This window comes from Nicotiana sylvestris, chromosome 2 (genome assembly GCF_000393655.2).
Source record: "Nicotiana sylvestris chromosome 2, ASM39365v2, whole genome shotgun sequence".
In the NCBI taxonomy this organism is placed as follows: Eukaryota; Viridiplantae; Streptophyta; class Magnoliopsida; order Solanales; family Solanaceae; genus Nicotiana; species Nicotiana sylvestris.
The window spans coordinates 211,474,775-211,546,863 of record NC_091058.1 but is presented as its reverse complement, the minus strand read 5'-3'; the positions used below and the strand labels follow the sequence as shown (position 1 = coordinate 211,546,863).

The following is a 72,089-nucleotide window of genomic DNA, read 5'->3' as shown; positions in this document are numbered from 1 at the left end:
AGGTAGGCTAGGGACTCTTAGGCAAATACTTTAGCCCTAAAGACTTCTTCATAAATTATGATTACTTTGGAGACTCCTAATAAAAATTGTTTCTTTTCATCAAAGAAACTACCTTGTATGCATAACTACAAATATTATTTGATATATTATTTCCTTTGAAAAATAAAGTAAATAATTTATTACCTTATATGTAGGCCACAGTGGAAGTCTTTAGAAGAAACAATAAATTTCTAACAGGCTATTGTTTACACACTAAAAAGTAACAAGTCTTCGCTAAAATATTAGCTGATTGGAACACAAAAGCTGATTTAGTATTTGATTTTAATGGATTTAAGATTCTACATCCTTTAAGAAAATAGAAGAATTAACCGAAATGGCTACCCACCTAATCTCTTAAATTAAAAATAATCGATGAATATATGTCACACATCTTTTTTTCGCACCCGCGAGGGTGCAAAGGAGTTTTTTCCAATTAAAGGACAATCGAAACGGGATTTGTTTATTTATTTCAGAGTCGCCACTTGGGAGATTTAGGGTGTCCCAAGTCACCAATTTTAATCCCGAATCGAGGAAAAGAATGACTCCATATTATAGTCTGCGTACCAGAAATCCGGATAAGGAATTCTGTTAACCCGGGAGAAGGTGTTAGGCATTCCCGAGTTCCGTGGTTCTAGCACGGTCGCTCAACTGTCATATTTGGCTTGATTATCTGATTTTATACATGTTAAACCTATGTGCAAAATTTAACTTTTAACCGCTTTTATCATTTACTGTTATTTTTATCAAGAATTGCAACGTTGTGAAAATGTATCTCGAACCGCGTCACAATCAATGTACCCGTGGTCGTCGACACACTTTGACTCCGTTGAGATTTGGATTTGGGTCTCATCAATGTGCACCCGAGTTTAAGAAAATTAAATTATTAAAGGCGCACCTAAAGCGACAAGCGTATCATCTACTTTGGGTAGGGCCGTGGAATTTTGCTAAACGGTCCATACCGAAGTCTAAGCAAATTTAAAACAAGTATTTACTGAGGGCCCCGCAATTTTGTATTTTTATTCGGCGAGGCTCATCTCGTTCTTATTTTTAAAAAGGAATTTGCAACGTTATGGACATGCATCTCGAACCACATCACAATCAATGTACCCGTGATTAGAGACACATTTCGACTCCATTGAGATTTGGATTTGGGTCACATAAATGTGCACCCGAGTTTAAGAAGGTAAGGTTTATTAAGGCGCGTCCTAAAGAGACTAACGTATTGTTATTTTAGGAAGAGGCCGTGAAGGTTCATTAAACGGCCAAATCCCAAGTCTAGTCAATGGTTATGTATTTTATTGAGGGCCCCGGCGATGTGTGATTTATTTAGCGAGGCTCGTCTCATTTTTATTTTAGAGGATAAACCTATAACGACTACATTTTCCTATTAAGTTTGTCTCTAAAAATAAAAGAAAATTTCTCAATTAATTACATGCTGAAAACGTAACTTATTAGTTATTAAGTTACGGCTAATGTGAATGGAAAATTGCGATCGAGTTTGTACAAAGGAAAACTGCTTTCATTCTATATTCTATTATTCGATAATACTAGAACATGAGACAGATAAAAATATCAAAACAGATTAGCTATTCTTCGATTAATTTAAACTAGCATCATTAGATGAAGAAGCTATACATATGCAACATCATTACTCATTAATCAATCAACTACATTTTTATACAACGACAGGAAAATTATATTCAAACACAAATCCAAACAGGAGTAATTCAACAGGAACAAAGCCTGATTAATATTTCATTTCGCTTCAAGCCGAGAGTGTACAAATGTGTACCTGGAAATGGCAGTACAAGAAGAAAAAAAGTAGGAGTCAGCAGCAATAATACCACAGCAACAGCAGATTCAGCAACACCCCAAAACCAGCAACAACCCAGTAGAATAACCCAGTAATAGATTGAAAACCCGACAATACCAAAGTGCAATCACAGTCAAAGCAGAAGAGCAAACGACACAAGATGCAGTAGTTTCGGATTTTTGAATAACACTCGAGAAAAGCAAACGGAAATTATTCAAGTGAAAGCTCAAGTTGTCTTTCTCTTTTACTCTCTAACACTCTTGAAATTTTCAAGAATGTATTACTCTCAAAAATATTCTCCCAATAATAATCTCTAAGTCTTCCTCCTCTCTCTCATTCAAGTCCTCTTTAATGTGTCAAAATGACCCTATATATAGCAAGACCTTGTCTTGAATTCCCAACCCCAAATTATTCCCCCAATGTCATGCTTTGTCCCCACTATTAAATGTCTTCTTTATTTTAAACCTTGTCCCCCATGCCTACATTAAATAAATGCATCCACCCAATCCCATTATAATTTGTCCCCCATGCTTAACACAAACAAATGCAATATTATTCCCCCCCATTATGTTTTGTCTTGTCCCCCATTATATTAAACAAGTACATCAAAAACCCCAACCCATTATATTTTGTCCCCCATGCTTAACATAAAGAATCAAAATAATGTTCAATTACCAAACTACCCCTCCGACCTTATTGCAATTACAAATTTACCCCCCGAATGCAATGCATTTTACCAAATTACCCCCATCAGCTCTAAACACTCAATTAATCATAACTTGACCAAAATATAGTTAAGATGACCAATTTCTCAACAATCTTCAACAACAATTAGAAGAACACGATGAACAACATAACTCCAAATTAATGGAAATAAATTAACCATATTGGGAACCAATCCTGGTTAACTTAGACCATCAATGGATGAACAAAGAGACAACAATACAAACAACAATATGCATGATTCAAATTAAATCAACAAATCACAAACAAACATAAACTTTCATTAAATCACTGGATTTAAACATGAACTTCAAACCAAGACGAACATGAATTAAATCTATTTTCAAGCAACAAACATGACGGATTCACATGACTCAAACAACACTAATAATTTCTGGAAAATACATAACAACATGAAACAAATTGAAGAAATAATTAATAAAATTTTAATTTGAATCTAACAAATATTAAACTAACAAATATTTATCTAAACAACAATACAAACATGAAATAACATGAAAAACAATTAATTAATCTTTTATTTGAAATCTGAAAAATTAATTTAACAAAGCACATGAACAAACTAAAAAATTAATTCAAACGATAGACATGAACAAGACAAACATTTGCCGGTTTTAGATTCGAGAATATCAAAACAAAATACGGACAAAATAAAACTCAAAATCTACTAACCGGATCGAACGACATGCGCACGGGCTGTTTTGACGACCAAAGCATCGAACGAATGACGATGAACTTGGGTGGAAACAATCTGTTCGGAAATGAATCTCGCACCAAGATAACTTGACGCCGAAGACGACCGAAGAAAGGATGACCAAAGAAGCGTGGCAACCCGTCACAAGAAGATGGATGAAGCGGAAGGCAGCAGCACCCCGGAGAAACAATGGTCGCTGCTGCAGCGTCGCCTGGGCCTTGAACGTGAAGCAGCTGGTGCACGTTTGGTTGTTTGGATGGAGGAGATGAAGGCAGAAGAAGCAGCTCGGAGGAAGGCAGCCATGGCGATGAGCCTCGACGAAGCTGGAACAGCAGCATCGGGGCAGCAGCATCGGTGGCGCGGCAGGTTTTGGTCGTGACGAAGCAGCGGCGACGGGGCTTCGAACGACAGAAGGAGCAAACAGCGGGCTGGTCGACGCAGCAAGCAGAAGCAACTGGTGGTGACGACGGACTGTTTTGACGGAGAAGATGAAGCTCGACCAAACGACGACGAACTCGAACCTAATTAGCGACTGAAGCCATGCTGAAGCTTAGCAGCAGTTGACGCGGCAGAACAGGAGCAGCTGGTCGACGAAGGCAATGGCGGACTGCTTGGTGGAGCTGGGCAGCCACGGATGTCGAGCTCAAGCTCGAGCTTGACGAAGGACGAAGAAGATGAAGTGCTTGGGCAGCAGCTGTTTGGACGTGAAAGAGCAGAAGCAGCGGGTTGTTTGGACGACGTGGGTGTGTCGAAGAAGAAGGTAAAGGGCAGCCATGGATGCTTGGGGTGGTTTAGTTTTGGAGAAGAAGAAGATGGAGGGGGAGGCGGATGAGTTTTTGGTCTTTTTTAGGGTTTTCTTTGTCTTCTTTTTTTTGTTTTGTTTTGTGTTGGACAAAATGAAGAAGGGGTGTTGGGTTAATGGGTTAGTGGGGCGGACCGGGTCGACCCGTGTGAAGTGGACTGGGTCGTGGGGAAGATTGGACAATTGTTTGGGCCTGGGGTTGAAAATTGAAGAAGTGGCCCAATCCGATTTTTCTTTGTATTTTTGTTCTCTTTTCTACTTTTATTTTCTAAAACTAAATTATAAAATACTTAAATTATTATTAAGAACTAAATTAAGTTATAAAAGCGCAAATTAACTACCAATAACAATTAACGCACAATTAGGTAATAATTAAGCATAAAATTGTATATTTGGACATTAAATGCTAAAAATGCAAAAGATGCCCATTTTTGTAATTTTCATTTTTTGTAAACAAACTTAATTATTAACAAAATTTAGAATTAAATCCTACATGCAAAATGCGACATATTTTTGTATTTTTTATTACTTTAACAAATAAGCAAACACAGACAAATACAAATAATTATCCAAAAATATCACAAAATCTCACAAAATTGCACACCAAGGAAAATCATTTGATTTTGAATTTTTTGGGAGTAATTCTCATATAGGGTAAAAATCACGTGCTTACAGCTGCCCCTCTTTGCCCGAAGACACGAAGGGTTTTCGTGCAAAGATAAAGCGAGCGATTTTTGCCCATCCGAGTACTCCGTGTGAAGCATTTTTTGAAAAAGATTTAACCGAACCTTTGCTTCAAAGGTTTCCTACATATCCCTGGCTAAAGGGGAATCAGGTTAATGTAGTTCGGGAAGTTTTGGTAGCTGGGACTACCATGGGACTGCAATGTTACTGCTGTTGCATGCTGTTATCACTGCTTATCGATCTCCTTGTTACACCGTGTTTAAAAGAAAACAAGAAGCTAGGCTAGACTGTAACTTGTTCTTGTGGCCTTGCTTTCTTGTCTGCTTGCGTTTCCTCGGGTGCTTTTCTTCCGATGCTTTTCTTCCATTTGACCCATGCACTTGAGTTTGTGCTGGGACCTCTTGTTGCAACCTTTTGCTTCCCGGCGCTGGGGATTTTTATTGTTTCCTGTTGGGGATTCCTGTTGTAACCCTCTGTTTTATTGTCCTCTGATTTGATCTTGAAACGAATGCCTCTGTTGTATGGGCGGGCTCCCAACTTCAATACTTGAAAATTAATGCTGAATGTATTCCTCTGTTATTTGGGCGGGCTCCCAACTTCAATGCTCGAAATATAAAGACTGAAATGTATGCCTCTGTTATCTGGGCGGGCTCCCAACTTCAACTCTGGAAATATAAAGACTGAAATGTATTCCTCTGTTATTATGGGCGGGCTCCCAACTTCAACTCTTGAAAATAAAGACTGAAATGTATGCCTCCATTGAAACTTATTATGTTGGGGGCACACTGGTTTAAAGACCACTTCCCTTGAGACTGGTGTTATCTTTACTTTTCCCCAAATGGGTACCTGACTTCCAGAAAATTTTCTAAATGAAAGGAAAATTTTCTGCCCCAGTTTGATAATATCCCTTGGGGCATGCAGTTCTGGCATCAATGCCCTTTCCTTTACCTGCTTCAAATCAAACAAAATTTGTTAGTTTAAAACATGGTAGTTGGTTGTGATACTCCTATTGGGATGACTTTTCCCTTTCTCCTTCCTTGCTCTGCGTTCAACAACTTGTTGGGGATGATATTATTTGCTGACACTGGCCCATCCCTTTTATCAATCTCATCTTGATGGGGATACCCTTATTGACACGGGTTTTGCGCCTGTTCCTTGTACCACTTGGGTGTACTAGTTGATGGCCTATTTTGAAGTCATTTCCCACTGGTTCTGACCAAACAGGCTCTACTAGGGAATTTTCTATGAAAGGAAAAAGATAGAAAGAAATAAAATAAAAGACAAAGGAAAAGATGACTCTTTAACAAAAGAAACTATAAATAAAAATCTATCAAACGCATATACCGACTCTATTGGTTATGACGTGCACATGTGGCCTATCCTCTGCCGTCAATCATCTTGTAAGATCTTCAATTGGCAATTCCCCATCTGATTCTCAATCTTATTCGACTTGTAGTGCCCGAAGGGTTTTCACTATCAAGTCTCTCTCATTTTTGGTTCTTCTGTCAGCTTTCATCGCCTTATGGTGCCTGTGAAGGTTTTCACCGATAAGACTCTCTCATTTGCATCACTTTCCAGCTGGGGATTTGGAGTGTTGCCGGCATGACTCTTTCTGCTAGAGATTAGAGTCCTTTCTGCTGTGGAACAGAATGTTAGGTTTGCCGGTAAGACTCTTCATTTGTCTGACTTGGCATCTTTTGAAGACTGATCGGAAGGTCTTTCTTTGGACCGTAATGTGGGTTTTGGGTAGACTAGAAAGAAAGGGTATTAAAAGCTCAAAAATGCATCGATTTTGGGTTATTAATTACAACCTTCGGAATTAGATTTATTTACAACAAACGCAACCTTTGCCCTAGTTTCTTGCTTGGGGATATCTTAATTGATTTTTTTTTCATTTTTCAAAACAATGACCGAGCCGTGAAGCGCCTACGTATCCTCTTTGAGGAATCAAGTCAAACGTAGTTCCCAATTCCTCCGTTTTCTTCTGACTTTCCTTTGTTTTTTTGTTTTTTTTTGTTATCATTTTTCTTTTCTTTTCTTTTCCTATTTTTTCGTTTTGTTGTTTTCTTTTTTTTTTTCCATGTTTTGTGTTTCTAATCTGTTGTTACCGATTCCGAATGAGGGGTATGAAAGGAAAATAAATAAGGCTCAAAAGGGGTTAACAAAGGATAAAGTGTTTAGGTAGCAGAACAAAATGCCTTCGTCATTCCAGTCTTCAAAACATGCCGAATGCAAACAACACAATTGAACATAGATTTATAGTCTCTTCCGATGATGCTGGACTTTGATAATTATGTTAAACATTTTAATTTTTCCTTTGTCATTTATAAAGCACCATTGGGCGACACTCTCATCATCATGCCAATTTGGCAAATCTTGCTTTTAACGGTTTTCTTTGTATTTAACTTGCCCCAGTTCCATATGACTCGAGCTCTGAATAATCTCAACTGTCCTTATTTCCTTTAAATGGTCTGATCACCTTTTTGGGGTTTTATGATTAACTTTTAAGATCAGGACCAAACTGTGTGTGCGTGTCATGTCACTAGAATCGGCGTCGAATAAAATGACAAAGGGCTAAAAAAAATGACTGGAAATAATAAAAGACTGGATTTTGTATTAGACTACCGGTGAAATGGTTTAAATAACAAAACAAACAAAATAATCCAAAACAAAATCCTAAAACAAACTGGACAAGACAATATCCGACTTATAACCCTAATAATCTGAACAACAGAAATGACAACAAAATAAGCCACCACAAGCTTCTCTCTTGCTGACCAAGGAATGAAGCATCCTCCCACTTATCAGACCTGGCATCTTAGCCACTGAGCTTTGCCTCAATACTGCCAAGACCATTACCAGCTTCAATGCCATCAACCTCCGTCAACGAGTTCTCGATAGGGTTCGATGCTCTATGTCACTGTTATCGATCACAATCCGCCCTTTTTGGATCATTTTTTCTACTTCCCTTTTCAGATTACGACAGCTCTCAATGTTGTGCCCTCTGACATTGGAGTGGTATGCACATCGTGCTGTCGGATCAAAGTTTCTTGCACGTGGATCTGGAGTATATGCGGGGAGCGGCTCCATCAGGCCAATATGACTTAGCCTTTCGAACAGACTTGCATAAGATACTCAGATAGGGGTGATAGCCTTTTCTCGTTTCAGCAACCTCTCATTCCTAAATGCTTTATTGGGCCGGAAACCTGATCCATGGGGCTTTCGGTAGGCTTGTGAGGGTGGATAGGCCTTTTGTGGAGCTGGATATTTGTACAGTGAAGTCCGTCCTTGGGAATCTCGTGGAGAATAGTAGCGTTGGGGAGGGTAGTAGTGTTGACGAGTGATGGAGCTACTCGGGTAGCTGGAAAAACTGCCATAAGTGGGTTGGTATGGAGAGTATGGGGGATCTTCCGTTATGGTATTGGGTGCTTGGGTAAAGACATAGTTCAAGAAGCTTGGCGGTGGAGGGGGTGGTGCGCTCCCAGTCGTCCATGCCTGATACATGTCTGCCACGTGCTGTCTTAGCATTTTCACTTCTTTTACCAACTCGTTGTTCCGTTCGACCAATTGTTGTCGGTCATCAGTACCGACCCACTCGGTTCTGTGGTTCTGAGTCATCGTCCTTTGACTTTGTATTGCAGGGAGGAGTTACCACAACCAACCACTTTTCTATATATGAACACAGCAAAGGGAAGGCATTACGTTAGTGTTAGGGCATTTGACAGATAATCATATATCAGAGATGGAATACACCTAAACAGTTAGACAATTGTGCCCCTCTGAAAATCTCCCACACTTTCCTTTATTCCTTTATTATTATCTTTTTTTTTAGTGGTGGTCGAATCTTATGGAGATTGCCTACGTATCATGACCCTGCATGAATCCGACCTAGCATAGTTCGGACCAATAAAAGATAAACAATAATGAACATTTTTTTTTTCAATTCTCATATTAAAACAAACTGGGTTTCAAGAATTTAAAGATGACACACAAACTTGAAAATCAAACAACCCGCATGTTCTAATCAAAAGATTTACAAACTCAAAAACAAACGGCCAGCTTCCTTTCCCCGTTTGACAAATGCAACCGAACGGTTATTTTTTGCAAGCATGGCCCCCTCCAAATTTCACATGAATTTGAGGCCGGGGAGGATTATTTTGACACTTTACAAACTTGTCCATTCTTTTACGAAAATAACCTTTCGACAACTGAAAGATACTCTAAGGCTATTTCGGCAAGAACGGTTTAAGACGCGGCCGAAGCTGGCTCGACTTATTTTTGACTAAAAAAAAATTCAAACGGTATTCACCTGACCGCTGACTCTTTGTTTTTTTTTCCTTCAAATTACAATGAAAACGTGGTGTTGCAAACACGGCCCTTCAGCGCCTCGGGGACGAAGATTTTTTAAGGCTGTGTGTGTCAATTGGACCAAATCTAAAACAATGACCCAAAGGTGGCTGTTTATGCAAAATCAGCCTTCCGGCGTCCCTTTCGGGAACATTCGGCTATTTATGACAAAACAACATCACCTGACTTATTTATGACTCTTTTTTCGTTTTTCAAATTAGAAAACTCAATATTGCAAACACGACCTTTCAACGTCTCGGGGACGATGATATTTAAGGCTGCGTGTGTCAACTGGACCAAATCTTAGAAAAATGACCCGAAGGTGGCTGTTTATGCAAAGTCAGCCTTCCGACGTCCCTTTCGGGAACATTCGGCTGTGTCTTGATAAAACAGCGTCACCCGACTTCTTTATGACATATTATTATTTTATTATTATTTATTTGTTTTTGGCTTTTTAGCAAAAGGTGGGGTTGGACATCACCCGACTTATTTATGACATGTTTTTTATTTATTTATTTATTTATTTTTGGCTTTTTTAGCAAAAGGGGGTTGGACCCGATGAGGGTTGCCTACGTATCTCACATCCGGTGAGAATCAAACCCGCGTAGTTCGGGCAATCCCGAATAAAGTAAATAAACTAACACTTTTTTTTTAATTTTATTTTTTGAAGGAAAGACTTATAAAGAAGAAAGAAAATATTTTTTTTTTTGGAATTTTACCTTTAATAAAAGAAATGCTTTCTAAAAAAATATTTTTTTTGAATTTTGAATTTTCTTTTCAATTTTTAAAGAAGAAGGAAAATATTTTCGAATTTGTTTTATTATATATATATATATACGTTTTATTTTTTTAATAATTAAAGAGACTTTCTAAAGAAGTCAATAATGAAAAATATTTTTGGATTTTTGTTTTGAAAACTGGGAATCTAAAAAAACTTTTCTAGACTTTGCAAAACAAATATTTTTGCAATAAATAAAGATATATATACATTTTTGGAAATAAAGAAAAACTTTTGGATTTTTATATATATATATATATTTGCAACAAATAATAAAACCGCTTTCAAAACAAACTATTTTATTTATTTTTTTCTATTTTTTTGAACAACCAAGACAGAACAACGATTTTTTTTCCTTCTATTTTTTCCTTTGCTTTTAATAAAACAAACTAATAAGACGCTTTTTTTCATTTTCTCAAAATTTCGGCAGAGTTTTGACAGTATTTGGGTATTGGATTTTTTCAAAAATAAACAATCAATTCCCTAACCGCTATTTCTTTTTTTTCCAATTTCACAATATTCATAATATTCAAACACCGGTCAGTGAGACAAAATAAATGCGCGGAAAAACAAATAGGATGCATCAGAATGGTCTTTTCATATCAGGTTGCTAGTCCTAGACGGACCCAACCCCTGTGTTGAGTCCCCTAAGTCAAATACACATGATGCAAATAAGCGTTCCTACTAGGGATCCGGCATGAGGCTTTGTTATACTAAGTTTTAAAGCCTAGGTGTTTGTTTTAGACCTGGCTGACCCGAGCGGACAACTCGAGCCGAGGATATGAGCTGTGTACCGGTAACCAAAAGGCCATCCGGTTTTGCAACTCCTCCGAATCCTCGTTCTATTTTGGTATGACACTAACAGAAAGAAGTCACGACCAACGTGCACTCCTCAAGAGAGAGAAGAGAGGGGTTTCAGCACAGTTTATATATACAGTCCAGATAATATCAAAACGGTAAAAGCATCATTTAGCACAATAGGCTCAAACATGTAAAAATCAGATAAAACCAAATATAACAATTTATCTAAGCTCGAATTTCTAACCCTGAACCAGTGGTTCTGGGTCTAGCGTCCCCAGCAGAGTCGCCAGAGCTGTCACACCTCCTTTTTCCGCACCCGCGAGGGTGCAAGGGAGTTTTTTCCAATTAAAGGACAATCGAAACGGGATTTGTTTATTTATTTCAGAGTCGCCACTTGGGAGATTTAGGGTGTCCCAAGTCACCAATTTTAATCCCGAATCGAGGAAAAGAATGACTCCATATTATAGTCTGCGTACCAGAAATCCGGATAAGGAATTCTGTTAACCCGGGAGAAGGTGTTAGGCATTCCCGAGTTCCGTGGTTCTAGCACGGTCGCTCAACTGTTATATTCGGCTTGATTATCTGATTTTATACAAGTGTGAACTTATGTGCAAAATTTAACTTTTAACCGCTTTTATCATTTACTGTTTTTTATCAAGAATTGCAACGTTGTGAAAATGTATCTCGAACCGCGTCACAATCAATGTACCCGTGGTCGTCGACACACTTTGACTCCGTTGAGATTTGGATTTGGGTCTCATCAATGTGCACCCGAGTTTAAGGAAATTAAATTATTAAAGGCGCACCTAAAGCGACTAGCGTATCATCTACTTTGGGTAGGGCCGTGGAATTTTGCTAAACGGTCCATCCCGAAGTCTAAGCAAATTTAAAACAAGTATTTACTGAGGGCCCCGCAATTTTGTATTTTTATTCGGCGAGGCTCATCTCGTTCTTATTTTTAAAAAGGAATTTGCAACGTTATGGACACGCATCTCGAACCACGTCACAATCAATGTACCCGTGATTAGAGACATATTTCGACTCCGTTGAGATTTGGATTTGGGTCACATAAATGTGCACCCGAGTTTAAGAAGGTAAGGTTTATTAAGGCGCGTCCTAAAGAGACTAACATATTATTCGATAATACTAGAACATGAGACAGATAAAAATATCAAAACAGATTAGCTATTCTTCGATTAATTTAAACTAGCATCATTAGATGAAGAAGCTATACATATGCAACATCATTACTCATTAATCAATCAACTACATTTTTATACAACGACAGGAAAATTATATTCAAACACAAATCCAAACAGGAGTAATTCAACAGGAACAAAGCCTGATTAATATTTCATTTCGCTTCAAGCCGAGAGTGTACAAATGTGTACCTGGAAATGGCAGTACAAGAAGAAAAAAAGTAGGAGTCAGCAGCAATAATACCACAGCAACAGCAGATTCAGCAACACCCCAAAACCAGCAACAACCCAGTAGAATAACCCAGTAACAGATTGAAAACCCGACAATACCAAAGTGCAATCACAGTCAAAGCAGAAGAGCAAACGACACAAGATGCAGTAGTTTCGGATTTTTGAATAACACTCGAGAAAAACAAACGGAAATTATTCAAGTGAAAGTTCAAGTTGTCTTTCTCTTGTACTCTCTAACATTCTTGAAATTTTCAAGAATGTATTACTCTCAAAAATATTCTCCCAATAATAATCTCTAAGTCTTCCTCCTCTCTCTCATTCAAGTCCTCTTTAATGTGTCAAAATGACCCTATATATAGCAAGACCTTGTCTTGAATTCCCAACCCCAAATTATTCCCCAATGGCATGCTTTGTCCCCACTATTAAATGTCTTCTTTATTTTAAACCTTGTCCCCCATGTCTACATTAAATAAATGCATCCACCCAATCCCATTATAATTTGCCCCCCCCATGCTTAACATAAACAAATGCAATATTCCCCCCCATTATGTTTTGTCTTGTCCCCCATTATATTAAACAAGTACATCAAAAACCCCAACCCATTATATTTTGTCCCCCATGCTTAACATAAAGAATCAAAATAATGTTCAATTACCAAACTACCCCTCCGACCTTATTGCAATTACAAATCTATCCCCGAATGCAATGCATTTTACCAAATTACCCCCATCAGCTCTAAACACTCAATTAATCATAACTTGACCAAAATATAGTCAAGATGACCAATTTCTCAACAATCTTCAACAACAATTAGACGAACACGATGAACAACATAACTCCAAGATGACCAATTTCTCAACAATCTTCAACAACAATTAGACGAACACGATGAACAACATAACTCCAAATTAATGGAAATAAATTAACCATATTGGGAACCAATCCTGGTTAACTTAGACCATCAATGGATGAACAAAGAGACAACAATACAAACAACAATATGCATGATTCAAATTAAATCAACAAATCACAAACAAACATAAACTCACATTAAATCACTGGATTTAAACATGAACTTCAAACCAAGACGAACATGAATTAAATCTATTTTTAAGCAACAAACATGACGGATTCACATGACTCAAACAACACTAATAATTTCTGGAAAATACATAACAACATGAAACAAATTGAAGAAATAATTAATTAAATTTCAATTTGAATCTAACAAACATTAAACTAATAAATATTTATCTAAACAACAATACAAACATGAAATAACATGAAAAACAATTAATTAATCTTTCATTTGAAATCTGAAAAATTAATTTAACAAAGCACATGAACAAACTAAAAAATTAATTCAAACGATAGACATGAACAAGACAAACATTTGCCGGTTTTAGATTCGAGAATATCAAAACAAAATACGGACAAAATAAAACTCAAAATCTACTAACCGGATCGAACGACATGCACACGGGCTGTTTTGACGACCAAAGCATCGAACGAATGACGATGAACTTGGGTGGAAACAATCTGTTCGGAAATGAATCTCGCACCAAGATAACTTGACGCCGAAGACGACCGAAGAAAGGACGACCAAAGAAGCGTGGCAGCCCATCACAAGAAGATGGATGAAGCGGAAGGCAGCAGCACCCCGGATAAACAGTGGTCGCTGCTGCAGCGTCGCCTGGGCCTTGAACGTGAAGCAGCTGGTGCACGTTTGGTTGTTTGGATGGAGGAGATGAAGGCAGAAGAAGCAGCTCGGAGGAAGGCAGCCATGGCGATGAGACTCGACGAAGCTGGAACAGCAGCATCGGGGCAGCAGCAGCGGTGGCGCGGCAGGTTTTGGTCGTGACGAAGCAGCGGCGACGGGGCTTCGAACGATAGAAGGAGAAAACAACGGGCTGGTCGACGCAGCAAGCAGAAGCAACTGGTGGTGACGACGAACGGTTTTGACGGAGAAGATGAAGCTCGACCAAACGACGACGAACTCGAACCTAATTAGCGACTGAAGCCATGCCGAAGCTTAGCAGCAGTTGACGCGGCAGAACAGGAGCAGCTGGTCGACGAAGGCAATGGCGGACTGCTTGGTGGAGCTGGGCAGCCATGGATGTCGAGCTCAAGCTCGAGCTTGACGAAGGACGAAGAAGATGAAGTGTTTGGGCAGCAGCTGTTTGGACGTGAAAGAGCAGAAGCAACGGGTTGTTTGGACGACGAGGGTGTGTCGAAGAAGAAGGTAAAGGGCAGCCATGGATGCTTGGGGTGGTTTAGTTTTGGAGAAGAAGAAGATGGAGGGGGAGGCGGATGAGTTTTTGGTCTTTTTTAGGGTTTTCTTTGTCTTCTTTTTTTTGTTTTGTTTTGTGTTGGACAAAATGAAGAAGGGGTGTTGGGTTAATGGGTTAGTGGGGCGGACCGGGTCGACCCGTGTGAAGTGGACTGGGTCGTGGGGAAGATTGGACAATTGTTTGTTCCTGGAGTTAAAAATTGAAGAAGTGACCCAATCCGATTTTTCTTTGTATTTTTGTTCTCTTTTCTACTTTTATTTTCTAAAACTAAATTATAAAATACTTAAATTATTATTAAGAACTAAATTAAGTTATAAAAGCGCAAATTAACTACCAATAACAATTAACGCACATTTAAGTAATAATTAAGCATAAAATTGTATATTTGGACATTAAATGCTAAAAATGCAAAAGATACCTATTTTTGTAATTTTTATTTTTTGTAAACAAACTTAATTACTAACAAATTGTAGAATTAAATCCTACATGCAAAATGCGACATATTTTTGTATTTTTTATTACTTTAACAAATAAGCAAACACAGACAAATACAAATAATTATCCAAAAATATCACAAAATCTCACAAAATTGCACACCAAGAAAAATCATTTGATTTTGAATTTTTTGGGAGTAATTCTCATATAGGGTAAAAATCACGTGCTTACAATATAATATATATATATATATATATATATATATATATATATATATATATATATATATATATATTAATGTATAATTCATGTATAACTATTAAAAAAAGTAAGCATTAAATCTAGCAGGCTATTTTTGTAAAACAATCCCTTAAAAATATGGGTTCATAATGTAATAAAGTGAGTTCCTTTGAACTTATCCCTAACACTAGCTATAAGTCTGCCACTTTCTGGACATTACTGCTATAAAAAAAACAAAAATACTTTCTTTTGTTAACATATGTGGACCAAATGGATCATGTGTTTTGGCTGATTATTTCATACTTTTTGCATTACTTAAAAACAACAAGATGATGTCAGTGATTTCTTAAGCTTATGTGCCTTCAACTTTTCATGGACCTTATATGCTTCAATTAATTTCTGCTTGATTTAGGTTGGTGTTCTTTTTCATAATGTAGTTGCGATTGCTTATGGGTGGTAAACGGGTGAGCGGGGTTAGATATGGGCGGGTCGATAGCAGCAATCAGGGGCGGGACGTAGAGTGCGAGATGCGGGTTCGGCCGAACCCAGTAGCTTTTGTTTAAACCATGTATTTGTCTTAAGAAATTCATTAAATATGTACAACCAGTGGAAGAGTCACATACACCAAAGGGGTGTCAACCGACACCCAATTCGCCGAAAAATTAAACTGTTTAGCTCGGTAATTTTAAAAAAAATATGTATATATACTATATAATGATACACCTTGACTTCTTGATGAGTTTATTTCTTTATATTTTGACTCCCATTAATAAAAATCCTGGCTCTGCCACTGTGTACAACTTATTAATTTTAAATCCACTAACTTAAAAGGATTACAATCTTGAACCCATAAGGTTCAAATCTTGGCTCCGCCTCTGACAACAATCAAGATTTAATATCAAATAAGTTAAGGCAGCTATATGAATTTTCATTGTTTTTGTGTGAGCTTGTTCAAATTATCGGTCCCAATCCCCCCTCCCCCCTCTCCCAAAAAATAAACAGGTTACGGTAGGCCGATAATCATTGTAAAACTAGTCAATTTATATGAATTGTCATAATACAATTTACAGTTGATGGACACGTGAAAAATTGGATGATCACATACGTTAAAAATTGAATGCCAAAAACAAACTGTTTCTCGTAAAAAATACTTTTAAAAAAAAATACTTTTCAAAATTATTTTAGAAATTTAGCCAAACACATTATTAAACAAATAAAACAGACGTGATAGACACATACAAAGATGGGTTCTCCTATTTAAGAAGACTTATGTTTAAAATTGACAATTTGTGTAGCCACTAGGTGTAACATAGCAAATCAACCAGTAGACTTGGTATTCCATTTTTTCCCCATTGACTTGGTATTTTATTCATTAACATATGCTCCATTAATTTTAATTTCTATGATAATTTTTTCCTGTTTAAAAAGAATAATAATTTTTAAATTTTTAAAAATAATATAATTTAAACTTTTTATTTTAATTTTAATGAAATTTTTTAAATGACATGTTTAATACAATAAATTTTACACAAAATTATTTTACGTATACAAAATTAAAAATATCAAATTTTTTTTAATGAAATATTTAATACAAATAAATTTTAAAAATCTTGTAACCACAATTTTTTTTACATGTACAAAATTAAAAATTTCAAAAGTCTTTCATCTCTTTTTAAAACGGAGGAGAGACTTCATTTACTACACTTTAATTACAAATTGGCCATTAAAATATTTTTAATGAACTTAGACCCCCCCCCCCCCCCAACGAACAAGAAAGAACAAAGAAAAATAAAAGACTAGGAAAAAAACAAAGAACAACGTAAAGCCTCAGTATTTTTGCTCTTAATAGAGCAAACCTTAAGCTTTTATACCTTTAAATTTTAAACTTCTCCCAATTTTTCAAATTCTTTTGAGAAATAAAACCCAATTAAAATCAATTTCACTTGCTCAAAATTTTTTCTTTTTGTTGATTTATGGAAAATTGAAGAAATAGACCAAAAGTTGAAGTTCGAGCAAAGTTTGAAATTTTACAGAAATTCGGTTGAATTTTTGAAGGAAATTAATTGTTTTTATTTTGTTCTGTATTGGGTTGATTTTTTTTAATGTTATCATTGAGTATTCAGAAGCTGATCAAGAGGCTGCTTCAACAATCTATCTGATTGAAGAATTATTTAGAAAATGGTATTCAATTATCATCTTTTTTATTTTATTTGTTTATTGATATACAGCATTGTTTTTGATTTTCATATCTTTAAATATTGTCTTGTTGAGTTTCATTTTGAGTGTATTTCACATTGTATTTTGGACTGTGTAATGGTATTTTATCTCTAGGCTTTTTGAACTTAACTGATTAAGGTTTGTTAATATATGTTCTTTTGCTAAGTTACTTTTCCAAATTCTAGCTTTGGTTTGAAAAACAGTAATTAGTACAAGTCTATTAATGTTAAAGGCAGTTTCCTTTGAGTTTTACTTCAACTATTCTGTCCATCCAGTTCTATGTGATGGTTTTTTGAGTGGCATTGAGCTTCTGGACATAGAGCTTAAAATGTTAAATTTGACTTCTATATATGTATATATATGTTAATGGTAAAAGAAAATAGTACTACTTGTGATTTGTGAAGTTAGTTTGATAGAAAAAATAGAAGGTCTTGGAGCAACGGTAAAGTTGTGTTAGTGTGACCTATAGGTCATGGGTTCGAGCCGTGGAAGCCTGTCACTAATATTTGCATTAGGTTAGGCTGTCTACGTCACACCCCTTGGGGAACGCGGGATGCCTTGTGCACCGGGCTGTCCTTTAGTTTGATAGAGAAAATAGCATTATCAAAGCTTAAGGTTTGAAGATTTTGTTGAATTGAATTCTTGAAAGTTGTGAGTTAAAGTGTTGTTAAAGGCTCGCTTAAAGTTCGCTTAAGCCCTGAAGCTCGGTGAAGCCCAGGTTATGCGCTTTGCCTCGCTTAATTGCTGCTTTAGTGTAAGCGTCTCAAGGTGCTAAGGCATGTGGACATTCATCGATAGGTTCCGTCTTTACGGGCACGGCAACTCGCCGATAGTTTAGTTATAATTTTCCCATTCTTTTGCTCAAAGAATTAATTTTTGTTTATAGTTACATTTCTTGCATTAAATTTCTATTTTTTAATTTTTTTTCTTCATTGGTGCTTTTCTTCGCTAAAGCCCGTGCTTTAATTGCGTTTTGCGCTTAAAGCTCCAACAATGCTTGTCTCTTTTTTACGCTTTTCGCTTTTAACTACGCTCACTTCAAAGCGTTATCGATGCAGAATGGTGTCAAACATTATGGGATGTTGCAAAATGGAAAGAGTGTCATATAAATTGTGTCTGATGAGAGTTTCTTGCTTTATTCTCAGCTAATACCTTCTCTAGCTCTTGTTTGTGTTAAAGTTATGTTGTGAACTAGTCTACTTTTCACAGAAAAATCTCATGCATTTTGCTGCAAGTTGTTAGTGGTTCGCCGTTCTTAATCATGAACAGATTGTCACACAGGTTCTTAATCGTGAACAGATTGTCACAAAGTCTGAGGCAGGATAAAGAGATTAACAAAGTCCATATTTTCAAATACACATTAAAGCTAATTTCTTTTTAAATTAGTTGACACTTTCTGCATTCTTTATGTCTTTCATAAGTTTAGTGAGCGGCGTTGTCTCTATAGTTTAAAAGGCTTTCTTTTATTCTCATTGCTTGGGCTGTTGATATCAGATAGGCCTCAATTAGAAGTTATCTGACAGCATTAAATTGAATTCCCGACCATTTTGCTTGTAGCTAAGGCCAGAATAAAGAAATACAAATTATCTTTTCTGGACAACATTGCATATTACTTAATGGAGAATATTATTGCATTGTTGGATTTGTAGGCTGCTTCAGTTGGCTTAGGGGTGGGATCACTTGTTTGGGTGGAGGATCCTGTTGTGGCCTGGATAGATGGGGAAGTTTTAGAAGTCAATGGTGCAAACATCAAGGTTCTTTGTACTTCTGGGAAAACGGTACGTCGCTTACGGCATCGAATTTCTCTAAAGAAGTAAATCATAACTTATTTCTTATTTTAAGTGATGCTCAAAATGAGACCTTACTTGTATTTTTCCCACCTAAGTCTCGGACTCCGGTGCGGGTATCCTAAACAGGTTCGGATCTAGAGGTCAGATCATTCATGATCTAAATTTTAATATTCGGGGGTACGAATCCAAGTAAGGATACAGGTGGAGGGATTCAGCTATATCTGAAAATAGAGCTATAAAAATATGCCTAAATAATGAGACATTATGTGGAAAATGTAGCTTGTAGAGTGCAATTACTCAAATATTTTATTCTCAAGTTGTAGGTATCCATCTAGAAATCAACAGTAGTTTGTCTTGAGAAATAAAAATGTCAATATCTTATCCATAATTTCTCAGTAGTTTGTGGTCAAAGTACCTAATGTTGATTGACTAGTTCCGGTACGTATCCCACACCCATGCTAGTGCTGGTGTCATTTCGACACGGGTGCGGCACCACAAATGAAGAGTCCGTGCAACTTAGGTTCCCACCATACTATTTAGAAAGTTATCAACTAAGCAGATTTTTGAATCTCGTTGCTCCTTTTTGTTAAAATCTACTATTGCGCAGGTGGTTGTCAAGTCTTCTAACCTCTACCCTAAAGATGTTGAAGCTCCATCTTGTGGTGTTGATGATATGACAAAGCTTGCTTATTTGCACGAACCAGGAGTCCTGCACAATCTAAAGACTAGATACGATATTAATGAAATATATGTGAGTTTTTTGGTCTCATTTCATTATGTTCATTTACCTTTTAATATTTGGAGAATGTTAGTGTTTACTGAATTAATGCAGACTTAGCTAAAGATAGGACACAATGGAAAAAAAAAAGATCCATAGAGGTGATGCTTAGTACTTACTAGTTAGGATTAGGCTTTAAATATTATCTATATAAAACTTATTTTCACTACTGCTCTTATTTTATTTTGTCCGATGATGATATGAGTTTAGCTTAAAGAAAGTAGTAAGGATTCATATCGCCGACCCCAACTTTGTTTGGGACTGAGGCGTTGTTGTTGTTAGTGCTTACTGAACTAACCTTGTAAATTGTTGTTTCAGACGTATACAGGGAATATACTAATCGCTGTCAACCCTTTCAGAAGATTACCTCACTTATATGATAGCCATATGATGTCCCAATATAAAGGTGCGGCATTTGGAGAGCTTAGCCCTCACCCTTTCGCTGTTGCTGATGCAGCATACAGGTGTGTGCTGCCCCATGTTTGTTGATCGAGCCCTTGATTTTGAATTTTCAGTAAGAGATTACCCCCAATGGATGCAGACTTATGATCAAAGAAGGAGTAAGTCAATCGATACTGGTTAGCGGAGAGAGTGGGGCTGGTAAAACAGAAAGCACAAAACTACTAATGCGCTATCTTGCTTACATGGGAGGGAGAGCTGTCGCTGAGGGTAGAACAGTCGAGCAGCAAGTCCTGGAGGTAACTTGTCTTGGATCTTTTACCACAGTTTTTTGCTCTCCCCCCCCCCCCCCCCCAAAAAAAAAAAAAAAAAAAAGGCAACTTTGATATTTGTGTATTTTTGCAGTCTAATCCTGTTTTGGAAGCATTTGGTAATGCAAAAACTGTCAGAAATAATAACTCAAGGTTGGGCAGATATATCTGTTATTAGCTAACTTTCAATGATTCGTCTCGTGAAAATTACTACATGGTTGTAATATGTCTTACGCTGAGATTGCAGTCGCTTTGGTAAGTTTGTGGAGATCCAGTTTGACCAGAGAGGAAAGATTTCAGGAGCTGCTATCAGAACATATTTACTCGAAAGATCTCGTGTTTGCCAAGTTTCTGATCCAGAGAGAAATTATCACTGTTTCTACATGCTATGTGCTGCACCGTCAAAGGTATTTAATTCAATAAGTTGCTTTTGTAGAAGAATGCACATTCTGAAACCATAGGGTTTCGTCTTTTTTCTTTGTCGGGAATAGAATTTCTACGCACAGATATCCCTGCAAATGAAAAAAACATCATGCTACTATCTGATAATACTGAAGAAAGAAAGAAGTGGATTTAATCCTTGTCAAAACCAAACTGTATTTTACTCCCAGCCTTTCGTTGTTTTATATCTTAATTTAAATTTTGGTAATGATCTGTTAATGTGGACTTAGAATTTATTACCAGTCTGATTCTGTTGTCCACTTTCAGGATATTCAAAGGTACAAGTTGGATAACCCTCGGTCATTTCACTACCTAAATCAGTCAAATTGCTATGAGTTAGATGGGGTTGACGATTCCAAAGAATACCTAGATACAAGAAGGGCAATGGATATTGTCGGAATAAGTTCGGAAGAGCAGGTATGTTTGAAAATGCAGAGACAGAAAAACATGCTCAAGGGTGTAATTTCCTTATTTTGATAATGATGATGATATGAGTTGAGCGTACAGAAAGAAATGAGGATTCATATCACCGAATCCAGCTTGTTTGGTACTGAGACATAGTAGTAGTAGTTGTTGTTGTTGGTTTCTTAGTTATCTCTTGTCTTTTCCCAGGATGCAATATTTCGTGTAGTGGCTGCAATTCTCCATCTTGGAAACATCGAATTTACAAAAGGGAAGGAGACAGACTCCTCAGTGCCGAAAGATGAAAGATCTTGGTTTCATCTAAGGGCTGCAGCCGAGCTGTTAATGTAAGTGAGGAGTTCGGCTTATTCTGAAGTCAATTACTCCCCCCATCTCAATTTATGTGGAGGTGTTTGACTCGGCACGGAGTTTAAGAAAGAAAAGAAGACTTTTGAAACTTGTGGTCTAAAACAAACCATATATATTTGTGTGCCTATAAATCATCAAAGATAAAGTAGTAAATTCAAAGTTAAATTATTTCTAAATAAGGAAGCATGACATTCTTTTTGGGGACAGACTAAAAAGAAAAGTATGACATAAATTCGGACCGAGGGAGTACCATTCTGAATTACTAAGCTAGATTATTCTCAAAGAGAAAAAGTGCAGCCTTTTTTGAACTTTAGTATTTTCTAGGTGTGACATGAAGGCTCTTGAGGATTCGCTTTGCAAGCGTGTTATTGTAACTCGGGGTGAAACCATCACGAAATTGCTGGATCCAGAAGCAGCAGCCATCAGTAGAGATGCTTTGGCAAAAATAGTATACTCAAAGTTGTTCGATTGGTAAGCTTTAAGTTTCTGTGCAATTGAATCATTCACTACTTCATTACAAAATTGATGAAACGATAATGACTTGTACTTTTTACATGAGCCCTTCAATTTTTTTATTTCAGGCTGGTGGATAAGATTAATAGTTCAATTGGTCAAGATCCAAAATCAAAATCTTTGATTGGTGTGCTGGATATTTATGGATTTGAGAGTTTTAAGACTAACAGGTGCTTGACCGGTATGCCCTTTTGTTTTGGATTGTATGTGAGATTTAGTCTTCTGGAATGAACTGTATATAAAAATTGCCTTAGCATATCCACAAGCAGTAAAATTCTTTTATGTTGCAGTCGAAATACTTTAAATCTCATTTGCTTCTAAGTCTGATACAAAATCTATTAAACTACTCCCTCCGTCCCAATTTATGTGATGTTGTTTGACTGGGTTCGGAGTTTAAGAAAAAAAGGAAAACTTCTAAAACTTGTGGTCTAAAACAAGCCATATATATTTGTCCGGCTAAAAATCATCTCATTAAGGGTAAAATGGAAAGCTTAAAGTTAAATTGTTTCTAAATGTAGAAAGGTATCATTCTTTTGGGACAGAAGAAAGGGTATCACAATTAAATTGGGACGGAGGGAGTATGTCGTATGGGGACTTAGGGTCACGTTGTTAGGTAATAATTTCTTTTTTGTGGGCAACAAGATTGAAATTTGTGGAAAGCTCCACGGCTTTTTAATTTTGTACTATTTGGTTCGACTGCAGTATCAGTTTTTTATTCTGAAAGCTGACTAGTCATGGACTCGGCTTTGTAGGTTGTTTCATACTGTTGATGCTTTTTACTTCTGCAGATATGAATCGTATTTCTGATGCTCTTAATTTCTGCAGCTTTGAACAATTTTGTATCAATTTGACAAATGAGAAACTTCAACAGCACTTCAATCAGGTTCTGGTTATTTCCTCATCTTTGAGTTTATTGAACGATCATTTACTACTGTACACATCTTTATCTTACCTGTTTTATGTGTTTTTTCAGCATGTTTTCAAAATGGAACAAGAAGAGTATACAAAAGAGGAAATTGACTGGAGCTACATTGAGTTCATTGATAATCAAGATATTCTGGATCTCATAGAAAAGGTTTACACTTAGATTTCTTTTATGTGTTTACAGTTGTTTACTTGTAAATGACTTCTCAGGATCTATTTTCAGTCGATTTGACCCAGTTAAAAAATAGGGATTTTTTCATTTTTTGCCCCGCGGCCCAAATAATTGCAGGCAGTAGCGCAAATATGCAAAACATATGCACTGATTATATGAATGATATGTATGTTATATGTATATTATATGTATATTTTTACTTAATATACAAAACGTATACATTTGCCGGCTATTATTTTTTTGGGCGGCCCAAAAATGTAATTAGCCCAAAACAAGGTGTTCGTTGTGCACTGTGATGCTATATGTCCATTCAATCCTTTTCTTACTCTCCTCCATTTCCTTTGTAAAATCCCTTTCTTTCCTATCATCAGCTTGTTTCCCTAAAAATATGTTGTCTTCTCTAAGTATATTTTCAGTTATATGTGCATTATCTTGGATATAAGTTGAAAGTTGCAGCTGATAAAGTCTAGGTGAAGTTCTTTTAAGGATGAGTTTTCTGTTGATAACAGTAATAACATTTACCACAAGACTTAGTAATCAATGAAGAAAAACAATAAAAAGAGGTCGCAGAAGGCTAAGATTTGCAAAGAAGATGCAGTTTCAGCAAGAAAAAGCCAGAAACTTTATTCTAGCACCGAAGGCCGAAATCGTGCTTTTATATAAGTTGGCTTGAATCCAGTCTTTGTTTCCTATAAATATCTGCTACAAAAGTCCCATATAAACCTCCTTTTTGTGGTGATGTTGATTTCTTTGTCTAATTTACATGTTTCTCATTTATGGACCAAGATTGAATTCTGTCTTTTGTTTCTTCTGCAACGTATTTTGACAAATTTTTATTTGCTCAGAAACCAGGAGGTATTATAGCACTTCTTGATGAAGCTTGGTAAGCTGCTTAATGAAAGAGCTATTTATTGTTCTTTTATATAGCCTTATCCATTCTTATCGTTTCCAAGAATCTTTATTGATCCTTATTTGTGCTCAATTCTTATGGCTTATGGTATTCAGACTGCTGTGGTTTTGCTTTTGCAGTATGTTTCCAAGATCAACTCATGAAACATTTGCTCAGAAACTTTATCAGACTTTCAAAGACCACAAACGATTCAGCAAGCCCAAGTTGGCTCGTTCTGACTTCACTATTTGCCATTACGCTGGTGATGTAAGTCTTTTCATTTACCTTAGAAATTTTCGTGCTTAGATCTTCAATTTTTATTGAGCAAAATATAATTTGACCGGTCGGCCGAAACTAATTGCGCTGCCTAGCCAAAAAGTGTATAAAATATGTATATAATACACATATATACAAAAAATATACATTTTGTTGGCTATTATTTTTGGGAGCGGCTAAAAATATGCATTTCTCATTTTTATTTATTCTGAAGCCATGGATAATTATACATGTTCTTTTATTACAGGTCACGTATCAAACTGAATTGTTTCTGGATAAGAACAAAGACTATGTTGTTGCTGAACACCAGGCGCTCTTGAGAGCTTCAAAATGTTCTTTTGTATCTGGTTTGTTTCCAACATCAGTGGAGGAATCCTCAAAACAGTCAAAGTTTTCTTCTATTGGCTCTAGCTTCAAGGCATGTTTGCATCTTTTTTTCTAACATATTTTGCTCTTTTCTTTTCATCCATGCCATTACACAGAGCATACATATTGAATCATCATATGTTCCTTTATACACTTTGCAGCAACAATTGCAGTCTTTGCTTGAAGCTCTGAATACAACTGAACCCCATTATATTCGATGTGTGAAGCCGAATAATCTGCTAAAGCCCTCTATCTTCGAGAATCACAATGTTCTGCAACAGCTGTGCTGTGGGGTAAGGAAATGTCTTGAATTTTTTTCATATTGGTAGCGTACCTGTGAATTGAAATTTTCTGCTCACTGGCTTTTTTTCTGTAGGGAGTGATGGAAGCAATAAGAATAAGCTGTGCCGGATATCCTACTCGAAAACCCTTTTATGAATTTTTAGATCGCTTTGGCGTCCTCTCGCCTGAAATTTTAGATGGAAGGTACCTATTTTACCTTGTAATATTTGGTCAGATTGTCAATGATTTCTGATTTTTTCCTACGAATTTATGACAGTACGGACGAGGTCTCTGCATGCACAAGCCTCTTAGAGAAAGTCGGTCTTCAAGGATATCAGGTAATACATCATGCTATCTTTTCTTTGGTTTAACTATCTGGTATCCGAAACTCACTGCCCTACCTAATCCAAATTCACGCCACATAGGATCCATTTAAGGGGGAAGCGCTCCCTACCTGGAAAATCCCGCTTCTACGGCTCGAACCCAAGACTTCTATCTAAGGGTGGAGGGATCTGATCCATCCCACTACATCCCTTGGTGGTATACATCACACTTTTTAGAGATACGGAAGATGCCGTTAAACATGAAACAATTCAATCCTTTCCACTGCACTTTTGTATTTTGGGAGTAGAGGGCTCAAACTAGGTCCTTTGGTCGAGGGTAGAGGGATCTGAGCCATCCCTCTACTCCCTGGATGGTACACATCACTTTTTTAGAAGTTAAAAAAAATCCTTTAAACGTGAAACAATTCAAACCTTTCCGGTGGATTTTTGTATTTTTAGAGTAACTTATTTTCGAACAATAATGTCAATTTACAAAAAGTGTGTTTTATCTCTATGAACATGACATTTATCTAGCACATTCTTCATTCAGTAAAATGTTTTAAGAATTTTAGTGGTTCCCTTTTCGCATTTGTTGCACACTGGAATCCTAAATTGCTCCGACACGACAGTTTAGGTGCCGCACCCGTGTCGACACGACACTAGTATGGGTGTAGGTATGGGATCCGTACCGGATTTGGTCAAATAATGTTGGGTACTTTGACCACGACGGACGAAAAAATTCGAGAGTAGATACAATTTGATTCCCGAAATCAGAACAAAAAATAAGGTAAATTTGAAGAAAATATCATACCTTATCTAGGAATTCAATCCCTTACTTATCTACAACTTGAGAATAAAAAATAAATCCACACTTTACAAGCTATACGTAAGTATTCCACAATTTTTTTAATATTTTAATATTTTTATTTTTTTGAATTATTTTTAGCCGTATCCCCGCACTTGTATCCATACTAGAATCTATATTCCCGAATCTTAGGATTTACATCTCGAAGGATCCGACCTTTATATCCCGTGTCGGTCACCCGCACTTGTGTCCGAGCAACTTATTTGGAATCTCTGTGTTTGCATACAATATTAGCTTGAGATGAGTTTAGTTGGAGTAACATGATCATTGAGGATTCATATAGCTGACCCCAACTTGTTTGGGACTGGGGCATTGTTGTTGTTGTATCTTCTTCCAGAGCTCTTTTGGTTCTTGTTTTATAATCATATGTAGAAGACCGTTGCCTTTAAAGCCACAAGCATTAACTAAATGTCTCGCACATATTTCATGCCTTTCTTTGCCTTTTGACTTAGATCAACTGTAGAATATTTCATTCTTTTATTGATCTAAAAAGAAGGAAAAGCCAGAATCACCTACGGATTTCCTTTGTGAGATGTCTCCCAAGTAGAGGAGGCTTCAGGAAAGCCAATTATTTGTCCATTTTGCCTTTGCAGATTGGTAAAACAAAAGTGTTTTTAAGAGCTGGTCAGATGGCAGAGCTTGATTCTCGCAGGACAGTGGTGTTAGGGAGATCGGCGAGCATCATTCAGAAGAAATTTCGTTCTCACATGGCTCGAAGAAATTTTATGTTGTTACGTCAGTTGGCAATATGGATACAGTCAATGTGCAGAGGTACTTCATTTGCTACATGCTCGGCTTTCAGTTATCTGGTTCTTAGATTAAAAATATATCAATCTTTTCATCTCTCATTGTTACAGGAGAGCTTTCTCGGCGTGTATACGAGAGCTTGCGGAAAGAAGCAGCTTGTCTGAAGATCCAGACAGACGTGCGCATGCATCTTGCTAGGAAGGCTTACAAAGAATCATGCGCTGCTGCCATTTCAATTCAGACAGGAATGCGTGGGATGGCTGCACGAGATGAAGTACGATTCAGAAGACAGACAAAAGCTGCCATTATCATTCAGGTAAACGGTTAGTAGTGGAGGAATAATCCTTTGGAAATTTTGAGGTAATTTCCTAATGGGAAAATTACATTTAGGCCGCTCAGAAAAAATAAAAAATAGCTGGCAAATGTATATGTTTTGTATATTAAGTATAAATATACATAATCAGTGTATGTGTTGTATATTTGGGCTACCGCCTTTAATTATTCTGGACCCCCCGTGTTCCAAAAACAAAAGACCTTTTCTAATTTAGGATCAATAGACTATTGGGAATAGTTCTCCTTGCAGCTATTGCTCTACCTATTTATTAACTCAATGCCTTGGAATCTGTGACTCACACTTCATAATAATCCTCATGCTATATTCCCAGAGTCATTGTCGCACGTTCTTGGCCTGTATGAAGTATAAGAAGCTCAAGAAAGCTGCTATTACCACTCAATGTGCTTGGAGATCTAGAGTTGCTCGTGGGGAACTACGGAAACTTAAGATGGTGATATTTCATTCTTCAACTCCTCTTTATTCTCTTTGTTGAACCAAAAGCTTTTAGCTGTTACTGCCGTCTGTTACAGTCTCTATTCTGAGTTGATACACAGCTTAAATTTTCTCGGATATGTTATATATCATATTACTGTATGCTTAAATCATATAGAAACTAATTGCAGTTATGCTTCTCAAGCTTACATCAGATTTAGAGGCTCTAAATTTTCTTTCATGCTTCTGCCAATTCGGGCTTGGTGTGAATACTTTGATTGAATATCTATTGTTTGCTCTATTCGGAGTTCCATTGTAACCTATTTCTGCATAGGCTGCGCGGGAGACTGGTGCACTTCAAGCTGCCAAGAACAAACTAGAGAAGCAAGTTGAAGAATTAACTTGGAGACTACAGCTGGAGAAACGCATGAGGGTAAGTAGATCAAGAAGTATTTTGCTTCTGTCAAAGTGGAGTAGGAATATAAGGAAATGCTGGTTCCGTCTATACTGCTTTATGCTTTTAAGTGTCTGCCTTCCAGTTTATACATTTTTATTCCGTTTTTGTAGGCTGATATGGAAGAAGCAAAAACAAAAGAAAATGCAAAACTGCAATCAGCTTTGCAAGAAGTTCAATTTCAGTTCAAAGAAGCAAAAGAAATACTTGTCAAAGAACGTGAAACTGCAAAAAGGGCGGCAGAGAAGATCCCTATTATACAGGAAGTTACCGTTGTTGACCGTGAAATGATGAACAAACTTAGTGCTGAAAATGAGAATCTAAAGGTAGGTTTGTTGAAATTAGGGAGTCAAGTGTATACAAGCTGCTTGTGTTGACTGGAGCCAATTGCATGCAGCTTTTGACGATCATTTGTTTTGATTTTTCATGTTAGGCTTTGGTAAGCTCTCTAGAAAAGAAGATTGATGAGACAGAAAGAAAATTTGAAGAGACAAGCAAACTTAGTGAGGAGAGGTTGAGGCAGGTGATGGATGCAGAGTCTACAATCGTTCAGTTGAAGACTACTATGCAAAGGTTTAATGAACTTGTGTCATAAGTAGCTTGAATGGATAATCTTATGGCAGTTTTATTCTTATACAGACAGGCTCGTGTTTATAACTCAAACGTTATTTTTTTTCTAATTGCGTGTTCTGGTTATAGGTTCCAGGAAAAGAATTTTGACTTGGAATCTGAGAACCAGGTTCTTCAGCAAGCCTTGTTAACCCCTGCCAAACAGGTGTCAGATCATTTACCTAGTTTTGCTTCCAAGGTATTTGCTTGCGAAATATTACATTGACAGTATGTAAGTGCAGGTAGTAGAAAACGGCTACAATCCGAACGAAGAAAACAGAACCAATGTAAGATACTCTTTTCTTGTCATCCAGCAACATCATGTCCACTACAAGTGTCAAATGGGGGGGGGGGGGTTGGTCAAGCAGGTCAAATCTGGTCAAATCAATAAATTGCGGGTCATTGGCCCAACCCACCCAAAGTTTGCTTGGGTCAAGATGGGCCAAATAATTGGTCATAATCCAACCTAGAGGCAGAGGTAGAGTGTTGGGTATGGGTTCGGCCGAACCCAGTAGCTTTTGCTTAGATCCTGTATTTGTATTAGGAAATCCATCAAATAGATATAAGATATCTAATTATGCACCCAGTAACTAAGACGAGCTATGAATTTGGTGGCCAGAACCCATAAACTTCAAATCCTGGCTCCGCCCGATCCAACCTGCCCAATATGACCCAAACTTCCTCATTTTCTAATCAACCTGTTATATCAAGTCAACAAAACCATAATCCAACCCGTTTAAACTCGGGTGCGTTGAGAGGGTTGCCAAAAAATAGGTTGATTTTGCCCCCTCTAATTATTGTCCAGAAAGCTGTCAAACTCGAATTCGTGCTCCATGCTTATACAGTATTGACTTTTGCAGGATCCACCAAGTCCAACACCTGCTAAAAAAGTTGAAACTCCTAATAGCAAGTTAAGGAGACCTATCGACCGACAACATGTATGTACTTCCCCAGAGGACCTTCAGAGTCATATTTTTCTAAAGTTTTGACATAGAAACTTTCTGTTAATTGAAGTCTTGGTTGACCGTACTGCAGGAAGACATTGGTGCGCTCATTGACTGTGTGATGAAGGATATTGGATTCAGTCAAAGCAAACCTGTCGCAGCTTTTACCATCTACAAATGCCTTCTTCGCTGGAAATCTTTTGAAGCAGAAAAGACTAGCGTGTTTGATCGTTTAGTACAGATGATTGGTTCTGCCATTGAGGTAATTTGAGAATTGCGACTATTGATTTTGACATTACATGTCTCCGGAATATTGGAGTAAAACATTGATAGAAACAGTGTGGCGAAAAGTGACTAAATGATTCCTTTGGAACTAAGTCATTAAGTTGCTATAAGCTCCAAAAATTACATTACAGCCTACACATGATTTCAAACGACTGCTTGCCGTCTTTAGCAGCATTTGTTAAGGAAAAAGGAAGTGCAAGTGATCAATCAGTTTCTACCATTGGTTGTTTACTTAACTTTCAATTAAATCCTCATTGACAGTCGACAGATCAATAAGGTCACCACTGTTACATGCATCCAAAAAATGATTATGACTAGTCATGTTATGTTAATATGAATGTATGGTCATACAAGATTTTAGAGTGATCACATCCTAAAAGTTGTTCAAGTAGCAGAGATAGAGCATAAAAATGAGAGAAGGTTATGATCTCCATCCATGATTTCTAAGGGGGATAAGGAAGATCACAAGGGGGTTAATTTTCTTAAATTTTGAGGTGCCTGTTGCATTTGAAACTCTTATTGCAAGCTCAGAACATGTGAAAAGTATAATGATTGCAGAGTCAAGATAGCAATGACCACATGGCATACTGGTTGTCAAATACGTCGACATTGTTATTCCTAATCCAAGAAAGTCTGAAGCCTGGTAGTGCAGTTGGTGCAACTCCTATCCGTAAGCCACAGCCTGCAACATCCCTCTTCGGTAGAATGGCAATGGTATTGGAACTTTTCATTTTGTCTTAATTCCTTCTTTGAAATTGTTTCATTTAGTTAGAGTGCCGAAAGTTTAGCTGCAGTAGTTTTACTCCCGTCTATGTAGTAACTGATCTTGGATTTCCTGTTTGCAGGGCTTCCGCTCGTCCCCTTCTGCTGGCAATAATGCTGCAGCTGCGCAGGTAGTGTGCCAGGTTGAAGCCAAATACCCAGCTATGCTTTTCAAGCAGCAGCTTACAGCATATGTTGAAAAGATTTATGGAATTATTCGTGATAATTTGAAGAAGGAGTTAGGATCACTGCTCTCCTCATGTATCCAGGTATGTTGCATTTTTGTTCAAGTTATTTTCACTCCTTGATCAAAAAGAAATTCAGATGATGATAAATGTGTTTCCGTAAGCAGAATCATGGGTATATAACAACAATCGCGTAATGCCATATATATGCAGATGTCCAAAGAAGAAATTGTTATTTATCCTTTTTGTTTGGTTTCTAGGAGAAACCTCAACCCATACGGAAAACATCAATTTTCTTCATATTTTTTTCGGTTCTTTCAAGTAGGCCCCATTTTTGTGTTCTTCGTCATCTGGTTTAAGTTAGAAGCTATGAAAGTAATGCCTCATTTCCTCTATTATTATGTGTGAAATAGGCATGAGATATAATAATATTTTAATCTTCCTTGTGACGTTCAATGGCTTGAATCTGTTGTTCTAGTGAAGTTAGAATATGTGAAACTGATGAATATCCCGCCCGAATATGTCTGCAAGCGAGATAATCGTCTTTTCGACCTAGCTACGTTTTGTTTTGGGAGATGGTGGAGTCTCTGTGACGAAACAAGATTTCAATGATTTCGTCAGTAACACCAAATTTCGTGCCTCAGAAAATCAAGACAAGAAAATAGCAGGAACACAAAATTCATTTATCTTTTTTTTAACGCCTTTTTAGATTTTTTTCTGAAATTTTCTAAATTTATCGCCATATTTCTTTTTCCTTCTCAATTTCTTGTGATACTTTCTTGAACAAGGTGAAATTAATTGTTTTCACATAATATATGATCTATTGCAATTCAGGCACCACGGACCTCCAGAGGAAGTATGCTAAGATCTGGTCGATCCTTTGGCAAAGATTATTCAATAAATCACTGGTGGGGGATAATTGAATGCCTCGACTCTCTTCTCTGTACATTGAAAGAAAACTTTGTACGGCCTCACAAACTTTTACTTTTTTCTCTCTTTTTTATTTGAGTCAGAAGGAAAGCTAATGCTTGTTGCCTTTCATTTTCAGATGCCTCCAATTCTTGTTCAGAAGATATTTAGTCAAGCCTTTTCATACATTAATGTTCAGCTCTTTAACAGGTGGCTGAGTTTTCTTATCTAAGCATCTTTTGTTATTTGTCAATTTACACTAATCTCAGATAAATTATCAAACTGTAGTTTTCTTCTTCGGCGGGAGTGTTGTACATTCAGTAATGCGGAATATGTTAAATCTGGCTTGGCTGAGCTAGAGTTGTGGTGCTGCCAAGCAAAGGAAGAGGTATTTTAACGTTCATTGTATCACCTAAATGAAAAAAAAAAATCACATCTAATTAACTATTCGCTTAATATATTCTTGGCTTGCAGTATGCTGGCTCATCCTGGGATGAACTCAGACATATAAGACAAGTTGTTGGATTCTTGGTATGTTAATATTTTTCATCTTCCATTTCAACATTTTTTTTTCTAGTATCATTGATTAGAAGTAGCCACCTAACTTACCACAAATCAACTGTTGAAGTCGCAGGGGCGAAGCTTTCAGCCCGGCTATGGGTTCAACCGAACCCAATAGCTTTTACGCAAACAGTGTATTTGTATTAAGAAACATTAAATATGTACAATTATTAAAGTTAAAACCCAATTATTAGCACTTGTCGTTCTAAAATTCAGAACCTATAAAATTGAAATCCTGGCTCTGCCTTGAAGAGTCTGACATGTGCTTATTTTGCATATCTGTCTTGCAAGTAGAATATTAGAGTGTAGGAACCTTCACTTTATTCTTCTATTTTTACGTGTGCCCTCGCTATTATTTGATTCTGGTGATCTTAGTTGTTTTGGTTCCATCAATCTATCTTTATGACATCTGTTTTCCCTTTATTCCTTTTAATATTGTCAAGTACTTCATTAAGCCTCAGACGAAAGTGTTTGAGCAATTAGATATGGTTTATTGTGTAAGGAAAAATTTATGAGACGTCGTGTCTGGCAATGAATTAGTGGTAAAGCTAAACTGCTGAAGTTTCCTTGAGGTTTCTTTGGTTACTCACTAATTTCTTATACGTTGCAAGATAGTTGTTGCTTTTCCTTTTTGTCTTTTAGAATTTGCTTATGTCTACAATTATGCATATGCAATGCGATCTACCATTGATATGGAGTTTTCTGTTTATCGTTACTCTTTTGCAGGTTATACACCAGAAGTACAGAATTTCGTATGATGATATCACTAATGATTTGTGTCCAGTAAGTCCTTTTTCTCAATCAACATTAGCTCCGCTCCGAGCCCCATGTTATGAAATGCATATGTAGAAGACTTAAAAATTTAATGTTTCCATTTTGCAATTTATATGTAAAAGTTCTTTGTCAAACTTTTTCTCTATCTGTCCAGGTCAGAATTTGGTTTGACGATTCTGTTCCATTTCATCGAGTATAAACCATATCACCTTTCTTTAAAATGTGAAATTCTGGTTTTACAGGTTCTCAGTGTCCAGCAACTTTACAGAGTTTGTACTCTTTACTGGGATGATAAATACAATACACGAAGTGTTTCTCCAGATGTAAGTTATTCGTGGCCGATGGTGTTTATTCGATTGAAGTGCATGTTCATATCAATAATAGTTGAATGTTGAGGGAATTTCCCTTTTCTCCTGATAGGTCATATCTAGCATGAGGGTACTTATGACAGAGGAATCGAACAACGCAGAGACCAACTCCTTTCTATTGGATGATAACTCGAGGTAAGGAACTATTCACAGTTTAAACGCATGGAATTTGTAAGGCTATTTTCTCGCCATTATTCGGGCGAAGTGCACAAGTAGCCACTTTTAAGCCTGCTATTTAAAATATATCCACAACTTATAATGCATTTAAAGATTAGTCAATTCATCCAAATTTCAAGACTAAGTATCCTGACCTTTTGAGCTACTAATTTGAAATTCAGGACTTAGCGTCCTAAATTTTTGAGCTGATAATTTGAAATTCAAGACTAAGTGTCCTGAATTTCTGAACTGCTAATTTAAAATTCAGGACATAAGATTCGAATTTATGGATACAATTTTCGAACTTTAGGACACGATGTCCTGAACTTTGAACTTCAAAGGCTTAAACTTCAGGACGTCGTGTCCTGAAGTTCGAGCGAATTGGCTAATTTTTATTTTTAAGTACATCGTAAACTGTGGATATATTTTAAATAGCATGTTTAAAAGTGGCTACCTGGTGTCATTTCCACCCATTATTCCTTCCACCCACTTAACCGCGTGATCGAAAATTTTAAATGGATTAGAGAAGCTAATTCTAACCAATGCATCATTTCAAGTGCAGCATTCCATTCTCAATTGATGAGGTCTCAAATTCACTTCAAGTCAAGGATTTTGCAGATGTCAAACCTGCTACTGAACTTCTTGAGAATCCAGCCTTCCAATTTTTACATGAGTGAGGCCTAGGACACCAAGATTTTCGTGTGTTTTGCGCGACAGATTATTGTAGCATCCTCGATTTCTTGTAAATCCATCTTTTCTTCCCCCATTTTTTTTTAAAGTATAGATTGATGTAATATAATTTTTTGTTGTTGTTTATAGTTATAGTTCATAGCAAAAGTTGCAGTGTGTGAGCAGTTGAGTTTTGTATTTCTTTTGGTGGGGCAAAGAACAACACCATTTTTCCTTATTTTTTTTAATTTTTTTTGGAAAATAGGGAGCAAATCATATTGGTTGTATTGAATGATGTAAATGTTTTATAGCCTATCCAATTTACCTTGTAATGAAAGGGTTGTTTTAAAAGGGGTATTGTTTTTAAGCTTTTTGAATATGATTAAGTTTGAAAGAAACTAAATATTTGATAAGTTCACACGACCTATACTTCGGCCAGCATGAGATCAAAGTCACTTGCTGTCGGTTCGCTCTCTGTTCAAGAAAGGCTATCGATATTCCTTACTTCTCTAGTGGATTTTTGAGTCAATAATGTATTACTCCCTCTGTTCACTTTTACTTGTCCACTATGAATTTTGCACACCCCTGAAGGAATAATAAATGAAGTGCATAATTTACCATGATACCCGTATTAATTGATGCATATTTTTAATGGATTAAGAAAATGATTTGAAATAAGTAATTAATACTGTGGGTATAAAATGAAAAAAGAAATTATCTTCTCTTGATATGCTAAAAGTGACAAGTACAAGTGAAAATCTATTTTTAAAATACTAGACAAGTAAAAGTGAACGGAGGGAGTAGTTGTTAATGCATAATTAACTACATAAAAGTGTTCCTTTATTTAAGTTTTTTTCTTCCTATTTGTATTATAAGACAACAAAAATGCTTGATAATTGGAAATATGTAAAAAGGGAAATGAATAAATGCTTGATACATATTAATTACTATTTGTAGCTACTGTTTAATTGTTAACAGCTTGTATCACTTGTATTCAGACGCGCAATGAATGCAACCAAGGCGAAATACAGAAAAATAAAATGCTTTCATCAAGAGTCAAACTCAAGACCTCCGCTTGCTAAGGGAGCGCTCTAACCAACTGAGCCACGAGAGCTTGTTGCTCTCTTATTCTAGTTCAAAACAATTAACCTGTTCTTTCGGTACTACAGATGAATTTGCTATAAAATTAACATATAGCTTTGAATGGTAATTGTCTGAAAGTATAACTGTGAATGGTAAATACAATGTATATATTTATTGAGTTGCGTAATTTTTCCTAAAAACAAACGTGTTTTTGGAGCATATAGTAATTAATTCTTACAGCTTCCAATTTTTGGAGCTGGTTAACAGTCCACCGATTTAAATGGCCAAAAAATATTATCTGAGGGCTTACATACTTGCATACTCTTAAGTCATTTACACTTAGATGCTTTAGTGTACGACGTGCTTGGATATTTTATTCTCGATCATCTTTTTTTAGTTATTATCAACTTTCATTAATTATCAAGTAGAATATTTACGAATCCAGCTAGACTTTATACTCAATCTGATGTTCATATGACAAATACACCCACAGTAATAGAAACTATCATATACACATTAACTAGGAAATCTGAAATTCTATAAAGCTATCTTAAGATTCTTGCAACACGACCGTGACAGGTATAGGCTATTTTTCTAGCTACAACATCACTAGTTTTCGCTTTCTGCATAAAAATTCTGTTGTTTCGTTCAATCCATATTGCATATATAAACTCTGTATATACCAGCTTCGGTATTTTTGCTTGCTTTGTCTTTCCTCTTGTTCTCTGTTCTATCCAGCTCTGCATTTGCCCCATGTCAACATTGATGGTCAATCAGTTTGTATCCATGCCATTAGTTTACTCCACACTCTTATGCTAACTTCACATTCAGTAAATAGATGGTCTTTGCTTTCCTCTGCTAGTTTGCATATTTGACAACTTGTATCTATATGCATACCCCAACTCGTTAGTCTTGTAGTTGTGAGTAATCTGTCTTGAAATTGGAGCCATGATATGAAGATTGCTTTTGGTCTTGCTGCATTATCACACATTAGGTTCTTCTAGGTGACTTTTGGTAGATCTTCTATCATTTTCAGGTAGATGGTCTTAATCATGCTCCTGCCCCTTGGTGACTTATGTTCCACATTACTCAATTCTTCTCTTGCCTTGAATATTTTCCTAACCATCCAATTTGCTTGCTGGGGTATGGGCATATTTGCTAACTGCTTCCTTTTTATATAGTACTCATGTATCCATTTGGTCCAAAGAGTATCTTTCTTACTATGTAATTCCCAGCAAGTTTTAACTATAACTGCTTTGTTCCCGATCTTCAAGTTTGTAATGTTAAGACCTCCAACTGACTTTGGCACACACATTCTACTCCATGAAACCAATGCTTTTCTAGTTATTTCATTTGCTCTTGACCAAATATAACTTTGGCCTTTATCACTTTGGTAGGTATTATGAATAACTGGGCCCAGTAAGATTGAACTCCAAACAGAACTGACTTCACCAACTGGACTCGACCAACATATGACAACTTCTTTGCTACCCATAAAGCCACCCTTGCAGTAATCTTGGATATTAATAGTAGCCATTCTACCATCTTCAGCTTCCTTGTAGTCAATGGGATCCCTAAATACCTAAAAGGTATATCCCAGCATTTGTTGAATATCATGTCTAAGATGATTTGGTACTACACCAAAATATATAACACTCTTTGACATGTTAGCTTGTAAACCTGAAGCATCTATGAAGTTACCAAATTTTCTATACAGTAGACCTGCATAAGTTGGATATCCTTTGGCAAACATTAGTAGGTCATCCGCAAAACTGAAATGAGTGATATTCATTTTTGAACACTTAGGATGATATTTGAATTGCTTCTCACAATTCACTAAGATTTCTGCTTAAGTACTCCATGACTATGGAAAATAAGAAGGATGACATTGGATCCCCTTGCATGAGTCCTCTTGCAGCATCAAATGGTTTGGTTGGTTATCCATTGATTACTATGGAGTAATTAACAGTTGACACACATTCCATTACCCATCTAACAAACTTTGGAGGAAACTGCAGCTCTTCCAGCATCCACTTCAACAACCTTCAATCTATTGTATCATAGATTTTTTGAATATCTACCTTGATCATGCATCTGTGTATTTCCTTGTGTATGCCTTTACCAATTCATTTTCCAAGATCACATTGTCCGCAACTCTTCTCCCAGTAATGAATCCATCTTGTGTTTTTGTGATGATACTAGAAATAACTTTTTGTATTCTTCTTGTCAGGGACTTTAGCAATGATTTTATAGAGGACAGTACAACAAGAAATGGGCCTATACTCTTTAATTATTGCAGGATTAGCTACTTTTGGAATCAAAGTTACTGCAGTACAATTGATGCCTCTAAACAAAGTACCTGTTATAAAGAACTTCTTTACTGCTTTTATAACTTCATTCTTGATAATTGGCCATGCTTTTTTTTAATAGAATATTGCATTGTATCCATCCACCCCTGGTGCTTTGTCATCTCCTATAGAGTATAATCCATCATAGATTTCTTGTTTTGTAACTGTTTCACATAGCTGAAGTTGCTGATAATGCTTCAGTTTTTTGCCTCCTCTCATGGTCTTCTTATTTACTGCTGCCATACTGGGAATTGTTGTGCCCATGAGTGACTTGTAGAACTGAGTAATCTTTTCCCTTATAGCTATCAGGTCAGTCAGTCTCCTTCCATCTAGAGAATCAATCTGTGTGATTTATTTCCTCCGTTTTCTATCTTTCATGACTACTGAGAAATAGCTAGTGTTAGAGTCTCCAAGTTTTATACACATTGCCCACGCCTTCTGTTGCATTATACTTTCTTCAATCAAGGATCACTTTTTAAGTTGGCATAATATATTCTTCTCTTCTGATGCAAGTGCATACGTATAATGTGCACTTATCTTGGTCTGGACGTCTTTCAGGTCTTCCTTGGCTTGTTCAATCTTCATAGTAATACCATTGAACTCAGTTTCATTTAGAATCTTTAGTTTTCCATGGAGGTCTTTCTACTTCAGCCAAATGTTTCTCATTATATCTACATGCAGGTTCTGTGTCCAACAATCCTCCACCATCTTGGGAAAGTTCTCATGTGTTAACCAAACATTGAAGAATTTGAATGGTGGCTTGATCTTTGGCTCCCATAGGATAGTATTATCATCATAGGTCTATGATTTGATATGTGACGCAGTTTGTACTCAGTAGTGAGATGTCCAAACTGCATTATCCAATCTGTATTTCTCATTGCTCTATCGATTCTACTCCAAATTTTGTCAACACCTTGTTGTTTATTTGTCCAGGCATAGTAATCTCCCTTTCATAGTAGCTCATTAAGCATAAGGTTTTGTACACATTCAACAAAGTTCTTATCTCCATGCTAGTTACTGCATTACCATATAGTCTATCCTGTGGTCACAATATGGAATTGAAATCACCCCAGATAATCTAGGGTTTAGATACCTTCTGTGAGATTCCTGCAAGCTGTTGCCATAGCTCCTTTCTCTTTTCTAGTGTGTTATATCCATACACCACTGTCATATCACAACCAATGACTTGGTTCTGGCTAACAGTATAGTAATTGTGCTTCTTGCCGTATACTATTGATATGATATACTGCACTATCCCAAAGTATCCAAACTCTTCGATTAATTGCACTTGCATAATTAGTTTCAAACTCCCATCCAGGAGCTATTTTTCTACTAATTTTGCCTGCATTATGCTCCTTGATTCTTAATTCCACTAATCCAACTAGCTTTACTTTATTCTCTTTAAGGCATGTAGCAATTTCTTTTTGTTTATACCTTTTATTTAGCCCCCTCACATTCCATGCTAGCCAAGACATTATTGATGGCATATGAATCCCCCTCCTAAATCAGAAGGGAGTAAGACTACCACCACATCATCATCTTGTTGCAATATTTCAAACTCATTTCTCACAGGTATAACAACTTCCACTATTTGATTCATAGGTCGGCCATTTATTTCTTTAGCTGCCTTTCCTTTCAATATCTGTTTCTCTTTGGCTTGTGGATCTATCTCTTCATTTGCCATTGTTTCTGCTGATTGCTATGTTTGTTTGGCTGCCCCTGCATAGCTAGTACCTTGCTGATCACCAGTAGAGGTAGCTGGCATACGAGTGTCTACCTTTGGCACCCAAGTTGGAACCAATTTTTGAGGTCTCTTCTTCCTCTCTATTGGCCTAGTTTGTTTTACTTCCTCTATCTTCAATTTATCCATTCTTTGCCTATCACAGTAATGCCCTATCATTAAGCATTGTTCACAATTCAGGTTTCCATTCAAACATCACTCCCTGCTGGAATGTTTTCCTTGAAGAATCCATCACTATTATTTCAGATGGCAGGGCTTTGGTGAGATTAACTTCAATGAGCATTCGAGCAAATGATATTCTAGTCTATTTTGTTGTACATTCATCCGCATATTCAGGAACACCAATGGCACTGGCTATCCTACTCAATGAATCCCCGCTCCAACAACTCATGGGCAGATTTGGAAACTTAACCCATAAAGGCAATTCTGTGAGGAACTCTGCATTAAAGTCAAAATCTAGAGTCCATTACTTTAAAATCATAGGTCTGTTGTTAATACTATAAGGTCTTGCATACAATATTTCATTCATGTCTGCTATGCTTTGAAATTTAACAATATAGTATCCTTCCTCATGATAATAGATTCCTGGTTCCGATATCGTATTCCAGTTTTGTTGCACATATTTGCTCATGTAATTATACCTAGGTGTATCTCCCACTACGTATATTATTAGTGCCGATTTCTATTTATCAATCTCCTTTCTGTTTCTCCTTTGTCAAGCTTAACAACTACATATCTCTCAACCAATTCCAGAGGAATGTAATCAAGAGACATACCATTAGTTGCAGCATACGATTGAATAGTTCAAGTAGGCTCTGGAGCTTGTTGCTTCATTGCTGCTTCAACATTCTCTTTTGTTGAATCATTAGTTCTTGCACTTCCTTATAGTCTTTCATTTTCAGTCAATTGCGTCTTTGGTTCTCCGCTGAGGTTCAATTTCTTAACCCCCAGGGTTCGATTTCATTGTCGACGCCAATGGTGAAAGAGCTGGAAAATAAGTTGCTACTGGTGTTGAAATTCTTTGTTCTCCTCCATTTTCTAGAGTTTCAGCTATTACTCTAGCTAAAGGTGACAAGTGGGCCGGTAGGCTCGAGGCCGGCCCAGGACCGCGGCCTATGTGTGCTTCTGGGCCTAAATGGTCCTTAACCGGATAAGCCCGCGATCGTGGAGGTGGGCCGATCTTCTGGGCCGATCCTTCACATTGAGCCCGCGAGACCGGGACCGGATTGGTCTCGGCGGGCCTAAACGGTCCCAACGGTCATAATTTTAAAAACAAAAATTGACCGTTGGGATTGCAAAAATCTGGCCGATGGCCTTTAAAATATAGCCATTGGCTATTTATAAAATAGTCAATTAACCTCCCTAACTTTGTTTTAACCCCAAACTTTTTATAATTACACTTTTTCCCTTTTTAACTATAAATACTCCCTCATTCTTTTATTTTCCTCACAAAATCATCAATCTCTCTCAATCTCTCTCTAATTTTCTTCTATAATTGTTACTATTGCTTACTTTATTGTTAAAATTTGTGAAAAAATTGTGAAGTTGGTGAATTGAAGTCTGCAAGTCTTCAACGATAATCAATTTTCAACAAGTTGATCATCAATTCGGTAAACTCGTTCCAACTCATAATTTTTAATATTATAGTTTTGTTTGTTTTATTTATTTTCTATTATTTGATTAATTACGATGGCTTCCTTAAAAAACTTTTTGGTAAAAATAAGAAAAAATCCAAGAGTGACGAATCTAGTGGCCAATTTGTTCCTCCTCCACTGCCCCCGGCTCCGCGACCCAAACCCCATATCTGTCTTACACCTGTAATTCTTGATAGTGATAATAGTTTATTACAATTTACTGAGAGTTAATTTTACCATAATGTTGGGGCTGGTGAACAATTAAACCATGAATTAATGAATACTCTTTATTCTAATCCAACTATTGATGAAGATGATGATGAGGAAATAGATTTTGATGAAACGCAACCGGACGATACACCCACTAGTCCTGCTCCTGAAATTAACCCAACTAATGATAATCCAAATGATGCCTCGTATGACCCTCCTGTTAGTACCCCTACCTTTTCTAGACAACGTACCGAACAGACAGAAATATCTATTGTTTGGCCTTTTTTACTCAACTAATTCCACAAAATAAGGCTAAGTGTAAAACTTGTGGCAAAGAGTTAACTTTTAAATATTTTGACGGTCGAGAGGGGGAGGGGAGGGACAGGAACTTTGAAAAGACATATATTAATACACCCTCAAGATAAAGCCAAATATCTTTGTATGAAAGCCTTGGCCGAGGGGACAAGTGTACCTACTCCTAGTCAGGCTGATCCTAGTACCGGGTCAAATCAATTTCAACCGAAAATTAACACTGTTATCGATGGTATTTATATTATGATCCAAAAAAAGATCGGGAATAATTGGTAAAAATGGTTACTGTTATGTGCTTACCTTATAGTTTTCCTTCTAACCCTCATTTTGTGCATTTATATTAGAAAAATTTGGAATCCTAATTATAAAGGTTTTCCTCTCACAACCGTAAAGAGCGATATTTATAATAAACATGAATATGAATAATATTTGCGCTATTTATTTACTCATATAAATTATGGTGTTGCTATTACAACTAATATTGGTAGAAGTGGTAATGACTGTGATTACCTAACTGTTACTAGTCATTGGATTGATGAGGATTGAATAATGCATAAGTGCATTATTGCTTATAGAATAATTAATTTACGTCACACAGGGTAGTTTATTGCTGGCACAGTTACGGATATTTGTAGATATTTTTGCATTATTGATAAAATCATGTCGGTTTCAATGGATAATGCTACTAGTAACACAAATATTGCAGCTTTGCTTACCACTACACTAAGTTCTGCATTTAGTAACATTTTTCATGTTAGATGTATTTGTCATATTTATCATTTAATTGTGGATGATGGTATGAGAATTTTGAATATTGAAATTGAAAAGGTTAAAATGGCTCTTAACTGGCTTTTTTATTCAAACCGTAGAAGTAAACTTAGAGAATATTTTAAAAGATGCGATGAATTTGACCTAGGAGAAAGAAAGGTTCCTAAAGCTTGTCCAACTAGATGGAATTACATGTATGAAAGTTTAGTTGTTGCATATGAATATAGAAACCTCATAAACTTAACGCTTAATGATCATATAAGTGATGATGATGAGCACCTTACAAATGCGGATTGGGCTAATGTTAAAATGCTTGTAGATTTTTTTTAAAATTTCATATTGCTACAAATAAATTTTTTGGGCAATATTATCCTACTGTTTCTAACTGTTTAGTTTATATTGCAGAACTTGCAAATTTGTTTGCTCATTTTTCATAGGGTGGGGAAGTTTATGAACTTGCTATTTATTCTATGAGAAAAAAGTTTTAAAAATATTTTTTCCATATTCCCCCTATTTATAGTGTTGTTGCCTTGTTAAATCCTACTATAAAATTAGGAGATCCTCAATTTTGGTATGAAACTGTTTATAATGGTTTAACTCTTGAAGAAGAGGAGTTGTCTAAACTTCCGGAAGCGATAGCCTCAATTAAAATAAATGCTCAAACTATTTATAATGCTTATCAAGTTGCATTAGATCAGGCTAGACCAAATGTTCCAACTCCTTCTTCTTCTGATTCTCAATAATCTAAAAGAACTACGGGAGTAAGAGCACTTAGTGCTTGGGCGGGGTTCAGGGGTTCTCAAGGTTCTACTACTAGTGATTTTTTACAACTAAATAAGCTTGAAATTTATTTGTCACAAGAAATTGAGGAAGTGAATCCCGACGGCTCCTTTAATATTTTGGAATGGTGGAAGGACAAAGAAAAATACTTTTTGGTTCTTTCAAGGATGGTCCGAGATATTTTAACTATTCAAGCTTCAGTACTGGCATCGAAGAGCGCTTTCAGTCAAGCAAGACTTCAACTTGGTAATTATAGAGCGTTTATGAGGGAGATCTTGGAAAAATCAGTACTTTTCAGAGATTGGATCCATTCGGAAAGAAGAAATTTTGGACTTGCTGAATCACAACCAGAGGTAGACGAAACTTACGAAGAAATGCTAGCTGAACTTGCGGAGGATTCTGCTTCGCCTAGAAGCGGTAAGGACCAAGCTTCTTTTCCGCCATCACCAACGGAAATTCCTCCGGACCTTTATGGATTTATCAATTTTTAAAGAGATACCATGTAACTTGTATGAACAAAAATTAGTATGTATTATGTACTGTATTTTAGCACATCTTGATTAGTTTCTTTTTCTTCTCAATGGTGGTATTAGCACCTTGTTGTGCTCATTCCATAGGGGGGAGGAAGACTAAGAAAGATATTGCCATATTTTTTTAATGCTATAATAAAATTATAACGCATTGCTTTGAATATCTCTTTACAATATTTTTGTCTTTAAATTTGAACTAAAAAAATTAGATCACAATTCTATAATATAATTTACAAGGAATTGCCTTAGATATTTTTATTACCATCTTTTTTTCTCTAACTTATATAAAAATTTTAAAAAAATCGTTGGGACCACTTAGGCCCGGGACCGGCCCACTTAGCCCGAGACTATTAGTTCGTGGGTCTGGTCCCAGACTGGTTCCTACAAAAAGATCACGAAGCTCGGGACCTCGAAGACTGTTTAATTTGGGACCGACCCACTTAGCCCGTTTAGACCCTGGACCGGCCCACATGCCAGCCTTAACTCTAGCACTTACCGAGCTTTCTACTATAACAATTGGTTGTTTCTTCGGTCGACCTCGCCATCTGGCCATGGCTACCACCGTCGGCGTATGTTATCTTAACGTGCACCGAGAGTCATAAGCTAGAGAGAGAATCTTTTTAGTGATATTAATCTCTTCTCGATTAGCTTATTAGTACTTTACTAGGATACTTGATCAGTGGATCAATTGGAAATCCAATAATATTCCATTAACCTATGATGTGTTTTAATCACTTTATTTAACCTAGAACATGCATCATTCTTGATTTTAACTAGCAAGACACTAGGGCAAACTGACGGGCTTAGTAAATTAAATATTGAGTTTTAATGTGGGAGTCATCGAGTCTAAGTATCGACATCCATCACGCTATAGCACATTTAAAACAAAATATATAGTGCTATAAGATGTATTGCAATATTAAAACTTAAGTGTAGCAACAACAACATATACTCGGTCAAATCACAGTATTGGAGAATATATATATACACACACATACAATTTAGGTAGGATGCTAAATATATGTAGATTGTAATTAATAATAATAATTTAAAGTGGTCGACCATTTTTGACCATTAATACCGACCGAAATCGGTTGGTAACTTCATAGTTATTTTAAAAATAATTTTTGTTATGGAAAATAACAATTGACACCGAGAGGGAAAAAATAAATTAAGATTTCCGACCGATATCGGTCGGTATTCTTAAATTTTTTGAATTAAACTTTTTTGGTAGATAATATGGAAGTCTGATCAAGTTTTGGTCAAAGATTGATTATTTCCGGACCGACATTGGTCGGCATTTTCTAATGTGTCGGACAATGCAGTTTTATTGTGGGACCACATTTTTCGGCCGATGGTGGTTGGTATATTTATGTGAAATTTGTTATATGACTTTTGCGACCAATTTACTTATTTTTCGACCGATTTCGGTCGGTTTCCTCTTTCAACCGATTTCGGTCGATATGTTGTGGACGGTTTTTCGCAGCTTTCTAGTAGTGTAAGTACTCCTTCATCCTTTCTGAGAGGTTTCAGATTCGAGCCTTGGGTTTGGAGTCATCTTTAGGAGGAAGTGTATACTCCTCAATGTAGAACTTTCTTGTGCGAATCCCAATATAATAGGACTCAGATGTGGATAACGGATACTAGGTGAGAAATAGAAAAAGCTACATCGTTGAAAAACAGTAATTGTTGCAGATGCTGCAATTTGGGCCAGGCCATGAGGATTTCACATGCCTTCCTTGGAAAAATGGCTTGATTGAATGTCCAATGAATTTTCCATACCTCTTCCCATGCAATATATAAACCTTGGGACCAATCATTCCTTTTATTTGGTCCATTACTGGACCACAAAAACTAACCTATTTCACTCAAAGACTTTAGGATTATAGGTCCATGTCCAACTCCAAATATTAATGAAGGGTTCCAAAAATTCTATGTATGACTCACACCACTTGCCAAATTTAATTTTGGTTTGAACCTCCCTTCTTCATATTAGAGTTGACTCTATGCAAAAAATACCACGCCAAAAAAAAAGAGCTAGTAGGGGAAGCTTCATTGGTGCATGGCTATTGTCGACGAAGACAAACGTGCATATGTACGTGCAACAAGTACAATGTATCTACTGTCTTTGACTCGACCTATATATATATATATTTGAATAATTTTAAACATGTAATGAAATGGTAAGTATTAGATTATTGGAATTGGATCAAAGAATTGAAATATGTACATTTCGAGCAAATTTGAATTCTTTTACCCGAGGAAACTCAACTAGAAAGCCCCACTAAAAGCGCTTATTTTAGGGGAACTCATGACCGGAAACAATCCTTATAGAATAAAAAAAGGACGTCTTGAACTAAGGAAACGGACCTTAATGACACCAAAAGAAGTGCGTGCATTTCCCTACTGACACGAAGGGTTGTTGATACATTAGTACTGTTGTTTACTAACTTAAAATTCTGAATCCGTCTCTGTTTCTGAACAAAAATCACGATAATAGAAGACACGTTATAGGACAATCGCAAGTAAACCAAAAAGTTCATAATTAAGTAGGCTAGTACTCCAGGTAACACGAATTAAGTAAATTAATCTTACTCATATTCACAACATTAAAGAAAAGTAGCTTAGTCGGCATGTTGTGGACCTAGCAGCCAATCTAGACTATTAAAAGAGCAGAATAGAAGCTGCCATTTTGACACTTATATTTGGACCCAAAATGAGTTAAAAGCTTGTGATTTTCACCTGACTGAGAGTCATCTAAACACCCTGTAACTGGTCCTGCTCTTCTTCTGTAAAGGTCCCCTCCCATCTCCCAAATACACATTTTCAAGAATAATTAACCTAAATCGTTCACCCAACCGCTTAAATTAAAAATAGCCAGCCGATGTATTATATATGTACACTACTAAAAAAACATAAGAATTAGCGACGGACAAATTCTGTAGCTAAATGATGAAATCCGTCGATGATCCTCTTAGCGACAGATTATCAAGAAATTCTGTTAGCAACAAGCGATAGTGGCAGACTAGGAATGCAGTTCGTAGCTAATTCCAGTTTTTTTTTTTTTTGTAGTAGTATAACTCATGGTACATAATATGTGTATAATTGTATATAATTAATGTATAATCTAAAAAGAAAATAGTCAGTAAATATAATCGACTATTTGTAAAGAATTTTTGTATTTCTTGTTTTTACTTGGTGGCAATAGTACAAGATTCTTGTGTCCAAGTTGATAAAACTAAGTTCTACGCACATCATTGACTTTCCAAATGAATATTTGACATCATTGAATAGTACAAAACAATGTGTGTATTATCGCTACACATATTATCTTGCTTTACAATAGATGTTGACTTATTAAGTATACGTTTCAAAAAAAATCTGGCTATACATACATAGTTTTAGTCGAAAATAGTAGGTGCATCTGCTCTCGACATCTGTTCAAATGATACCCCTTTCTCAAAATAATTACCTATTTATACGTTGTATATTAAAGCCTAAAGTAATTAAATGCATGATAAATACAAGAATCGATTCTCATTCAGAGCCAGATCCAAAATTTGACCTTTATGGATTCAGATTTATGGTTATACCAGGGCCGTATCAAGGGGGTTCCATGGGGCACGTGAACCCATGCTCCCCACCCTTAATCGTGTATAGTAATGTTATATTTTTTCAAAAATATATGTGTGTATACCATGCTCAAAGTATTATATGGTGTGATGGTTATTGAGTGTACCTCTCTAGGTGGTGAAGTTGTGAGTTCAAATCTTATGTCAATCTTGTTTTTTTTTTTTTTTTCTAGAAGTAGACGCCGTCAGGAGATGGGCGTGTCTGGTGGTATTTTTTGCGTATTAGTTAAGTACTTTTTCTTTTTATTTCTTTTTCGTTTGATTTACTTTCAAAATTTTCACACATTGAAATTCCTATTCTTCTTTTGTCGTTGTAAAATCTTACATATGATTAAACAAAATGTGTATGTTAAAACTAGTAGCAGTGTATGAGGTAGCATATAGTTAATGGGTTCAACTGATCTCAATATTTTCAACATGGGAAATAAATATAGATGTAAGAACATTACTATTTAAAAAAATTGAACTTATAATTCCAAAAGTGCAATGGGTACGCAATCGTAAGAAATAAAGGTTGAACCCGTAAAATTTATTATTCTGGATTCACCTCTTCTTAATAGTGCACCCATCCTAAATCCGTCTTTGAGTTATACCACATCACGTTTAATTTATTGGGTTCAGATGAACTTGTAGCTTCTTCATTACCATGTATCTAACAATGGTATTGCAGAAAACAATTTGATATATATAGTACGTCAATATAGTATGAAAACAATACAAAATAAATATTAATAGCAAAGCCTAAAAGCCGTCATTATAGTCTTAGACTAGAATTCATTTTACAAGTGGAATTGTAACAACAGGCCAACACCCACTGGCATAAATTCTATCTTTGACCTAGAAGCAGAGGTAGGATTTTGAGTTATGGGTTCTGAATTTTAAAAACGACAGGTTACTGAATTCTTAATAAATTATTTATATATATGAAGTAAATTTTTTAATTAGCACAAACATAAGGTATAGGTCAAAGTACTAGATTTTACCAAACCTGTAAGCCAGGCGGATGCACGCTTATCGAAGCGGTGTTCACGCGACACCGCTTCGTCAGAAAATTTTACTAAAATATATGTATTAATATGGAAACGGATAAGTAGGAAAATGACACCACTTGATATAAATTGTGTCTTGGTGGGTTGGTTATGTGCTTGATATTGCTCTAGGAGGTCAAATCTTCAAATCTCAACTAACATATTTTTCTTTTGCAAATATTTGAGAGTATTTGTGATTAAAAATTGTGATGAAGTAGAATTAAACTCAGGACCTTTTCTAACTTGAGATTCAACAGAACATAGACTAAGGCTAATTCTTATCTAAAAGTATGATAATCAAAGTTATATTCCAGTTCTTCTATAAATTTCGACACCGCTTACAAAAATTTCTGCGTACGCCTGTAAGCAAAACTGTAGCTCCGCCCCAGCTTGAGCCCTTGGTAGCTAATAGATGAAGAAGCCCAAGTTAGTCACTTTCCATGAGTAATGACACTGCACTGCTGCACAAAATGCCCAAAACCTATTTTTAGTCAATCGTATAAATGCAGAGTTTGTGGCCATTACTGGACATTTTCCCTAAGAGATGGACCATTTTAATGCTCAATAATTTTAGGAGAATGATTCACCCTATCCGTTCGATTAAGATTGATCACGACCACAATTAAGGTAGTTTAAGTACAATGCATTGACGGTGTAAGGATATTCTCACGCACACACACATATGCGCGCGCACACACACACTATATATATATATATATATATATATATATATATATATATATATATATATATATATATATAACCGATATTTTAAATCTGCCCCTGCCCATCATGCATGATCACAATTTTATTTGGGTAAGAAGTTATTGTTAGAAAAAATAACAGAATATGGGGACAAAATAATTAGGCCTTAATAGTGTAGTCAATGTCCTTAAGGAATTTAAACCTCCCAATTTCTTTCCTGGAGGGATTTTGGCATAATTCCTTCAGGATTCTACAAAGTCTCTGAAATTCGAGTACCAACACTTAACTCGAATTTCCACTTGAACAAACTTTGTGAATTGTAGATAGCAGAAAGAGAAGAAAATGAAAATTGTTGCTTTTCTGATGATTTTCGTTTTGGAGAGGAATGAGGTATTTATAAACCCTTTTATAGATGTCTGTTAGGATTAGCAGACTCAACCTTTTCCAAAACAGGCACCTTTTTAAAACCAATGGTCACCTTTTCAAAATTAATAAACTATTAAAAAGTTTTAATAATTAAAACTTTTTTATTAAATAATAAAATAAGATTGCCCAAGTTCCCAATCTTGATTATTAATAATATAGTCAAATTCTAGTTTCCCTCTAAAACACCTTCAAAATATTCAAACCATATAAGACAAAGAAGTATTTTTTAACACTTATTCCTTTCTTTCTTTTTCCAATGAGAGACAAAATAACCTCTTCTCAAATACTCACATCAAGCACTAACTAATCTAACAATCCCCCACTTAGTTAGTGATTGATGTGGTTTTTAAAATTCATGTGTATAGTAGTATCTTTCGATTTAAACCTACTACTTGTATAAACTATTCAAGACCTTGTCGAAGTGTTAAAATAGCACGGTCTAGCCAGTTTTCGAACTGGTTATTCAAAAATAGCCAGCATTTACCAAGTCAATGAAAAATTGCCATTATTTTGCTGCAACAGAGACCGGTCCAGCATAATAAACTGGAGTTCGATGCACCTGTGTATGAACTTCCAACATATTATGTTGGACCGGTATACTTTGCTGGCTCCAGTATAATATACTGGAGACTGGAGCACATATGCTCCAAACTCAAGTATATTATGCTGGACCAGTGTATTATACTGGAACTCCAGTATATTATGCTGGAGTATTTTTTCGGATTTTGAACAGTATTTTTGTTCAGATTTATCTTTATATGAAAAGTGGCTAAATTTCGATTACTTTTGAAACTGTGGCTATTTTTGAATGACCACTTCTAAATCTGACTATTTTTGAATTTCTCCATGTCGAAGTTGATAGTTAGATTAAGTTCTATTAAACCATAATCCTTTCTTTCTTTTCCAACGAGGAACAAAACAACCTCTTCTCAAATACTCTCGTCAAACGCTAACTAATCAAACAGTTATGTGCATGTGTGTTGTTAGTTTTGAGGATCTCATGCTTTTTAGTGACTTTTCGCAACTATAAAGGATGTCTTTCATTTTCCTAAATGACCTTTCAGGCTACTCATAATATAATTTTCTCCCATTAGCATTCACGTCTAATTAGCATAGACGTATAAATTTAGAATATTTGTTGATAGTATAAAATTCTTTTACAATTATTTTTTTACGATCATGTTAGTGGAGTTTGATTAACCAAATATAACAAACTATTTACTCTATGTTTTTATTTCTAAAATCATGCTTGCTATAAGTATTAAATGTTGTTGAATCCATTAACATATTGGTGTCAAAAAAATATTTATACTTTTAGGGGTCGATTTTGGGGGAAAACAAGTTATCACTGGATTATAATGATAATACGAGAATTAAATAGTAACACAAATACTTTAATTGGTAGATTTTTGATTCATTGGATTAAAAATAGAATAAATATAAAATGTAATATAAAACATGCGTTTAAAATAAATGAAGACCTACATATATAGAGGGAAAAAAAAAAGGAAAAACTGGTTGTTATTTGTGCTACGTACTCGAAATTGCGAAACTCTCCTTGCTAAAAGTAAGAATCTTTTCTCAGAGAAAAAGAGATATTTTCGTATTATCACATGCATGCTAGGGCTTTTTTTTTTTTTTAAAAAAAAACTTTAAATAAATTATTTTCCTTGACAAGACATAGTATTGGTAGGAGTGTTCATGGTTCGATTTGGATCGGTTTTTCCCAAAAAAGAAACCAAACCAAATAAGTTGGTTTTTCAAATATTAGAACCAAATCAAACCAATTAAGTCGGTTTTTCTCGATTCGGTTTATGTCGGTTTTTCGATTTTTTCGATTATTTGTCAGTTTTTTCTTAAATATAAGACATATACTGCCAAACGCATATACCGGCGACCACATTTTCAATGTAACACTATCAAATCAATTGCCCTTTGAGAAATCTATTATTTACCAAAATATATTGATGATAATTGAATCAAATAGTGATGAATAATTTAAGGGCTCAATTAAAATATGTTATTTTTAACATGAAATGGATTCTTACACAAAACAAAAGAAAACTACCAATCAAACTAGAATGTAAAGGTAAAGAACTATTTTAAAAGTGTAAACTATTAACCTTTACCATAATTTTTTTGAAATTTTGTATAACGATATACATATATATAGGTGTAATAATAAATTTGAAATACTACTCATATAGTCGGTTTGGTTCGATTTTTTTCTGATTAAAACCAAAACCAAACCAAATTTGATCGGTTTTTAAAATTCAAAACCAAAACCAAACCAAACCAAAAAGTAACGGTTTTTTTGGTCGGTTTGATTTGGTTTTCGGTTTGGTTCGGTTTTTCGGATTTGTATGAACACCCCTAAGTATTGGGAAGCTAAAATTAATATTAATGCAACGGTTTAAGTGCTAAAACACGGAATGAGTAGAAGGGGCGGCACCTACGTTTTACAAAAATCTAGTTAAATTATTAAACTAAGGTTCAACTGAAAATCATACACTAATAGTGGATTAAAAATAGCATTAATTTATATTATGGAAGATGCACTTCTAACATGGAATCATCATTTGACTAATCATGATTATTTATTCATATTAAGAAAGAAACTAGAATAGAAATAAATAATGTTAGAACTGGATAGACTACATCGTTTAAAAGTTTAAATTGTTATGATTCATATTCTTATTTATTTAATTATTTCTTCATTTTAACTCTTTAATATGTTATCTTACATGAGACTTTAGTCTTTTAATAAAAAATGTGGAAGTGTATCTCAGCCTACTTTGATACCAAATTAATAGCATGATTAGCCAAATTTCGGAATTGTTTCTTTTAGAAATTCTTATTTTTTATAAAGTGCTTATTTTAGAGAGCTAAAGTACTTTCTCAAGTTTTTCTACTCTAAAAATAAAAATAACTTTAAATTGTAGTAGTAATAGTTAATAGCAAATGCAACTTTTTGTGTTGCGGAGAAGAACATGTTGAAATTCGAACACAAACACAGAGCCGACACAGCGGAAATTAATCAAGAAACGTATCTTCAGTCATTATTGTTCAAACATTGTAGGGAATCGCCTTTGAAACAACATTTAACAGAAAACCTAGAGAGCCTTCTAGTCTGTGCCTATCGAAGTATGTCAGACTGATGGAGTTACAGACATATTTATAGGTAGGCTAGAGACTTGGGCAAAAACTTTAGCCCTAAGGACTTCTATAATTTATGGAGAATGAGAAACTTTTCATTCTCCATAACTTGAATACTTCATTTGGATGATTATGGCGAGAATGAGAAACTTTTCAGGCAATTTAACATGAATAACTACAGAAGTCCTGAAGAGCCCTATTTTACAAAAATGAATATCAAAATGAAGTACTCATGTTAAATTGCCTGAAAAGTTTCTCATTCTCGCCACAATCATCCAAATGAAGTATTCAACTAATGAAATTATCATTAAAAAAATACAATAGAAACATTAATACGGCCGATAAGAAGTAGAAATAATAAAATCATATTCAAATAGAAAGTATTCTCACAGTAACTTAGTAATTTATATTGAAAATATGAGATAATACCTAATGAGTACGGTTTTGAACTTATTATTATTGACATATGGATAATGGACTAAATATAAAGTATAAGAATTTCGGATTTTCGGATATCCAAAAATTCGAAGTACCAAATTCAATATCCAATCCAAAATTCAATCCATAATCTAAAAATCCAAAAATTCGAATTTCGGTTTGGATTTCGGGTTTGCCCAAACTATGCTCACCCCTATTTAAAGCAAAAGTTGAAGAGAATTGTTATTTTTATTTTTTTCAGAACAAAGATACACTTATCAAAAATTTATATTTACAAAATCTATCCCGTAACCCGTATCCTCCGATATAGGCATCTTATATTTTACAAACAACAATTAGTTATTAGCGGAGAAAATATTTTTTTTTTAAAGAAAATAAATCATTAGCTAGATGGATTTAGAATGGGAATCCGATAGATTTAATTTCCTTAAATTAATTAGGAAGAAGCGACGAGGTCGACAGATGATAATAATTTGCCAAAATATTCCATCATACAGTATATGGGGAATCCATTGGTGAATTTAGCGAAGGAAAAAACTTATATAAGATAATGATGTGTATTAATAGTTAAGTGACGATAGATTTCATACGGTAGATTCTGTGAGCGTTACTGTGTTAAAACAAAAATCAGAAAACTATTAGAAGAATAAAGAAATGTATAAAATAGTAAAGAATAAGAAATATTTCGAGTCCACAATTTTCTTGTGCGTCCTTAAGGAATTTTAACCCCCTCACACGTTGCCAAGGTAATGGATTAAATCCTCTCAGGATAAAACGGAATAAACCTTCCTGCAACAGTGGCAATACAAACTGCAGGATACCAACGAACTCAAAGAACGAAGCAAAATCACACTTACGAATTTGAGAGAGAGAGACTGCGAATTAGGATGCAATCTTGTGAGCGTTACTGTGTTAAAACAAAAAACAGAAAACTGTTAGAAGAATAAAAAAATGTATAAAATAGTAAAGAATAAGAAATATTCCGAGTCCACAATTTTCTTGTGCGTCCTTAAGGAATTTTAACCCCCTCACACGTTGCCAAGATAATGGATTAAATCTTCCCAGGATAAAACGGAATAAACCTTCCTACAACCGTGGCAATACAAACTACAGGATACCAACGAACTCAAAGAACGAAGCAAAATCACACTTACGAATTTGAGAGAGAGAGACTGCGAATTAGGATGCAGTCTTGTGAGCGTTACTGTGTTAAAACAAAAATCAGAAAACTGTTAGAAGAATAAAGAAATGTATAAAATAGTAAAGAATAAGAAATATTCCGAGTCCACAATTTTCTTGTGCGTCCTTAAGGAGTTTTAACCCCCTCACACGTTGCCAAGGTAATGGATTAAATCCTCCCAGGATAAAACGGAATAAACCTTCCTGCAACAGTGGCAATACAAACTGCAAGATACCAACGAACTCAAAGAACGAAGCAAAATCACACTTACGAATTTGAGAGAGAGAGACTGCGAATTAGGATGCAGTCTTGTGAGCGTTACTGTGTTAAAATAAAAATCAGAAAACTGTTAGAAGAATAAAGAAATGTATAAAATAGTAAAGAATAAGAAATATTCCGAGTCCACAATTTTCTTGTGCGTCCTTAAGGAATTTTAACCCCCTCACACGTTGCCAAGGTAATGGATTAAATCCTCCCAGGATAAAACGGAATAAACCTTCCTGCAACAGTGGCAATACAAACTGCAGGATACCAACGAACTCAAAGAACGAAGCAAAATCACACTTACGAATTTGAGAGAGAGAGAAACTGCAAATTAGGATGCAGTATATTCAGAAAGAAAGAAGTTCAAGACTGTTTTTTTCGTAAATCTTGAAGATGCAGCCTTGCCTCAGAATTTATAGGCAAATATCAGAAGAGGTGTCTGGAAAGGTGCCTTTTCAGAAAATATGCGGCCTGTCGCGGTTCTACCGCAATCGTGGCAGAACCGCGGCCAGAGAGGCTCTCTGAATCCGACTGCCGCGATTCTACCGCGGTCACGGCAGAACCGCGGCCAGCGAGGCCCTCTGAACTTTCATCAGGGTTCTGGCATATTTTCAGCAGTGATTTGGCATTTAATTAATTATTAAATAATTAAATAAATTTTGTCCAAAAAATAATCTTATCGATCATTTGCCAAATCCGAAGCCGAAGCCGAAGCCGAGCCGAGCGAGCGACAACGACGGCGCGAGGGTTCATTCTCTTCAACTCCTTTTAAGAGCTTTAAGAAGTGAATCTATATATAAGCACACAAATGTGATTGTCCCTCACCAATGAGGGACAAAGTGCAAGACAAAAGTTCACTTCTTCAAATTTTCATTTCCCTCCATTTTATTTCCCTCCATTCCAATTCACACTTCTTCTACTTTAAAGACCAATGGCTTAAAGTCCAACAATCCCCCACATGAATGGGAATGGCTATATCAATAAAGATCATAGATGAAAGCTATGTGATTTTGCAAGTAAGGATTAATTGTATCTGGACAAGTAGGTTTCCCTTTGAACTTTCCGTAGTGAACATATGTCGGATATACTCGGTCAATCGGTAGATTTGATATCTTTGAACTGTCGAACTTTAGTGTATACCAAGACAACCATATGACACACAACCAACCCTGAACCGTCTTTTGGTTCTCATTGTTGTGTTCGTTTTAGCCATGAACACCGCCTGATTTCATAAGTGCGTAGAGAATTGACCTTACAAAATTCTCATTGAAGCGGCTTCCACTTCACACTTACATAGGTGATTCCTAAACGTGTAATCCTTTAGATTGACACCATTTGATAAATACCTCATCAAACTTAGGTAATCATTAAAGAACGTGTAAAGTTCTATCCTTGTTACTGAACATTGTCTTCATCACGAGAATGGACCAAAGTTTTTATTTTGACAATGTTGAACCGGTCAATCATAACTTTGTTTGAGCTCCTTGAACCTAGATCTCGGAACAACCAAAATTCTAGGTAGAGTTACCACCATGTTGACTTGTCCTCGGCCATAGTCCCATTCCCTTAGATGATTTCTCAACTCCCTCTCTAGTTAAGCCTTTTGTAAGTGGATCCGCAACATTATCCTTTGATCTTATATAATCAATAGTGATAATTCCACTAGAAAGTAGTTGTCTAACGGTATTATGTCTTCGTCGTATATGACGAGACTTTCTGTTATACATAACGCTCCCTGCCCGTCCTATTGCAGCCTCACTATCGCAATGTATTCAAATAGGAGCCAAAGGTTTTGGCCAGAACAGAATGTCTTCTAAAAAATTCCGAAGCCATTCAACTTCTTCACCGGCTTTATCCAATGCTATAAACTCTGATTCCATTATAGAGCGAGCGATACATGTCGGTTTGGAAGACTTCCAAGATACTGCTCCTCCACCAACAGTAAACACATATCCACTTGTGGACTTTATTTCTGATGAGCCGGTTATCCAATTAGCATTACTATATCCTTCAATAACTGCAGGATATTTATTGTAGTGCAAAGCGTAGTCTTGGGTATACTCCAAGTATCCCATAACTCGTTTCATTGCAACCCAGTGATGTTTGTTGGGATTACTTGTGAATTGATTAAGTTTACTTATTGCACAAGCTATATCAGGTCGTGTACAGTTCATGATGTACATTAAGCTTCCCAACACACGAGCATACTCCAATTGAGACGTATTTTCGCCTTTATTCTTCATAAGATGATTGTTTAAGTCAATAGGAGTCCTTGCACTTCTAAATTCTAAGTGTTTGAATTTTTCAAGTACCATTTTCACGTAATGTGATTGAGACAAAGCTTGACCTTGAGGAGTCCTCTGGATTTTAATTCCTAGAATTACATTGGCAACTCCTAAGTCTTTCATATCAAACTTACTAGCAAGCATACGCTTAGTAGCTTGAATGTCGGCAATGTCTTTGCTCATTATTAGCATATCATCAATATATAAGCAAACAATGACTACATGATTTTTAATGTTCTTAATGTAAACACATTTATCACATTCATTAATCTTAAAACCATTTGACAACATTGTTTGGTCAAATTTCGCATGCCATTGCTTGGGTGCTTGTTTTAGTCCATAAAGGGACTTGACAAGTCTACACACCTTCTTTTCTTTTCCCGGAACCACAAACCCTTCAGGTTGGTTCATGTAAATTTCTTCCTCAAGATCACCATTTAAGAATGCTGTTTTTACATCCATTTGATGGATTTGAAGACCATACAAGGCGGCTAACGCTATTAGCATCCGAATGGATGTAATTCTTGTTACCGACGAGTATGTGTCAAAATAGTCAAGACCTTCTCGTTGTCTGAATCCTTTGACAACAAGTCTTGCCTTGTATTTGTCAATAGTACCATCGTCCTTCATTTTCTTCTTGAAAATCCATTTAGAACCCAACGTCTTGTTACCTGGAGGAAGATCAACCAATTCCCAGGTATGGTTACTCAATATGGATTCTATTTCACTATTGACAGCTTCTTTCCAATATTGTGCTTATGAGGAAGACATTGCTTCCTTGAAAGTACGAGGCTCATTTTCTAACAGAAACGTCAGAAAATCTGGACCAAATGAAGTAGATATCCTTTGACATTTACTTCTTCTTGGAGTTTCTTCATTAGGCATACCATCTGTTATTTCCTCCCGAGGTCGTTTTGACTTTTGGCAGGTCACTTCACTTTCCTTCTTATACGGATAAATAGTTTCAAAGAATTCAGTATTATCCGATTCTATTATCGTATTAATGTGAATCTCAGGATTTTCTAATTTATGAACCAGAAAACGATATGCCTTGCTATTGGTTACATATCCAATAAACACACAATCAACCGTTTTTGGACCTATCTTATCCCTTTTATGTTTAGGAACTTGTATCTTAGCTAAACACCCCCACACTTTGAAGTATTTCAAGCTAGGCTTCCTTCCTTTCCACTTTTCATAAGGAATGGACTGTGTTTTACTATGAGGTACACGATTGATTATCCGGTTAGCTGTAAGTATAGCTTCCCCCCACAAGTTCGGTGGTAAGCCAGAACTTATTAGCAATGCATTCATCATCTCCTTCAATGTTCGATTCTTCCTCTCCGCAATTCCATTAGATTGTGGAGAGTAAGGGGCAGTTGTTTGGTGAATAATGCCATTTTCCAAACAAATTTCTTCAAAAGGAGATTCATATTCGCCACCCCTATCACTTCTTATCATTTTGATCTTTTTGTTTAGTTGCGTTTCAACTTCACTCTTGTATTGCTTGAAAGCATCAATTGCCTCATCTTTACTATTAAGTAAATAAACATAGCAGTATCTCGTGCTATCGTCAATAAAAGTAATAAAATACTTTTTCCCACCGCGAGATGGTGTTGACTTCATGTCGCAAATATCTGTGTGAATTAAGTCTAAAGGACTTGAATTCCTTTCAACGGACTTATAAGGATGCTTAGCATACTTTGATTCCACACATATTTGACATTTGGAATTAATGCAATCAAATTTTGGCAATACTTCTAGATTTATCATCTTCCGCAATGTTTTGAAGTTTACGTGACCTAAACGCGAATGCCATAAAGTGTTTGACTCAAGTAAGTAAGAAGAAACATTCACTTTATTGATAGGAACTGCTATTACATTTAGCTTAAAAAGGCCCTCATTTAGGTAACCTTTTCCTACATATACATCGTTCTTACTAAGTACAACACTATTAGAAACAAAAATACATTTGAATCCATTCTTGACAAGAAGTGAGGTAGACACAAGATTCTTGCGAATTTCTGGAACATGGAGGACTTGATTTAGAGTCACTATTTTTCCCGACGTCATCTTCAACGCAATCTTGCCAACTCCTTCAATTTTGGCCGTAGATGAATTTCCCATGAAGATTGTCTCGTTGGGTCCTGCGGGGGCATATGAATAAAATAACTCCTTGTTAGCACAAACATGGTGGGTGGCTCCAGAATCTACCCACCATTCTTTTGGATTTCCTACCAAAAATTGCATTCAGACAACATGGCACAGAAGTCCTCCATTTCATCTTCAACCATGTTAGCTTGATTCTTTTTCTTCTTATCATTCTTGGGCGCACGACAATCCACGGCCTTATGCCCAGATCTTCCATAGTTGTGGCAATTACCCTTGAACTTTATCTTGCTTGGGTAATTCTTTGGTCCGGAAGCCTTCTTCCTCTTCTTATTTTGTGGCACCTCCTCAACAACGTTTGCCCCCATTATTGTCGAGTTTCCACGTGACTTCTTTTCAGCATTTTTGTTGTCTTCTTCTATCCTCAAACGAACAATCAAGTCTTCTAGTGTCATCTCCTTCCGCTTGTGTTTAAGATAGTTCTTAAAATCCTTCCACAACGGAGGTAACTTTTCAATGAAAGCAGCGACTTGAAAAGGCCTCATTTATGACCATACCTTCAATAACAAATTCATAATTAATAATAAGATAAATCTTATTAATAAAATTATTGATTCGGGTCATACCTTCAGCAAGGAGGTCATGCACAATGACTTGTAATTCTTGGACTTGAGTTATGACTGACCTAGTGTCAATCATCTTGAAATCCAAAAACCTTACAGCCATGAACTTCTTAAGTCCGACATCCTCAGTTTTGTACTTCTTCTCAAGCGCATTCCATAACGCTTTTAAAGTTTCCATGATACTATAGACATTGTACAAGCCATCTTCCAAACAACTCAATATGTTGTTTTTGCACAAGAAATCAGAATGTTTCCATGCTTCAGTTACAACAAGTCGATCATCATCCGGAGTATTCTCAGCCATGACCGGAGGATCCTCCTTGATGAAACGTTGCAAACTCAATGTAGTAAGATAGAAGAGCATCTTTATTTTCCAGTGTTTGAAGTCAATACCGGAAAACTTTTTGGGTTTTTCTGCCGGTGCCATAGCAGGAGTAGAACGGCTTGATGAGGCAGCAACACTCGTAACAGTAGCACCCGTTCCCGCAATACTTCCATTAGTTTGGTTTTCATTCGTCATATTTCTGTAAAGTTGAAAACAATACAGAACTTGTTAAATCAGTGAAGTTTTGATATCTTCAAACTGAATACCAAACCAAACATAGAACACGTAACAATGGTGAAGTTTTTATATACTTCAAATCCGTACATTAATTATTCCGACAAAGTTTTTATGTACTTTAAACCGGACAGAAACAATTATAGGAGTAGAAAGCAACAAGGCTTTAGTCTCCAACAAAGTATATAGAAAACAGTTTAATAATCAACATAGAAACGTTAGTAAAATAAAATTCCTTAAGCTTGTGAGCGTTACTGTGTTAAAACAAAAATCAGAAAACTGTTAGAAGAATAAAGAAATGTATAAAATAGTAAAGAATCAGAAATATTCCGAGTCCACAATTTTTCTTGTGCGTCCTTAAGGAATTTTAACCCCCTCACACGTTGCCAAGGTAATGGATTAAATCCTCCCAGGATAAAACGGAATAAACCTTCCTGCAACAGTGGCAATACAAACTGCAGGATACCAACGAACTCAAAGAACGGAGCAAAATCACACTTACGAATTTGAGAGAGAGAGACTGCGAATTAGGATGCAGTATATTCAGAAAGAAAGAAGTTCTAGAGTGTTTTTTTTGTATATCTTGAAGATGCAGCCTTGCCTCAAAATTTATAGACAAATATCAGAAGAGGTGTCTGGAAAGGTGCCTTTTCAGAAAATACGCGGTCTACCGCAGTTCTACCGCAATCGCGGCAGAACCGCGGCCAGAGAGGCTATCTGAATCCGACTGTCGCGATTCTACCGCGGTCGCGGCAGAACCGCGGCCATCGAGGCCCTCTGAACTTTCAGCAGGGTTCTGGCATATTTTTAGCAGTGATTTGGCATTTAATTAATTATTAAATAATTAAATAAATTTTGTCCAAAAAATAATCTTATCGATTGATCATTTGACAAATCCAAATCCAAATCCAAATCCAAAGCCGAATCCGAAGCCGAAGCCGAAGCCGAGCCGAGCGAGCGACGACGACGGCACGCGGGATCATTCTCTTCAACTCCTTTTAAGAGCTTTAAGAAGTGAATCTATATATAAGCACACAAATGTGATTGTCCCTCACCAATGAGGGACAAAGTGCAAGACAAATGTTCACTTCTTCAAATTTTCATTTTCCCTCCATTTTATTTCCGTCCATTTCCAATTCACACTTCTTCTACTTTAAAGCCCAATGGCTTAAAGTCCAACAATCCCCCACATGAATGGTAATGGTTGTATCAAGAAAGATCATAGATGAAAGCTATGTGATTTTGCAAGTAAGGATTAATTGCATCTGGACAAGTAGGTTTACCTTTGAACTTTCCGTAGTGAACATATGTCGGATATACTCGGTCAATCGGTAGATTTGATATCTTTGAACCTTCGAACTTTAGTGTATACCAATACAACCGTATGACACACAACCAACCCTGAACCGTCTTTTGGTTCTCATTGTTGTGTTCGTTTTAGCCATGAACACCGCCTGGTTTCATAAGTGTGTAGAGAATTGGCCTTACAAAATTCTCATTGAAGCGGCTTCCACTTCACACTTACATAGGTGATTCCTAAACGTGTAATCCTTTAGATTGACACCATTTGATAAATACCTCATCAAACTTAGGTAATCATTAAAGAACGTGTAAAGTTCTATCCTTGTTACTGAACATTGTATTCATCACGAGAATGGACCAAAGTTTTTATTTTGACAATGTTGAACCGGTCAATCTTAACTTTGTTTGAGCTCCTTGAACCTAGATCTCGGAACAACCAAAATTCTAGGTAGAGTTACCGCCATGTTGACTTGTCCTCGGCCATAGTCCCATTCCCTTAGATGATTTCTCAACTCCCTCTCTAGTTAAGCCTTTTGTAAGTGGATCCGCAACATTATCCTTTGATCTTACATAATCAATAGTGATAATTCCACTAGAAAGTAGTTGTCTAACGGTATTATGTCTTCGTCGTATATGACGAGACTTTCCGTTATACATAACGCTCCCTGCCCGTCCTATTGCAGCCTCACTATCGCAATGTATGCAAATAGGAGCCAAAGGTTTTGGCCAGAACGGAATGTCTTCTAAAAAATTCCGAAGCCATTCAGCTTCTTCACCGGCTTTATCCAATGCTATAAACTCTGATTCCATTGTAGAGCGAGCGATACATGTATGTTTGGAATACTTCCAAGATACTGCTCCTCCTCCAACATTAAACACATATCCACTTGTGGATTTTGTTTCTGATGAGCCGATTATCCAATTAGCATCACTATATCCTTCAATAATCGTAGGATATTTATTATAGTGCAAAGCGTAGTCTTGGGTATACTCCAAGTATCTCATAACTCGTTTCATTGCCACCCAGTGATGTTTGTTGGGATTACTTGTGAATCGACTAAGTTTACTTATTGCACAAGCTATATCAGGTCGTGTACAGTTCATGATGTACATTAAGCTTCCCTACACACGAGCATACTCTAATTGAGACGTACTTTCGCCTTTATTCTTCATAAGATGATGGTTTAAGTCAATTGGAGTCCTTGCACTTCTAAATTCCAAGTGTTTGAATTTTTCAAGTACCATTTTCACGTAATGTGATTGAGACAAAGCTAGACCTTGAGGAGTCCTCTGGATTTTAATTCCTAGAATTACATCGGCAACTCCTAAGTCTTTCATATCAAACTTACTAGCAAGCATACACTTAGTAGCTTGAATGTCGGCAATGTCTTTGCTCATTATTAGCATATCATCAACATATAAGCAAACAATGACTACATGATTTTGAACGTTCTTAATGTAAACACATTTATCACATTCATTAATCTTAAAACCATTTGACAACATTGTTTGGTCAAATTTCGCATGTCATTGCTTGGGTGCTTGTTTTAGTCCATAAAGGGACTTGACAAGTCTACACACCTTCTTTTCTTTTCCCGGAACCACAAACCCTTCAGATTGCTTCATGTAAATTTTTTCCTCAATATCACCATTTAAGAATGTTGTTTTTACATCCATTTGATGGATTTGAAGACCATACAAGGCGGCTAACGCTATTAGCATCCGAATGGATGTAATTCTTGTTACCGGCGAGTATGTGTCAAAATAATCAAGACCTTCTCATTGTCTGAATCCTTTGACAACAAGTCTTGCTTTGTATTTGTCAATAGTACCATCGTCCTTCATTTTCTTCTTGAAAATCCATTTAGAACCCAACGTTTTGTTACCTGGAGGAAGATCAACCAATTCCTAGGTATGGTTACTCAATATGGATTCTATTTCACTATTGACAGCTTCTTTCCAATATTGTGCTTCTGAGGAAAACAGTGCTTCCTTGAAAGTACGAGGCTCATTTTCTAACAGAAACGTCAGAAAATCTGGACCGATTGAAGTAGATATCTTTAAACTTGAATTTTATTAGGAAGACAAGCTTAAGGAGTTTTCTTTTACTAACGTTTCTTTGTTGATTATTAAACTGTTTTCTATATATTTTGTTGGAGACTAAAGCCTTGTTGATTTCTACTCCTATAATTGTTTCTGTCCGGTTTAAAGTACATAAAAACTTTGCCGGAATAATAAACGTATGGATTTGAAGTATATAAAAACTTCACCATTGTTATGTGTTTTATGTTTGGTTTGGTATTCAGTTTGAAGATATCAAAACTTCACTGATTTAACAAGTTCTGTATTGTTTTCAACTTTAAAGAAATATGACGAATGAAAACCAAACTAATGGAAATATTGCGGGAATGGGTGTTGCTGCCTCGTCAAGCCGTTCTACTCCTGCTCATGCTATGGCACTGGCAGAAAAACCCGAAAAGTTTTCCGGTATTGACTTCAAACGCTGGCAAATGAAGATGCTCTTCTATCTTACTACGTTGAGTTTGCAACGTTTCATCAAGGAGGATCCTCCGATCATGGCTGAGAATACTCCGGATGATGAACAACTTGTTGTAACTGAAGCATGGAAACATTCTGATTTCTTGTGCAAAAACTACATATTGTGTTGTTTGGAAGATGGCTTGTACAATGTCTATAGTATCATGGAAACTTTAAAAGCGTTATGGAATGCGCTTGAGAAGAAGTACAAGACTGAGGATGCCGGACTTAAGAAGTTTGTGGCTGTAAGGTTTTTGGATTTCAAGATGATTGACACTAGGTCAGTCATAACTCAAGTCCAAGAATTACAAGTCATTGTGCATGACCTCCTTGCTGAAGGTATGACCCGAATCAATAATTTTATTAATAAGATTTATCTTATTATTAATTATGAATTTGTTATTGAAGGTATGGTCATAAATGAGACCTTTCAAGTCGCTGCTTTTATTGAAAAGTTACCTCCGTTGTAGAAGGATTTTAAGAACTATCTTATACACAAACGGAAGGAGATGACACTAGAAGACTTGATTGTTCGTTTGAGGATAGAAGAAAACAACAAAAGTGCTGAAAAGAAGTCACGTGGAAACTCGACAATAATGGGGTCAAACGTTGTTGAGGAGGCGCCACAAAATAAGATGAGGAAGAAGGCTTCCGGACCAAAGAATTACCCAAACAAGAAAAAGTTCAAGGGTAATTGCCACAACTGTGGAAGATCTAGGCTTAAGGCCGTGGATTGTCGTGCGCCCAAGAATGATAAGAAGAAAAAGAATCAAGCTAACATGGTTGAATATGAAATGGAGGACTTATGTGTCATGTTGTCTGAATGCAATTTTGTAGGAAATCCAAAAGAATAGTGGATAGATTCTGGAGCCACCCGCCATGTTTGTGCTAACAAGGAATTATTTTCTTCTTATGCCCCCGCAGGACCCAACGAGACAATCTTCATGGGAAATTCATCTACGGCCAAAATTGAAGGAGTTGGCAAGATTGCGTTGAAGATGACGTCGGGAAAAATAGTGACTCTAAATCAAGTCCTCCATGTTCCAGAAATTCGCAAGAATCTTGTGTCTACCTCACTTCTTGTCAAGAATGGATTCAAATGTATTTTTGTTTCTAATAGTGTTGTACTTAGTAAGAACGATGTATATGTAGGAAAAGGTTACCTAAATGAGGGCCTTTTTAAGCTAAATGTAATAGCAGTTCCTATCAATAAAGTGAATGTTTCTTCTTACTTACTTGAGTCAAACACTTTATGGCATTCGCGTTTAGGTCACGTAAACTTCAAAACATTGCGGAAGATGATAAATCTAGAAGTATTGCCAAAATTTGATTGCATTAATTCCAAATGTCAAATATGTGTGGAATCAAAGTATGCTAAGCATCCTTATAAGTCCGTTGAAAGGAATTCAAGTCCTTTAGACTTAATTCACACAGATATTTGCGACATGAAGTCAACACCATCTCGCGGTGGGAAAAAGTATTTTATTACTTTTATTGACGATAGCACGAGATACTGCTATGTTTATTTACTTAATAGTAAAGATGAGGCAATTGATGCTTTCAAGCAATACAAGAGTGAAGTTGAAACGCAACTAAACAAAAAGATCAAAATGATAAGAAGTGATAGGGGTGGCGAATATGAATCTCCTTTTGAAGAAATTTGTTTGGAAAATGGCATTATTCACCAAACAACTGCCCCTTACTCTCCACAATCTAATGGAATTGCGGAGAGGAAGAATCGAACATTGAAGGAGATGATGAATGCATTGCTAATAAGTTCTGGCTTACCACCGAACTTGTGGGGGGAAGCTATACTTACAGCTAACCGGATAATCAATCGTGTACCTCATAGTAAAACACAGTCCATTCCTTATGAAAAGTGGAAAGGAAGGAAGCCTAGCTTGAAATACTTCAAAGTGTGGGGGTGTTTAGCTAAGGTACAAGTTCCTAAACCTAAAAGGGTTAAGATAGGTCCAAAAACGGTTGATTGTGTGTTTATTGGATATGTAACCAATAGCAAGGCATATCGTTTTCTGGTTCATAAATCAGAAAATCCTGAGATTCACATTAATACGATAATAGAATCAGATAATGCTGAATTCTTTGAAACTATTTATCCGTATAAAAAGGAAAGTGAAGTGACCTGCCAAAAGTCAAAACGACCTCGGGAGGAAATAACAGATGGTATGCCTAATGAAGAAAATCCAAGAAGAAGTAAACGTCAAAGGATATCTACTTCATTCGGTCCAGATTTTCTGACTTTTCTGTTAGAAAATGAGCCTCGTACCTTCAAGGAAGCAATGTCTTCCTCAGAAGCACAATATTGGAAAGAAGCTGTCAATAGTGAAATAGAATCCATATTGAGCAACCATACCTGGGAATTGGTTGATCTTCCTCCAGGTAACAAAACGTTGGGTTCTAAATGGATTTTCAAGAAGAAAATGAAGGACGATGGTACTATTGACAAATACAAGGCAAGACTTGTTGTCAAAGGATTCAGACAACGAGAAGGTCTTGACTATTTTGACACATACTCGCCGGTAACAAGAATTACATCCATTCGGATGCTAATAGCGTTAGCCGCCTTGTATGGTCTTCAGATCCATCAAATGGATGTAAAAACAACATTCTTAAATGGTGATCTTGAGGAAGAAATTTACATGAACCAACCTAAAGGGTTTGTGGTTCCGAGAAAAGAAAAAAAGGTGTGTAGACTTGTTAAGTCTCTTTATGGATTAAAACAAGCACCCAAACAATGGCATGCGAAATTTGACCAAACAATGTTGTCAAATGGTTTTAAGATTAATGAATGTGATAAGTGTGTTTACATTAAGAACGTTCAAAATCATGTAGTCATTGTTTGCTTATATGTTGATGATATGCTAATAATGAGCAAAGACATTGCCGACATTCAAGCTACTAAGCGTATGCTTGCTAGTAAGTTTGATATGAAAGACTTAGGAGTTGCCGATGTAATTCTAGGAATTAAAATCCAGAGGACTCCTCAAGGTCTAGCTTTGTCTCAATCACATTACGTGAAAATGGTACTTGAAAAATTCAAACACTTAGAATTTAGAAGTGCAAGGACTCCAATTAACTTAAACCATCACCTTATGAAGAATAAAGGCGAAAGTACGTCTCAGTTGGAGTATGCTCGTGTGTTGGGAAGCTTAATGTACATCATGAACTGTACACGACCTGATATAGCTTGTGCAATAAGTAAACTTAGTCGATTCACAAGTAATCCCAACAAACATCACTAGGTTGCAATGAAATGAGTTATGGGATACTTGGAGTATACCCAAGACTACGCTTTGCACTACAATAAATATCCTGCAGTTATTGAAGGATATAGTAATGCTAATTGGATAACCGGCTCATCAGAAATAAAGTCCACAAGTGGATATGTGTTTACTGTTGGTGGGGGAGCAGTATCTTGGAAGTCTTCCAAACAGACATGTATCGCTCGCTCTACAATGGAATCAGAGTTTATAGCATTGGATAAAGCCGGTGAAGAAGCTGAATGGCTTCGGAATTTTTTAGAAGACATTCCGTTCTGGCCAAAACCTTTGGCTCCTATTTGCATACATTGCGATAGTGAGGCTGCAATAGGACGGGCAGGGAGCGTTATGTATAACGGAAAGTCTCGTCATATACGACGAAGACATAATACCGTTAGACAACTACTTTCTAGTGGAATTATCACTATTGATTATGTAAGATCAAAGGATAATGTTGCGGATCCACTTACAAAAGGCTTAACTAGAGAGGGAGTTGAGAAATCATCTAAGGGAATGGGACTATGGCCGAGGACAAGTCAACATGACGGTAACTCTACCTAGAATTTTGGTTGTTCCGAAATCTAGGTTCAAGGAGTACAAACAAAGTTATGATTGACCGGTTCAACATTGTCAAAATAAAAACTTTGGTCCATTCTCTTGATGAATACAATGTTCAGTAACAAGGATAGAACTTTACACGTTCTTTAATGATTACCTAAGTTTGATGAGGTATTTATCAAATAGTGTCAATCTAAAGGATTACACGTTTAGGAATCACCTATGTAAGTGTGAAGTGAAGCCGCTTCAATGAGAATTCTGTAAGGCCAATTCTCTACGCACTTATGAAACCTGGCGGTGTTCATGGCTAAAACGAACACAACAATGAGAACCAAAAGACGGTTCAGGGTTGGTTGTGTGTCATATAGTTGTCTTGGTATACACTAAAGTTCGACGGTTCAAAGATATCAAATCTACCGATTGACCGAGTATATCCGACATATGTTCACTACGGAAAGTTCAAAGGAAACCTAATTGTCCAGATGCAATTAATCCTTACTTGCAAAATCACATAGCTTTCATCTATGATCTTTCTTGATACAGCCATTCCCATTCATGTGGGAGATTGTTGGACTTTAAGCCATTGGGCTTTAAAGTAGAAGAAGTGTGAATTGGAAATGGAGGGAAAATAAAAATTTGAAGAAGTGAACTTTTGTCTCAATTAACGAGTGCACTAAACTCAATTTATTTTTCACTTCTTCAAATTTTCATTTTCCCTCCATTTTATTTCCCTCCATTTCCAATTCACACTTCTTCTACTTTAAAGTCCAATGGTTTAAAGTCCAACAGATTCAAGATTAAAATTTAATAGATTCGATTATTACAGTTTTATCACTAAACTCATTATTGTATTTTTGATGTTTCACGTCGAATATATTGGGTTAATTATACACCCATGCTAATATGCTACATTCAGCCGGTAGGTACCTGCTTTGAGAACTCGACTAATATGGATTTGCACCGTATAGACTTATTAGAGAGAAAAACATTCCCTATTAAAAATATTTCTCTTAGGGCTCGAATCTGAGACCTCTAATGTACAAACGGTACAACTTATAAAATCCTAAATATAATGCTATGCATTTCTATTTGTGGAAGATATATTTGGTTAGGAATTGACTTGAGAAAGGTTGTAAGATCAATGGGGGAAGACCTTGATTTGTACGGTATACATAATTGATACAACAACAACAACAACGACCCAGTATAATCCCACAAGTGGGGTCTGGGGAGGGTAATATGTACGCAGACCTTACCCATACTCCGAATGGTAGAGAGGCTATTTCCAGGAGACCCTCGGCTCAAAAAAGCAATAGGAGATGATATATTAGTACCATAAAAATGCGTAATAAAAATAACAACAATACCAACAACAACATATAAGAGATATGAAATATGAAATACAGGATACAAAATACGAATATATAAGAGATATGAAATATGAAATACAGGATACAAAATACGAAATACGAAATAGATGGCTGGTATAGTACAACTAGAAGGGAAAGCCCTGCATCAATAGACGACCAATGACCTTCCTAGTCTAACTCCTAACTGGATAGTCTCCCTCTATTGTGCTGTAGAAATATTCACACTCTCCCCTAACCTACAACCTTAATGCTCGACCTCCATAATTCCCTATCAAGGGTCATGTCCTCAGTAATACTAAGTCGCGTCATGTCCTGTCTGATCACCTCTCCCCAATAATTAATTAATTAGGAAATTAAAGTGATTATGTGGTGCAAGTGGAGCTTCTACTGATTAAAAGATGACAACACAGTACTGGAAGCTTAACTATTCTTTCCATCAGTTTTAAATTCCAAATGATTCTAATTTCCTCATTAGCACAGTCAAAGAGCAGAATAATAAGTATGCTTTTTTATATTTTTAGACGAGCCTAAGTATTTACTTTCATATATTATCTGATTTTAAATTCTTTTAAGAAAAATATTTGATACTTAATTCTATTAAATCTAATGCCAAGGCTACTAGACTAAAATACATATGCCACTTGTTTTTCAGCATGTAACTTGAAAGTTAATCTTACCTTCACCCTATGCAGAGGTGGAATTAGAATTTTAATTTTATTTGTTCTTGATTTTAGAAAGACGGCTGTAAATATTAATAATTAGATTCTAATTTTACTATTTATATGTCACGATCTAAAATCAACCGTCGTGATGACGCCTATCGTGGAACTAGGCCAGCCTCAACTCAACAACCCAACACAGTAAAATAACTTTAAAATAATGACGGAAGTAGTTAACATTAAAGAAACCTTTTTATTGAAAACATAATAAATCCCAGAGTATGATACAATCCAGCCCAAAATCGGGGTGTCACTAAGACATGAGTGTCTAAATCAGAATACAGTCCACTACAGTGTCTAGAGAAATAACTAAAAATACAACTAATGATAAAGAGGGAGAGTCACGACTTGTGAATGCTTTGCAACTACCTTGATAGTCTCTGAACTCTGAAACATCAATCAGCAACTGCCGCCGTAATCGGAATCGCCTGGATCTGCATACGAGGTGTAGGTAGTAATGTGAGTACACCAACTCAGTAAGTAACGAGTGCAAACTTTGGACTGAAAGGTAGTGACGAACTCAACCGATACAAATAAAATAGAAAATAATTGTACAGAAACATAGGCATGCTTTCAAATTAAACAGACAGCTCAAAACAGTACAAGTAAAGCAGGTCTGAACAGTATAAAGGATATAACTCTGCTATCTCTACATGCCAATGCACATGTTATATGTGATGCACCATGCTATCAGTCTCATGTGCTCTCACTCTCAAATGCGCAACCACTCGGTACTGTATGTGGCCCATACGGACCAGGGAAGATCCATCCCGAAACATATACATCATTAATTATAAGTCACCTAGTGTAAGCACGTGATTTTTGCCCTATATGAGAATTACTCCGGAAAAAAAAACTAAAATAAAACAATTTTCCTTTTGTGCAATTTTGAGAATTTCGTGGCATTTTTGGATAACTATTTGTATTTGTCTGTGCATGTTTATTTGTTAAATTAATAAAACAAAATACAAAAATATGTCGCATTTGCATTTAGGATTTAATTCTACAATTAGGAGTAATTAAGTTTGTTTTATAAAATAAAAAATTCATAAAAATGTGTATTTTGCATTTTTAGCATTTAACGTCCAAATTGTGTGATTTTATCGTTAATTGCTATTTAATTGTGTGTTAATTATTATTAGGAGCTAATTAGTATTTTTAGATAATTTTGGATTTTTATAATTTAATCTTAGCATTTTTAGCTTTATTATTTAGGAAATTGAATAAATAGAAAAGAACAAAAATAGAAAAAATCGGATTGGGCCTTTTCTTCAAATTTTAAACCAAACACCCAGCCTTCCCCTACGACCCGGTCCATTTCAAACCGAGTCGACCCAGTCCATAACCCCAAAGACCCAACCCCCCTTTCTTTTTCATTTTTCATTCTTTCTAACCCTAAACCTAACAAACCACCCGCCCCCTCTATTCATCCTCTCCAAAACTCAAACAACCCCTCCCATGGCTGCTTCCCCACGACCTCCCCCTCCTCATTTTCCCCACAACACAGCCACCCTCGTCGTCGACACACACACGCACACACACAACCATGGTCGTCGACACAAACATCCACCTACTGCTTCGTCTTCGCCTCATCGCCATGGCTGCCACTGCTTGCTCGACGACCATGGCTGCCACTGCTTCGAGCTCCAGCCACATCGCCTCAAACAGCCCTAGCACCACCCCTTCATCGAGCTTTGTCTTCGTCGTCGAGCTCCATCGAGCTTCGTCTTCGTCGTCGAGCTTGAGCTCCCATGGCTGCCTTCTTCGTCGACCAGTGGCGACCACCAACAGCCCACAGCTTTCACAGTTGTCCTTCACCTCCAGCCATGAATGACCACAGCTCGATTGTCACGTCCAAACGAGCATCGCCGCCTCCATTGCCCGCCACCAGTTGGGCGGCGTTGCT

At 36.3% G+C, this 72,089-nt stretch overlaps 1 protein-coding gene across 1 annotated transcript; it reads left to right on the top strand.

Annotated features, from left to right (window-relative positions):
• The first annotated feature begins 16,934 nt into the window (after window positions 1–16,934).
• LOC104239577 (myosin-6-like) lies at window positions 16,935–34,955 on the top strand. Its single transcript, XM_009794238.2, has 39 exons — window positions 16,935–17,279; window positions 18,965–19,093; window positions 19,713–19,856; window positions 20,202–20,347; window positions 20,425–20,581; window positions 20,688–20,746; window positions 20,841–21,000; window positions 21,302–21,451; window positions 21,647–21,783; window positions 22,130–22,276; window positions 22,387–22,488; window positions 23,144–23,201; window positions 23,292–23,393; window positions 24,260–24,297; window positions 24,444–24,570; window positions 24,827–24,997; window positions 25,107–25,238; window positions 25,322–25,431; window positions 25,505–25,565; window positions 27,009–27,186; window positions 27,273–27,478; window positions 27,828–27,947; window positions 28,263–28,361; window positions 28,496–28,708; window positions 28,816–28,955; window positions 29,082–29,157; window positions 29,234–29,278; window positions 29,852–29,929; window positions 30,027–30,197; window positions 30,779–30,934; window positions 31,066–31,251; window positions 32,002–32,130; window positions 32,216–32,286; window positions 32,365–32,464; window positions 32,551–32,607; window positions 33,364–33,420; window positions 33,654–33,734; window positions 33,832–33,914; window positions 34,498–34,955. The coding sequence occupies exons 1-39, from the start codon at window positions 17,277–17,279 to the stop codon at window positions 34,610–34,612; spliced, it is 4,494 nt and encodes a 1,497-aa protein (XP_009792540.1). The 5' UTR covers window positions 16,935–17,276; the 3' UTR covers window positions 34,613–34,955.
• The last annotated feature ends 37,134 nt before the right edge of the window (window positions 34,956–72,089 follow it).

What these genes read in the sequence shown, in the direction of transcription:
- LOC104239577 (XM_009794238.2), top strand. An exon ending in TCGAGCAGCAAGTCCTGGAG is followed by an intron (nt 20,582 to 20,687) that starts GTAACTTGTCTT and finishes GTATTTTTGCAG; the next exon opens with TCTAATCCTGTTTTGGAAGC. An exon ending in TTGAAGACTACTATGCAAAG is followed by an intron (nt 28,956 to 29,081) that starts GTTTAATGAACT and finishes TTCTGGTTATAG; the next exon opens with GTTCCAGGAAAAGAATTTTG.